At 42.5% G+C, this 72,089-nt stretch overlaps 1 protein-coding gene and 2 non-coding genes across 3 annotated transcripts; 1 reads left to right on the top strand and 2 right to left on the bottom strand.

The window, feature by feature from the left end:
• Positions 1 to 34,722: 34,722 nt before the first annotated feature.
• Positions 34,723 to 52,273, top strand: LOC115151325 (two pore calcium channel protein 2-like). Its single transcript, XM_029695254.1, has 8 exons — positions 34,723 to 35,024; positions 42,619 to 42,695; positions 46,773 to 47,342; positions 47,518 to 47,622; positions 47,826 to 47,883; positions 48,274 to 48,379; positions 48,679 to 48,798; positions 52,034 to 52,273. Exons 5-8 carry the CDS (start codon positions 47,852 to 47,854, stop codon positions 52,118 to 52,120), a joined length of 345 nt encoding a protein of 114 aa, XP_029551114.1. The 5' UTR covers positions 34,723 to 35,024; positions 42,619 to 42,695; positions 46,773 to 47,342; positions 47,518 to 47,622; positions 47,826 to 47,851; the 3' UTR covers positions 52,121 to 52,273.
• A 13,102-nt stretch (positions 52,274 to 65,375) lies between these two features.
• On the bottom strand, positions 65,376 to 65,447 carry trnap-agg (transfer RNA proline (anticodon AGG)). Its single transcript has one exon. It is a non-coding gene; the product is annotated as a tRNA-Pro (tRNA).
• A 594-nt stretch (positions 65,448 to 66,041) lies between these two features.
• Positions 66,042 to 66,113, bottom strand: trnap-ugg (transfer RNA proline (anticodon UGG)). The gene has a single exon. It is a non-coding gene; the product is annotated as a tRNA-Pro (tRNA).
• Between the last annotated feature and the right edge of the window lie 5,976 nt (positions 66,114 to 72,089).

Genomic DNA, 72,089 nt, shown 5'->3' with positions numbered 1-72,089 from the left:
TGCCGCGCTGAAAACTGTGCTTGTTTGGCAATAACAATCTAAGAATAAGAGTCCTGAATCTTGACCTAAACTACATGTCACAGTTCTTGGATGGAAACTGCTGACAAGTTCAGATTCTAGCCATATAGACTGTATGAACACTGGAAATTCAGAAAGCAGTGTAAATACAACCCCGCCCCAAAAGCTAGTATAACATTATCTAAAATCAGTCACATTTTCGTTTCAAGAGAAGAGGAGAGAAGCGAAGGTATAAAACAAATGTACGTTCTGTAACTATTCTATTTCATTCATTTGGTTCAAACTGCCTAACCTGTTGTTGGTGAAACTTTGAAGTATGATGGACAGCTAAGAAGCTTCGCAGACAATCAAAACCCCTCTAAGAAATGGAGGGAGGACAGTTTCGGAGAAATAATACAGCTTATGTTCCACTCCCTTGGATTTGTGACGTTCAATAAAGAAGACTATTTGATGTGACGCTTTAAGGCCTTTCCTTAGTGTCTGACGCTGTCTCCACATGCGGTTACATAGGGAGTGGATGGATGGAAACATACAGTGAGAGAGGGAGGAGGAGGGAGGAGGAGGGACGAGCAGGGAGGAAACGGTTGCTTAGAGGAAGTGGTGGCTGTGCTTTTCATTTAGTTGGCATTACAGGACTACATGCACACACACACATACGCGCATGCATGCACGCACGGGCACACACACACACACACATACACACACACACACACACACACACACACACACACACACACACACACACACACACACACACACACACACACACACACACACACACACACACACAAAGAAGAGCCCATAGTTAAAGTGGAGGCTTAGCTACTTACCTTTATCTCAAGACATTCACAATCATATTTACACAGTACTCCCTCTCTGCATTATCTCCATAATACCTGTCTTGTCTTGTCTGGCTGACTGGCCACTGTTCTATATCTTTGTCATGATACTGTAATATGACTGCATCATGCAGATATGTACTCAGCACACTTATGAAGGAGACATCTAAGTAAATCTCTTCTGATTTACTGTAACGCATCAAGGCATTTTCAGTGAATAACTTCAGTGAAATCACTGTTGCTAGTAATCCTTTAAAGGGATATACTGTACCTCAGAAAGACATGGAATTCTCCGAGACAGACATGATACTGTAGTCCCACTAAGCCTTCTGCTCCTCCCACCTGATTGTGTCAGCATGATACTGTCATGTAATGTGATTCCCCCCTGGTCGACCTATTCATTTATGGTATGGTATTTTATTAAGAGACTAAAAGTCAATGAATTCACTGAGTAGCCAGAGAAAGTTAAGTTGCCAAACGTTTTCATCAAGGGAGAAAGTCTAAAAAAAAAGAAATAAAAAAAAAAAGAAACGTGAGATGTAGCCATCTCCAAATCTCCATTCATGGTAGTATTTGGGTTATATTAGGATCTGGAAATAGCCCTCCACTGATTCTCCCCAAAGGTGTTCTAGTCCAGTTCACAGGCCTACTGCTTATACACAGTTTATACAGTGTTTAAACACTACAATCCATGCATGGGATGTATAAAAATGTCTTAATTATGGTAAAATACACCACTTTCTTTTTATCTATATGCATGCGTTTTGCCCTGAAATATATTAAACCAAACAAGACGTCAAAAACGAAATAATCATATTGAAATTCATATTTGATATATCAATATATGGAAAAAATAAAATAAGCTGCTTATCTTTGTCAAACAGAGCAAACCCTTTGTCCCCCAACATCTTAGATGTCAGCATTCTTGCTCTTATTAAATTGTGCCTTGCTTGCAAGAAGTTATTAAAGGGGTTGAAAAAAAATCAATAGGGGGAATGGATTTGCGAAAGCAAATATCTATTATCTGGCGATGGGTGAACGTTAATCCACACATGAAAGTGTTTGGTGTCTCGCCTAACGCTGTGTGACTGCCGCATAATAGAATCCCCCTGAGCGTCATCGCCTAAAACATACAAGCCAATGTCATCTATTGTGAAGCCGTGCTCTGCTCCTGCTCTCTTTACATGGCTGAAATTTCAGTCTGGGCCGGTGGGGATTTGGAGAGCTAAAGCTGGTATCTGCTTTTGGAACAATGCCATATCCACAGTTTTCTCTTCTTGTAAGACTGAGACTCATCTGGCTACACGCCACATCACTTCCAACAGAACCCGTCTGTCTCCTCACAAACACTTACCGTATACTGTAGTCTATACACATGCGCATGTACTGTACGTGCGCCACGCACATAGCACTCACGCACACACACTCCACGGTGCAGCTTAATGAAACACATCTTGTTGGCTCTGGACGGATTTGCCCAGGAAATAAAAAGAAAATACTTCTGAAATGTGTTTAATCACTGGGTTTAGGAGTCTAGAGGATACAGCCTTTTGATCTGGTAGTGTGTGTGGGTGTGTGCGTGCGTGCGTGCGTGAACGTGCGTCCAGGAAAGAGGTCAATTACGCATGGAAACTATTTATACTCGAGCAGGATAAACTCCCATTCTAGTTATCGTCCCCAGTAACTGTCAAGTCTCAGAAAAGTGTGGCAAATCAGAGAATCAGAAAGCTCGGCCAGCAATAAGCAACGTGGCCTTTTCCATCTGATTGGTTCAACTTCTGAAGTCTCTGAGAAGTGATGATGAACGATTGGCATGCTTTAGCCCACTTATGCACTCTCTGACCCCTTGGTCTGTTATCCAACACTCTATTCATAATCCATAGCCTAGCCATTTTAACCCACTTGAAGACTTTAAGGTTGAAATAATCAGTTGTCAAGTCTGTATTTATATCAGGTCCAGCAAGACATCCAGCAACTAATCAACCTTGATCATAACGTTGTAATAAGTGTGGTCGCTATTACAGCTCATTCACCATCTGCATAGGACCCATCTAGTAACGTCAGCAAAGAACCTGAACTTGATTGTCATAAGTAGGCAATGAAGTGAGCTGTTAGTGGAGCTGTTTACAGAGTGCATACCGTTGTGATTGGAACACCTAACCTTATTAAAGTGCAGTTGATGTATGGTAGACATAAAGAACAGCCAGCCTAATGGAAAGAAAACAGGCATTAGGTTTCAGCAATGTGTATTTATTTTCTCTCCCTACACCTCACGCTTTGTTATACCACACAATACCTGCTTAACCTAATTTGTACACCGGCTCTGCAGTGTCTGCGGTTGGCTGCGACAACGCGCCAAATCAATTTCACCAATTTTCTGAGTAATCATACTGATTTTTTTTAATGGAGGAAAAAATTACTTTCCAGACCTCATCAAGAATTAGCACCCCTGTCTGAAATGAGGGAAAAACTGTTATGGTGTACATTTTAGGACATTCCTATTCCCTATGGAATAAGTCCTTTGCTCCCTATACCACATATGACATGTACCTACTGTCTTAAAATGTACACCATACATGCTCTCAGTGGGAGGCTCGTACTGTGTTGTGAAAGTAAAGACTATAAAGTTACCAAATCATCAGTTTCATACTTATGTAATGTACTGGGTCAAGTATCTCAAAAACAGTCTATCTATCCCGCCATGCCTGTTTTTTTAGATGGAGCATGTGCGGTAAGCTAGTGCAGAAAAGCCTCCAAAACAGACTACTGATAAAAGAAGGTTGGAGGAGAAATCCGTGCAAAAAGCTTCCATAATGCAATTCCCAGGTAATGCTGGACTGTGTGTGTGTATGTGTGTGTCTCTGTCATGGTAACTTGGGGTTGGATTGTTAAATCCCTGTTTATAACAAGATTATCTCTCTCTGTTTCGCCTGTTCTCTACTCCACAGCCACAGTTTCTCCTTCAATTCCTCCCCCAGGAGTAGCATGGAGACCTGCTAAGCCTTTCTGTCTCTCTGTCTGGTTCGACACACACACACACACACACACACACACACACACACACACACACACACACACACACACACACACACACACACACACACACACACACACACACGAAGCCCTCCGTCTCTACCTGGTTTGACACGGTAGAGGAGACCCCTGCTGTGGCTGAGGCTCCATGAGTGTCCATGACAAACATGCTTCTTCTTCCTCTCTGATCAGGAGGCTAGCAGTGTTTGTTTTTGTCATGGATGTCTTGAAGCAGAAAGGTGGCGATGCATAGATCCTTTTGAGACAGAATAAGGAGCATGAAATAAACACTACTACTGTATTTTTACTTTTGAAAAGTGTTCAAGATTTTGAAAGTCTGTAACTTTGTTATGCTCCCCAGTGATTTCCTAAGACGCACATACAGTACCAGTCAAACATTTGGACACACCTACTCATTCAAGGGTTTTTCCTTATTTTATTAACTATTTTATACATTGTAGATTAATAGTGAAGACATCAAACTATGAAATAACACATGGAATCATGTAGTAATCAAAAAAGCGTTTTCTTTCACTCGGTGGTCCAACTTATCCCAAACCATCTCAATTGAGGTGAAACTTTCAAAGTTCTTACATTTTTCCAGATTGACTGACCTTCATGTCTTAAAGTAATGATGGGACTGTTGTTTCTCTTTGCTTACTTGAGCTGTTCTTGCCATAATATGGACTTGGTGTTTTATCAAATAGCGCTTTCTTCTGTATACCACCCCTAACTTGTCACAACACAACTGATTGGCTCAAACACATTAAGAAGGAAAGAAATTCCACATATTAACTTTTAACAAGGCACACCTGTTAATTGAAATGCATTCTAGGTGGCTACCTCATGAAGCTGGTTGAGAGAATGCCAAGAGTGTGCAAAGCTGTCATCAAGGCAAAGGGTGGCTACTTTTACGAAACTCAAATCTCAAATATGTTTTTATTTGTTTAACACTTTTTTGGTTACTACATGACTCCATATGTGTTATTTCATAGTTTTGATGTCTTAACTATTATTTTGCAATGTAGAAAATAGTACAAATAAATAAAAACCCTTGAATGAGTAGGTGTATCCAAACTTTTGACTGGTACTGTATATTAGACAGGGTTTCTATCCTACTTGGATATCTGTCAAGTTTGTGTATTTTTACTCTTTCGACCTTTTGCAAAGTGTTGAAATAAAGTTTGTCCATAGAGTTTTGTCCATAGAGCTCCGAGACAGGATTGTGTCGAGGCACAGATCTGGGGAAAGGTACCAAACACTGTATTCAGTGTTGAATGACCTAGGAACACAGTGGCCTCCATCATTCTTAAATTGAACAGTTTGGAAGCACCAAGACTCTTCCTAGAGCTGGCCGCCAGGCCAAACTGAGCAATCGGGGTAGAAGGGTCTTGGTCAGGGAGGTGACCAAGAACCCAAAGGTAGAACCTCCCAGAAGGACAACCATCTCTGCAGCACTCCACCAATCAGACCTTTATGGTAGAGTGACCAGACAGAAGTCACTCCTCAGTAAAAGGCACATGACAGCCCGCTTGGAGATTGCCAAAAGGCACCTAAAGACTCTCAGACCATGAGAAACCAGATTCTCTGGTCTGAAGAAACCAAGATTGAACTCTTTGGCCTGAATGCCAAGTGTCACATCTGGAGGAAACCAGGCACCATCCCTACGGTGAAGCATGGTGGTGGCAGCATCATGCTGTGGGGGTGTTTTTCAGCAGCAGGGACTGGGAGACTAGTCAGGATCAAGGGAAAGAAGAATGGAGCAAAGTACAGAACTATCCTGGTTCCAGAGCGCTCAGGACCTCAGACTGGGGCGAAGGTTCACCTTCCAACAGGAAAATTACCCTAAGCACACAGTCAAGACAATGCAAGAGTGGCATCGGGACAAGTCTTGGAATATCCTTGAGTGGCCCAGCCAGAGCCCGGACTTGAACCCGATCGAACATCCCTGGAGAAACCTGAAAATAGCTGTGCAGCAACACTCCCCATCTAACCTGACAGAGCTTGAGCTGATCTGCAGAGATGAATGGGAGAAACTCCCCAAATACAGGTGTGCCAAGCTTGTAGTGTCATACCCAAAAAGACTCAAGGCTGTAATCACTGCCAAAGGTGCTTCAACAAAGTAAAGTAAAGGGTCTGAATATTTATGTAAATGTTATATTTCAATTTTCTAAAAAACTGTTTTTGCTTTGTCATTATGGGGTATTGTGTACAATTGATCAATTTTAGAATGAGGCTATAACCTAACAAAATATGAAAAAAGTTGAGGTGTCTGAATACTTTCCGATTCAGATAGTATTTATACCCCTTGACATATTCCACATTTTGTTGTGTTATAGCCTGAACTAAACATGGATAAACTCGATTTTTTTCCCCCATCTACACACAATAGCCCATTATGACAAAGTGAAAACATATTTCTAGAAATGTTTGCAAATGTATTGAAAATAAATACAGAAATATCTTATTTACATAAGTATTCACACCTCCGAGTCAATACTTTGTAGAAGCCCCTCTGGCAGTGATTACAGCTGAAAGTCTTTTGGGGTCTTTAAGTCTCTAAGAGCTTTGCACACTTGGATTCTACAATATTTGCCCATAAAAATTCTTCTTCAAGCTATGTCAAGTTGGCTGTTGATTTTGCCTTGTTTTAGGTTATTAACCTGCTGAAAGGTGAATTTGTTTCCCAGTGTCTGTTGGAAAGCAGACTTAACCAGGTTTTCCTCTAGGATTTTGCCTATGCCTATAGCTATATTCCTTTTCATTAAAAAAAGTATGGCAAGCATACCCATAACATGATGCAGCCACTAACTTGCTTGAAAATATGAAGAGTGGTACTCGGTGATGAGTTGTGTTTGATTTGCCCCAAACATAATGCTTTGTATTCAGGATAAAACGTTAATTTCTTTGCCACGTTTTTTGCAGTATTACTTAAATGCCTTGTTACAAACATGTTTTGGAATATTTTTTATTCTGGTCAGGTTTCCTTCTGTTCACCGTTATTTAGGTTAGTAATGTAGAGTAACTAGAATGTTGTTGATACATCCTCAGTTTTCTCATATCTTAACCACTCAACTCTGTAACTGTTTTATTAAACACATTTTTACTCCTGAACGCATTTAGGCTTGCAATAACAAAGGTGTTGAATACTTATGACTCAAGACATTTCAGATTTAAATTTTACATGAATACAAAAATATTATACTAACAAAATTCTGCTTTGATATTATTGGGTATTGTGTGTAGATCAGTGGCACAAAATCTCAATTCAATAATATTTTTATTCAGGCTGTAACACAACAAAATGTGGAAAAAGTAAAGGGGTGTGAATACTTTCTCAAGGCACTGTATAACCTACACTCCAGGGGTGGGTTCCACATTTGGCAAGTGTAGTGGTCAGGAATTTATGAATCATGCACTTTGATACTGTATCATATGTCCAGGAAATGAGAATCAGAGGTTATACAGGAAAGACGGGATGGACAGAATCAATGTCCAGACCATATCGATACATAACAAATATTCCCATCATTTAATTCTAATACCACAGCAACTGCTTGCTCTGAGCCAGGCTTGGCCTGTGAAAAGAGAAAAGGTCTGAGAAAACAGTTCTTTGTCAAAGACAGGCAGATGTAAGAGCTCTGTGATTTGTATCCAGTGAAAAAATCGGCAGCACCAAGATCTGGACATAGGAAATAGACACTAGCACTCATATTCAGAGGTACAGTCTGGCATCAACAGCTCAATGGCAGCTCAATGTCTTTATCCACCAAAATGTATCCAGGTATGCCAGTTGAAAACAAGTTGTCATTTACAACTGCGACCTGGCCAAGATAAAGCAAAGCAGTGCAAGAAAAACAACAACACAGAGTTACACATAAACAAACATACAGTCAATAACACAATAGAAAAATCTATGTACAGTGTGTGCAAATGTAGACGAGGAGGGAGGTAAGGCAATAAATAGGCCATGGAGGCGAAATAATTACAATTTAGCATTAACACTGGAGTGATAGATGTGCAGATGATGATGTGCACGTAGAGATACCGGGGTGCAAAAGAGCAAGAGGATAAGTAACAATATGGGGACGAGGTAGTTGGGTATGCTATTTACAGATGGGCTGTGTACAGGTACAGTGATCGGTAAGCTGCTCTGACAGCTGATGCTTAAAGTTAGAGAGGGAGATAAAAGATTCCAGCTTCAGTGATTTTTGCAGTTTATTCCAGTCTTTGGTCAGCAGAAAACTGGAAGGAAAGGTGACCAAAGGATGTGTTGGCTTTGGGGGTGACCCGTGAAATATACCTGCTGGAGGTGTTGCTATGGTGACCAGTGAGCTGAGATAAGGCGGGGCTTCACCTAACATAGACTTATAGATGACCTGGAGCCAGTGGGTTTGGCGTCAAATATGTAGTGATGGCCAGCCGACGAGCGCATACAGGTCGCAAGTGGTGGGTAGTATATGGGGCTTTGGTGAAAAAACAGATGGCACTATGATAGACCACATCCAATTTGCTGAGTAGAGTATTGGAGGCTATTTTGTAAATGACATCGCCGAAGTCAAGGATTGGTAGGATAGTCAGTTTTACAAGGGTTTGTTTGGCAGCATGAGTGAAGGAGACTTTGTTGTGAAATAGGAAGCTGATTCTAGATTTAATTTTGGATTGGAGACGCTTAATGTGAGTCTGGAAGGAGAGTTTACAGTCTAACCAGACACCTAGGTATTTGTTGTTGTCCACAGGTTCTAAGTCAGAACCGTCCAGAGTAGTGATGCTAGTCGGGGGGGCGGGTGTGGGTGCAAATTGGTTGAAGAGCAGGCACTTAGGTTTACTTGCATTTAAAAGCAGTTGTAGGCCACGGAAGGAGTGTTGTATGGCATTGAAGCTCGTCTGGAGGTTTGTTAGCACAGTGTCCAAAGAAGAGGTGGATCAGAGAATCACCAGCAGCAAGAGCGATGTCATTGATATATAGAGAGAAAAGAGTCGGCCTGAGAATTGAACCCTGTGGCACCCCCATAGAGACTGCCAGAGGTCCGGAGAACAGGCCCTCCGATTTGACAACACTGAACTCTATCTGAGAAGTAGTTGGTGAACCAGGCGAGGCAGTCATTTGAGAAGCCAAGACTATTGAGTCTGCCGATAAGAATGTGGAGATTGACAGATGAAAGCTTTGGCCAGGTTGATGAAGACGGCTGCAGAGTACTGTCTTTTATCGATGGCGGTTATGATATCGTTTAGGACCTTGAGCATGGCTGAGGTGCACACATGACCAGCTCGGAAACCAGATTGCATAGTTGAGAAGGTACGGTGGGATTCGAAATGGTCTGTTTGTGAACTTGGCTTTTGAAGATTTTAGAAAGGCAAGGCAGGATGGATATAGGTCTATAACAGTTTGGGTCTAGAGTGTCTCCCCCTTTGAAGAGGGGGATGCTTTCCAATCTTTGGGGATCTCAGACGATACGAAAGAAAGGTTGAATAGGCTAGTAATAGGGGTTTCAACAATTTCGGCGGATAATTTTAGAAAGAGAGGGTCCAGTTTGTCTAGCCCGGCTGATTTGTATGGATCCAGATTTTGCAGCTCTTCTCTTTCAGAACATCCGCTGTCTGGATTTGGGTAAAGGAGAAGCGGGGGGGGGGGGGGGGGGGGGGGGGGGGGTGCAGTGTTGCTGCAGGGGGTGCAGAGATGTTGGCCGGGTTAGGGGTAGCCAGGTGGAAAGCATGGCCAGCCATAGAAAAATGCTTATTGAAATTAATGATTTTCGTAGATTTATCGGTGGTGACAATGTTTCCTATCCTCAGTGCAGTGGGCAGCTGGGAGGAGGTGCTCTTATTCTCCATAGAATTTATAGTGTCCCAAAACATTTTGGAATTAGTGCTACAGGTTGCAAATTTCTGTTTGAAAAAGCTAGCCTTAGCTTTCCTAACTGACTGAGTATATCGATTCCTGACTTCCCTGAAAAGTTGCATATTGCGGGGGCTATTCAATGCTAATGCAGAACACCATAGGATGTTTTTGTGCTGGTCAAGGGCAGTCAAGTCTGGGGTCTTAGTTCTACATTTTTTGAATGGGGCATGCTTATTTAAGATGGTGAGGAAAGCACTTTTAAAGACCAACCAGGCATCCTCTACTGACAGAATGAGGTCAATATCCTTCCAGGATACCCGAGCCAGGTCGATTAGAAAGGCCTGCTCGCTGAAGTGTTTTAGGGAGCGTTTGACAGTGATGAGGGGTGATTGTTTGACCGCTGACCCATTACACACGCAGGCAATGAGGCAATGATCGCTGAGATCCTGGTTGAAGACAGCATAGGTGTATTTAGAGGGCAAGTTGGTCAGGATGATATCTAAGAGGTTGCCCATGGTTACGGATATAGGGTTGTACCTGGTAGGTTCCTTGATAATTTGTGTGAGATTGAGGGCATCTAGCTTAGATTGTAGGATGGCCGGGGTGTTAAGCATGTCCCAGTTTAGGTCACCTAACAGTATGAACTCTGAAGATAGATGAGGGGCAATCAATTCACATATGGTGTCCAGGGCGCAGCAGGGGCCTGACGGGGGTCTATAACAAGTGGCAACAGTGAGAGACTTGTTTCTGGAAAGGTGGATTTTTAAAAGTAGAAGCTCAAATTGTTTGGGCACAGACCTGGATAGTATGACAGAACTCTGCAGGCTCTCTCTGCAGTAGATTGCAACTCCTCCCCCTTTGGCATTTTTATCTTGTCGGAAAATGTTATAGTTAGGGATGGAAATTTCAGGATTTTTGGTGGGCATCCTAATCCAGGATTCAGACATGGCTAGAACATCTGGGTTGGCGGAGTGTGCTAAAGCAGTGAATAAAACAAACTTAGGAAGGAGGCTTCTAATGTTAACATGCATGAATCCAAGGCTTTAATTGTTACAGAAGTCAACAAATGAGAGCGCCTGGGGAATGGGAGTGGAGCTAGGGGCTGGGTTAGCCTCTACATCACCAGAGGAACAGAGGAGGAGTAGGATAAGGGTTAGGCTAAAGGCTATAAGATCTGGTCGTCTAGTGCGTTCGGAACAGAGAGTGAAAGGAGCAGATTTCTGGCCGCGGTAGAACAGACTTAAGGCATAACGTACAGACAAGGGTATGGTAGGATGCGAATACAGTGGAGGTAAACCTAGGCATTGAGTGATGATGAGGGAGGTTTTGTCTCTAGAGGCACCATTTAAACCAGGTGCGGTCACCGCATGTGTGGGGGGTGGAACGAAAGGGCTAGCTAAGGCATATTGAGCAGGGCTGGAGGCTCTACAGTGAAATAAGACAATATAAACTAACCAAAACAGCAATAGACAAGGCATATTGACATTAGGGAGAGGCATGTGTAGCCAAGTGATCATAGGGTCCAGTGAGTAGGTAGGTGAGCTGGAAACACGGCGATTCGGACAGCTTGCAGGCTGGCAGATGGACCTTCGGGGGACGTCGCAATGGGAGAGCCTGTTGGAACCCCCTCGGACGGTTACGTCGGCAGGCCAGTCGTGATGGATCGGCGGGGCTCTGTGTTGGCAGTAAAAGGGTCCAGGCCAATTGGCAAAATAGGCAACATAGCCCAAAAATTGGCTCAGCTAGCCGGTAGATGGGCCTAGCTCGAGGCTAGCTCCAGGCTAACTGGTGCTTGCTTCGGGACAGAGACGTTAGCCAGGAGTAGCCACTCGGAATAGCAGCTAGCTAGCTGCGATGATCCGGTGTAAAGGTTCAGCGCTTGCGGTTGGAATCCGGAGATGTGGTAGAGATGTGGTAGAGAAAAAGCAGTCCGATATTCTCTGGGTTGAAATCGCGCTGTGCTGACTGGCAGGAATTGACCAGGCTGAGGCTGGCTGGTGTCCGAGTTAACAGTGATGACCACTAGCAGTGGCTAACTGACTACTGGAAATCGATATAAAAAAAGATAAAAAAATGTATATGTAATATATACGAAGAAAAATATATATACACGGGACGGGACAAGACAAACAAACAAGACGTCCGACTGCTAAGCCATCTTGGAATGTACCTGTCAATCCTTAAACAGTACCACAGGCTACAAAATCATACTATGGAATGTTGAAATATAGCTAAATGACTTTAAATCTTAGATGACTTAAGAAGAAGAAATACCAGAAGAACAAGAAGATGAACCAGCAGAAGAAGACAAACCATCAGAAGATGACGAACCAAAAGAACAACAAGAATAACAAGAAAAAAATGACAAACCAGCAGAAGACAAACCAAAAGAAGAAGAACAATAATAACAAGAAGAAGAAGAAGACAAAGCAGCGGAAGAAGATGAACCAAAAGAAGAAGATGAAGAAGAATCAGATTACTGTACTTTGGATACTGTTAAAGTTTCAGATGCTCCATAGTCTCTGCATGTAGAATGAGAACAGTAGCGTTATGCTTCTAGGAGAACATTCTGCTTGGCTCTGTGACCCTCGGATTACCCCCAACTAGTCCGGGTGCATCTTTGTGTGTGTTTTGATTTGTGTTCCTCCTTCCCGCTCCAAAGTCCAGGTGAAAAATTCCGGGTGAATCTCCCATCCTGTGGATCATGAGCCTAAAACAAACATTCTATGGAATCATCTCTCGAAAAATGGGCAAACTCCAGTAAACAAATAAGCAGGTCTGCCATTTGTGCTAACACCAGAGCTTGCTCTGTAATAATAAAATGCCTCCATCATCAGTAGACAGTACCTGTCTATCCATGATCTTCTTGCACGCTGACGTAAATCAGATAGTGAAAAATTCTACCTTGCGTAGTAATAAGTATCCTCTCCACTCATAACTCAACATTATGCAAAAGATCAAACATTTAGTCCCACATTCTTTGTGCCATACACCACATGCCGTGCCAACTCAAAATTACACACAGACCCAAAATATACACCCTGTATTATCGCCTTGCCTATGATAGAATGGAGACTTTGCATTTGCTTTGACATTGAGGGAAAAGCGCTTTTAAGAGCTATAATAGCTATAATAGCTTTTTGAGGAACACCCAGTTAGCAGCTAGAGATAATTTGGATAGTTGTGAAGCGTCTGGCAGGTTACTATGGGCCTATCTCCTCTGAGAGAAAAAGATCCCAACCGTCATTGTCCGTGTCGATTCATGCAGGAAGAACAGCATGTCAAAGAGTCAATGACTGTGTGTGTAACAATGGTGGAATATGAGACAGGTGTCAAGGTGGGACAGTGGAGGAATAACAGAGCATATTGCTATGGCTATGGCCACACTTATCTGGCAAAGCATCAACAGCTCTATGAGTTCTCAATTTCCTCATTCTTCTTGTTTCAATGGCACTCATTCTAAGTCTTCATAATGTGCTCTTATTGGGAAATAAAACAATCCTGGGGAAAACAATATGTCAGTGACATTATGTCACAAAAACAAAGATAAGGTCATTATTAAGTGTATGTTTTGTACTGTTTTTACTGTCATGGAAACGGTATGGGTTGAAGTTCTTGTCATAGGCTTTGTATAAAATGAACAGTTAAGTGAAGTTAACCCACAAACAAACATTCCTTCTAGTATCTTTATATACTGTATTCTATTGGTACTGTATATAAAGTAAAAATCAATGGCCGTGTCTGAATAACCATGCTAGCGTACTAAATAGTATGTGAAAAAATAATGTTTGAAAGTATGTGACATTTCGAAAATAGTTCCCCCGAATGCGTCTATTGCGCGATTGCCTTGACTCCCGTCATTCGTTCATTTTGGTACAGCTCGTCAATTTATCTGATTATCAGCTGTTGTCAAACACGTGAGTCCGAAAAGACAAGTGAGTTCTACTAGATGAGTACGCAGTTTAGGTATGTAGTATGCAAGTATGGGTATTCGAACTCATCCAGTATCCCAGCTTTTCAAAAGTGCACTGACACCAATGACTCAGAATGTATCCAAAAGCATCTACTGTAATGTTATTGTATCAGGCATATTCCAGTATGCTGACATCTTAGTTTTTCTTTCATCTTTTATATTCACTAATTCCCTTTTGATCAGAGAGAGAAACACAGGATGTAAACAGAAATACTGTACATCCCCATGAAGAAACAAACCTATGATTTTGCAGAATCCTTATGACTGTATGGACCAACAGAGGACAAAGTGTGACTCATGCTCACACAGTAGTCTTCCTGGGATATATTTTTAGACCCTGTGTCTGACAGCATTGTACACCTGAGTCGCAGTCAGGGAGGACAAACACACTGCAGTGGCTAGGCAAAATTGTGAAACGCTATTTCCTATAAGCCATAAATTGTACAGTAATACATAGCCACAGATTGACTATTATAGCCGGTAACACTTTACCTTTACCCTTTTACGTATGTAACTACACAGTAATAACTGTAGTGTCTTGCTAGTCACACACCAATTAAATCCAGTCACATTTTCTCCTTATGGCGAATATATGACAGACAGTCAGGTCAACGCGGTCAGCAATTCTGAGCTCAGTGCCAATTTGGTTGTCACAGGCAACTGGGGTGTATGTGCCATGTTGAATTGTGGTGACATATGGGGTGCGAAAATGAAATGAAATTCAGATGGTTATAAAGATGTGAAAACCCGATAAATCTCTCCAATGTACGGCAAAATATAACTATCATACATCACACGAAATGGAACAATGGGTGTTGTCTGTGTTTCTGTCATGAGGCTTGCTTGAGTTTAAGGCTCCTTTGAAAACAAAGGCCCTTCAGCTGGTACATGGTGGGGACTACACAGGAGGATCAAAACCCAAGGTTGTATATCCACTTAAAACTGTCAGCACAAGGATTGATATGCGGTGTCTAACAATGAGAGTTAGAATGGAAGACAGTTCTGTCACATAATATCAAGGTCCTTAAGCAATAAATGGCAGCACTACTGTACATTATATAGTGAACTACTTCAGACCAGCACTTATAGTGCTCTGGTCAAGTGTAGTACACTATAAAGGGAACAGGGTGCCGTTTCGAATGCAGGCTGTGTCGGTCATCGTTCAGCCCCTCAAACAGCGCTGATATGGGATAAATCAAAATCAAATCAAATCAAATGTATTTATATAGCCCTTCGTACATCAGCTGATATCTCAAAGTGCTGTACAGAAACCCAGCCTAAAACCCCAAACAGCAAGCAATGCATGTGAAAGAAACACGGTGGCTAGGAAAAACTCCCTAGAAAGGCCAAAAACCTAGGAAGAAACCTAGAGAGGAACCAGGCTATGAGGGGTGGCCAGTCCTCTTCTGGCTGTGCCGGGTGGATATTATAACAGAACATGGTCAAGATGTTAAAATGTTCATAAATGACCAGCATGGTCAAATAATAATAATCATAGTAGTTGTCGAGGGTGCAACAAGCACGTCCGGTGAACAGGTCAGGGTTCCATAGCCGCAGGCAGAACAGTTGAAACTGGAGCAGCAGCACGGCCAGGTGGACTGGGGACAGCAAGGAGTCATCATGCCAGGTAGTCCTGAGGCATGGTCCTAGGGCTCAGGTCCTCCGAGAGAAAGAAAGAAAGAGAGAAAGAGAGAATTAGAGAAAGCATATTTAAATTCACACAGGACACCGGATAAGACAAGAGAAGTACTCCAGATGTAACAGACTGACCCTAGCCCCCCGACACATAAACTACTGCAGCATGAATACTGGAGGCTGAGACAGGCGGGATCAGAAGACACTGTGGCCCCATCCGATGATACCCCCGGACAGGGCCAAACAGGCAGGATATAACCCCACCCACTTTGCCAAAGCACAGCCCCCACACCACTAGAGGGATGTCTCCAACCACCAACTTACCGTCCTAAGACAAGGCCGAGTATAGCCCACAAAGATCTCCGCCACGGCACAACCCAAGGGGGGGGGGGGGGCGCCAACCCAGACAGGAAGACCACGTCAGTTACTCAACCCACTCAAGTGACGCACCCCTCCCATGGACGGCATGGAAGAACAGACAGGCCAGACAGGCCAGACAGGACAGACAGGACAGACAGACAAACATGAGGGGGGGAAGGGTAAGTGTTATGATTTGACCGAGTACCTTTTTCGACGAGGTACAGAACAAATAATGTCAAGTTTGTGGTGAAAAAAATGGTTGGGATTTGGTGAGTGTGTGGAGGTTGTTCTAAGAGGGGGAGATTTGTACATTAAGTGATTAAAATGGGTGTATCATTTTGGGGAACGGTATGGCAGGTATTGCCTTTAACCTTTTACTGCAGTGGGTTAAATCACACAGAATGTTTCTTGGTAATCTTAAACAAATCTACTTTGAAACCAAAGTATACATCTCTTGCACATGATTAAGCTGTTACAAAAATAAGACACCTGTACCATGTCAGATGTAGAGTTAAAATGTTGAGTTTGCATCCCAATGTTACACTTAATATACATCACAGAAGACTGAAAAATAACAAAACCGTTTGACATAGAAACAACAGATTTTCTTTGTTTAAAATGTTTATATTAATTCTGAAAAATATTCATAACATTTCAGCTGTGAGGCCACTAGAGGGCGATTTGGTCATTTGACTGCAGGAAAGGGTTGTAACACAGAGCTTTCATTTGTCTGTGTTTCATTTTGATTAAGAGGTATTTCTGGACCCAGACATAGTACATGATGTTGCACTTCCCTCTATAGTGTATCTGCGTTGTGGTATTAATCCATTGCAATTTGCTGTATACTAAACCGTATTCAGCTATCAGAGTACGTGACATCCAGCAAAGATACATCTGGTTACCAAACAAACAAATATGTGTATCCGTAACCTTCCTAGATTGATCCTTGGGGACCACACCTATATGACCAGGATGACATGTTGAACTTTATTGTCCTGGTTTCTCAGTTGGAACAAGAAACACAGACAGTGGAACAAGATGTAAAACTTAAATTCATGTTCGGCCAGCTAAAGAGATTTTCTTCTTTCTTCTTCTACTTGTTTCTTCAAAAAAAAATCTGCAATTTGTCCAGAGTTTTTATCTAGGCTTGACAGACAAGGACGAGCAGTGTCAATCTCTGTGCCTCGTTGTCCTCAACAAACAAAACCTATTGTTTGGTCAAAGCGGGGAGGAGAAAGGAGGCCCCGTTCAGACTAGTGATTGATCTAAGTTAACCTTGTCAGGGTGAGGGTTATGGATCAGCGCTAGAGGGACATAAAATCATTTCCAAATACTCTTTATGTAACCGTCTTAGATGGAACTGATATACCGTAAGTAGTTGTGGTTTTTCCTTTGGTCGTTTCTGTTATTTCTGTGCATAATATATCTTCATTAAGACTCCACTCCAAAGTAGCCTTTGAAAAGCTATGTATGAGAAAGAAATGCATGCAGCAAATCCTGTTATATACTTACTGAGGACAACAGTGCCATCCTTTGCTCGTATGAAGCAAGGGCAACATAACCATTACATGGCCCTGTTCTACTACACTGTCTGGCAAACTGGTTGAAGACTATGACACAACTGGTTTAGCACAGGTTATTTCATTGTTGACAGTAATCCCCCTGTGTGACAGCTAACATTATCTTTAGAACAATTTTTGCAAAGAACAAATGTTTACGGCAAATACGGCAGACATAGTAATGTTGCTTTGTCTTCCATCCCGACATTTGACCAAAGAACCACATTGTGAGGAACAGAGTCATAGAGAGAAAGGTTATTTTGTTCGTCGCCATGACTCGTGTTCAGTTGCTTGTTTGTCCCGGTTTCTGTGTCATCCCCAGGGCTGTGGGTGTGTGATTGACTGGCTTGGAGAGTCCACAGACTCCACACCACAGGCCTCTTGTTAGTTTCACTGCAGCAGAAACAAAGACATCATTCTGTTTAGGGCCTTAATATGCCCCAATGACGTGGGCTACAACAGTGTTGTGTGTTAAAGTGTCCAGATAGCTAAACCATTCCATTGGAGTGTTAATCCATTAAAAATAATGAGCTTCTTTCCTCTCCTCCAACTGGAACCACTTCCATTATGATGAAACGTCTCTCACGTGTGCGCGTGTGTGTGTGTGTGTGTGTGTGTGTGTGTGTGTGTGTGTGTGTTACTCTTGGGTGAAACAATGGTTTGGTCACAGGTCTGTCAATGCTGAATTTGACCAGTTTAACTACATGGACCAGGTCACATTTTTCCAGACGTCTTAATTGCCTCGTATTTTACTATCCACAAATAAAGTACAATTGTAAATGGTCGTCAATCAGTACTTTATCTTTTTGTGTATTTTTTTTGTTATTGATACCAGTCATAAGAAACAGCAGTAGAATATACAATGGAACAGTTTGGTTCATTGTTTAAGGTTACAAACGGTACAATTTCGACATGGTAATGTGTGAAAGGGATGTGCAAGACCATAAGAACCCCTTTCCCTTCCTCCTCCCACAATCCCAGGTCCCCATACAGCTGACCCTCCCAACCCATCCCAACCCCCACAACCAGCTCCCAACGGCCAGGAAGATAGTGAGACCTCTCCTAGCTATCACACCAGTCTCAACCCCCCTATTGGTCTGACGCCGAAAAATAAAGGAAATTCATGATCACAACAATGGCTATTCCACCCATGCTCTACCAAGGTTTTCCAGCGCACAGCTTTGACCTACTACAGTAGCTATGTTGGTATGGTACTTCAGACTATGTGTAGGCAGGTTGCTTAGGATTCAAACCTTCTCAAACAGCCTAATTCATACTCTTAGAGGAGGTGCTTCCACAATTATGGGATTTGTACCGCATACAAGGTCAAGTATTGGATTATTCACACACCACAGTAAGATATTATTCCATTACGCTACCTTTTAATGCTTTTTTAAATTAAATGAAAGCTAGCTTTGCTTTTATACTTACAAGACCATCAGGCTTGATTGAGCTGTTTTTTCTTGTAGTAATGCGGTGCATGCCTGTACTTCCTTAAACCTTAATTTAAAAAAATATGCCATTGAAATGTTTTTTATCATAATAACATCCTTTTTTGGTCAGTAGGTACCCAACGTAACAACAGGTGATGGTGTGACCACTTGTATGGTCACTCTGACAGAGCTCTAGAGTTCCTCTGTGGAGATGGGAGAATCTTCCAGAAGGACAATCATCTCTCCAACACTCCACCAAATCAAATCAAAATCAAATCAAATTGTATTGGTCACATACACATGATTAGCAGATGTTATTGCGACTGGAGCGAAATGCTTATGCTTCTAGATCCAATCAGGCCTATATGGTAGAGTGGCCAGATGGAAGTCAATCCTCAGTAAAAGGCACATGACAGCCCGCTTGGAGTTTGCCAAAAGGCATTTAAAGACTCTCAGACCATTAGAAGCAAGATTCTCTTGTCTGATGAAACCAAGATTGAACTCTTTGGCCTGAATGCCAAGCGTCATGTCTGGAGGAAACCTGGCACCATCCCTACGTTGAATCATGCTGGTGTCAGCATCATGCTGTGGGGATGTTTTTGAGCGATGGGGACTGGGAGATGAGTCAGGATCGAGGCAAAGATGAACAGAACAAATTACAGAGAGATCCTTGATGAAAATCGGCTTCAGAGAGCTCAGGACTTCAGACTGGGGTGAAGGTTCACCTTCCAACAAGATAACGACCCTAAGCACACAGTGTAGGAGTGGCTTCGGGACAAGTCTCTGAATGTCCTTGAGTGGCCCAGCCAGAGCCTGGACTAGAACCCGATCGAACATCTCTGGAGAGACCTGAAAATAGCTGTACAACAACACTCCCCATCCAACTTGACAGAGAGGATCTGCAGAGAAGAATGGCTAAAACTCCCCAAATACAGGTGTGCCAAGCTTGTAGCGTCATACCCAAGAAGACTCGATGCTATAATCGCTGCCAAAGCTGCTTCAATAAAGTACTGAGTAAAGGGTCTGAATACTTATGTAAATGTAACATTTACATGTTTTGTTTTTTTGACATTTGCAAATATATATAAAAACACTTTTTTTTGCTTTTTCATTATGGGGTACCACACCTCCTCGGGCTTTATTGATTAAATATACAATGTACAACCAAATGTACATGCCGCCCTTGCTGTCTCTGCCTGGCCGGTTCCCGTCTCTCCACTGGGATTCTCTGCCTCTAACCCTATTACAGGGGCTGAGTCACTGGCTTACTGGTGTTCTTCCATGCCGTCCTTGGGAGGGGTGCGTCACTTGAGTGGGTTGAGTCACTGACGTGATCTTCCTGTCTGGGTTGGCACCCCCCTTGGGTTGTGCCGTGGCGGAGATCTTTGTGGGCTATACTCCGCCTTGTCTCAGGATGGTAAGTTGATGGTTGAAGTTATCCCTCTGGTGGTGCGGGGGCTGTGCTTTGGCAAAGTGGGTGGGGTTATATCCTGCCTGTTTGGCCCTGTCCGGGGGTATCGTCAGATGGGGCCACAGTGTCTCCCGACCCCTCCTGTCTAAGCCTCCAGTATTCAGGCTGCAGTAGTTTATGTGTCGGGGGGCTAGGGTCAGTCTGTTATATCTGGAGTATTTCTCCTGTCTTATCTGGTGTCCTGTGTGATTTTAAGTATGCTCTCTCTAATTATCTCTTTCTTTCTTTCTCTCTCTTGGAGGACCTGAGCCCTAGGACCATGCCTCAGGACTACATGGCCTGATGACTCCTTGTTGTCCCCAGTCCACCTGGCCGTGCTGCTGCTCCAGTTTCAACTGTTCTGCCTGCGGCTATGGAACACTGACCTGTTCACCAGACGTGCTACCTGTCCCAGACCTGCTGTTTTCAACTCTATAGAGACAGCAGGAGTGGTAGAGATACTCTGAATGATCGGCTATGAAAAGCCAACTGACATTTACCCTCGACAACCACTGTGATTATTATTATTTGACCCTGCTGGTCATCGATGAACATTTGAACATCTTGGCCATGTTCTGTTATAATCTCCACCCGACACAGCCAGAAGAGGACTGGCAACCCCTCATAGCCTGGTTCCTCTCTAGGTTTCTTCCTAGGTTCTGGCCTTTTTAGGGAGTTTTTCCTAGCCACCTTGCTTCTACACCTGCATTGCATGCTGTTTGGGGTTTTAGGCTGGGTTTCTGTACAGCACTTTGAGATATCATCTGATGTAAGAAGGGCTTTATAAATAAATGTATTTGATTTGATACATTCATCACATATAGCCAACTTTGTAAATACAATTCAGGGATGGCCACAATTGCTCTTGACAAGATATAGGTTTTTGCAGGCTTTTTTGTTCAAGCCCAGTTCTACCACACCTGATTCTACTATTCATGGTCTCAATGAACAGTGGAGGTCTTCATGAACAGCTGAGTAGTAGAATCAGGTGTGGTAGCACTGGGCTTGAACAGAAAAGCCTGCATAACGCTGTGGATCGTCAAGAGCAATTTTGATAACTCCTGACACAAACACTGCAGCAAATGACAAACTGCTGAGAAACACCTTTAAAATACAAGTGCAAAACTCTTAAGAAACATTATAGCCATATTTACAAATCTGAAATTGGATAGGTGCTGTAGATCCTTGAATATAAAACTTCAGCAACAAATGTCCTAAGTAATGCTGTATACAGCTGTCCAACTCCAGTAAAAGAGCACACGTCCTCATTTATAAATGGCAGTATAAATATGAAAACAGTTGTGAGTACTCACAGACTTGAAGCAGAACATACATTTGAATTATTGATAGTGTTGGCATAAGTTGTTTGCCAGTTCCACATGGGCCAGTTTGCATTTATCTGTGACAGATGCATGATCACAATCCGCCACTATGCCATAAAGAAAAGTGCTTCTCATGGATTAGGGCAACGCCATCTTTCTTCCTTGGGAGTCTTTGAGCTGGTCTCTCCACTGTTCTAGCAAGACGTACGCAGTAGTACACACCACCACACTCACTGCCACTTGCCTGCCACTCCACGAATCCAAAGGCTCTTTTAAGATCCACCAAATAAATGCAAATAAGCACTGTGTGTCAAAACTATAAGCTAAAGAGAATGGTCAAAATGTTTCTTCTGAGAGGCAAATGTCACGTGTGCTCCCTCTCCGGCCTCTAGGTCACCAGGCTGCTCGTTATGGCGCACACCTGTCACCATCGAGTTGCTGGCCCGGTTTTTTAGAACTCTGAGATTTGGCTGAAAAAATATGAAAATTCTACAATAGGTAGCACATCATTGGTTATTAATGGACAGAAATGAGCATGTGAGAGCGATAAATTACACTTTTAATAAAAACTGTTGCACCTACAAACTTAATAAATTCGGCAAGTCCAATTGTCACGTTATGGTTAAAGTCTTGTTATAATCTGTCTTCTAGAATTTTAGCTAGGTAGCCGCAATAAATATTCTTAAAACGCAATTGCTAATGACCCTGTTTAAAAATCTGGTATGTGGTTCTCGGTAACAGACAGACGGCTCAAGGAGCGGGACACTAATCAGGACCCATATAAGAAATTCCGCTATGCCCTCAGACGAACCATCAAACAGGCAAAGTGTCAATACAGGACTAAGATTGAATCCTACTACACCGGCTCTGAAGCTCGTCGGATGTGGCAGGGCTTGTAAACTATTACGGACTACAAAGGGAAACCCAGCCGTGAGCTGCCCGGTGACGCAAGCCTACCAGACAGGCTCAATGCTTTTTATGCTTTCTTCGAGGCCAGAAAACACTGAAGCATGCATGAGCACACCAGCTGTTCAAGACGACTGTGTGATCACGCTCTCCATAGCTGATGTGAGCAAGACCTTTAAACAGGTCAACATTCATAAGGCAGAGGGCCAGACGGATTACCAGGACGTGTATTCAGACCATGCGTGGACCAACTGGCAAGTATCTTCACTGACATTTTCAACCTCTCCCTGACTGAGTCTGTAATGCCTACATGTTAGAACATCATAGTCCCTGTGCTCAAGAAAGCAAAGATAACCTGCCTAAATGACTACTACCCCATAGCACTCACGTCGGTAGCCATGAAGTGCTTTGAAAGGCTGGTTATGTCTCACATCAACACCATCATCGCGGGAAACCGTAGACGCACTCCAATTCGCATACTGACCCAACAGATCTACAGATGACGCAATCTCAATCGCACTCCACACTGCCCTTTCCCACCTGGACAAAAGGAACACCTACTGTATGTGAAAATGCTGTTCGTTGACTACAGCTCAGCATTCAACACCATAGTGCCTACAAAGCTCATCACTAAGCTAAGGACCCTGGGACTAAACACCTCCTTCTACAACTGGATCCTGGACTTCCTGACGGGCTGCCCCCATGTGGTAAAGGTAGGCAACAACACATCTGCCACGCTGATCCTGAACACAGGGGCCCCTCAAGGGTCTGTGCTTAGTCCCCTCCTTTACTCTCTGTTACCCATGACTGCGTGGCCAAGCACGACTCCAACACCATCAATAAATTTGCTGACAACACAACGGTTGTAGGCCTGATCACTGACAACAATGAGACAGCCTATAGAGAGGAGGTGAGAGACCTGGCAGTGTGGTGCCAGGACAACAACCTCTCCCTCATTGTGAGCAAGATAAAAGGGGATGATTGTGGACTACAGGAAAAGGAGGGCCGAACATGCTCCAATTCACTTCGAAGGGGCTGTAATGGAGCGGGTCGAGAGTTTCAAGTTGTAGTGGGGCGGGTCGAGAGTGTCCTGGTCCAAACACACCAAGAAGGTTGTGAAGAGGGCATGCCTTTTCCCCATCAGGAAACTGAAAAGATTTGGCATGGGTCCTCCAGATCCTCAAAAAGTTCTACAGCTCCACCATCGAGAGCATCCTGATCGGTTGCATCACCGCCTGGTATGGCAACTGCTCGGCATCTGACCGTAAGGCACTACAGAGGGTAGTGCGTATGGCCAAGCTTCCTGATTCCTGTCATCCAGGACCAATATACTAGATTCCAGTCACCCAAGTCATAGACTGTTCTCTCTGCTACTGCATGGCTAGCGGTACCGGAGCCAAGTTTAGGTCCAAAAGGTTCCTTAACAGCTTCAAGACATGACTGCTGAACAATTAATCAAATGGCCACCCAGACTGTTTGCATTGACCCCCCCCCCCCCCCCGTTTGTTTTTACTACTCACTGTTTGCTATCTATTAATAGTCACTTTACCCCTACCTACATGTACAAATTAGCTTGACTAACCTTGGTCTCCCCCTCTGAAACCTCCCATGTTTCTTTTGTTTGGACCTTGCCAGTTCTAACACCATCTTGTAGAGCATGACACACACACACAGGCACACGCGGTGCATACACTCACACATACACAGAGGCATGCATGCAGATACACTCACTAACACACACCACCATGCAGGCTCACACAAGAATGCACACAGACACATACAGTACCAGTCAAATTTTGGACACATCGACTCATTCAAGTTTATTATTTTTTTTGTTGCTATTTTCTACATTGGAATCATGTAGTAACCAAATAAGTGTTAAACAAATCCAAAATACATTTCATATTTGACATTTTTCAAAGTAGACACCCTTGATAACATCTTCGCACACTCTTGGAATTCTCTCAACCAGCTTCATGAGGTAGTCACCTGGAATGCATTTCAATTAACAGGTGTACCTTGTAAAAAGTTTACGTGTGGATTTTCCTCCTTCTTTAATGCGTTTGAGCCAATCAGTTGTGTTCTGACAAGGTAGGGGTGGCATATAGAAGATAGCCCTATTTGGTAAAAGACCAAGTCCATATTATGGCAAGAACAGCTCAAATAAGCAAAGAGAAACGACAGTCGATCATTACTGTAAGACACGAAGGTCAGTCAATCCGGAAATTTCAAGAACTTTGAAAGTGCAGTTACAAAAACAATCAAGCGCTTTGATGAAACTGGCTCTCATGAGGACCGCCACAGGAAAGGAAGACCCAGAGTTACTTCTGCTGCAGAGGATAAGTTCTTTAGAGTTACCAGCCTCAGAAATGGGCAATTAACTGCACCTCAGATTGCACCTCACAGAGTTCAAGTAACAGACACATCTCAACATCAACTGTTCAGAGGAGACTGTGTGAATCAGGCCTTCAAGGTCGAATTGCTGCAAAGAAACCACTACTCGAGGACACCAATAATAAGAAGAGACTTGCTTGGGCCAAGAAACACAAGCAATGGACATTAGACCAGTGGAAATCTGTCCGTTGGTCTGATGAGTCCAAATCTTAGATTTTTGGTTCCAACCGCCGTGTCTTCGTGAAACGCAGAGTAGGTGAACGGATGATGTCCACATGTGTGGTTCCCACCGTGAAGCTTGGAGGAGGTGTAGAAACTAGGAAAAATAACCCTTGACTGGTACCAAACCTTTGGCTGGTACTGTACATGCTCATGAACACAAGCGCACACACACACCAACATGCAGGCATGCATGAACACACACACACAATCACACACACACGCAGTCATGTGAAGCGCTACCACACTCTGTTTGGTCCAGAGCTGGAATTCCCCCCACAGATAGTATGCAACTGTTACTAATTGACACTTTAGACATGTAACGCAATGCCTAAAAATGACATTCAGTCTGTCTCGTTTATAGTCAAAGGTGACAATACTCCCTCTCTGAAAGCCCTGCATGGGCACATATCTGATATACTGTACATACACTATAATACATGTTGACTAGGTTGCCAATGGGTTACTTGGAGCTTAAAGTAATTGGCAATGTCCTTATCGTGCGTGTTTTTTAAAAATTGATTGTGAAGCAGTCATTGCTTGTCATGGTCTGACATTGGTTCTAAAGAGCCACTAGTAATTACATGGAATCCCTTGCCGTTGTGCACTTGGGCAAGGCACTTAACCGCTTAATCTGCTCCAGGTTTGCTGCTCTGCAATTGACCCCTTCTGGTGTGTGTCTGTTTGTGTGTGTGTTTCTTGGGTGTTGGGTTTAAAGCAAATGGACATTACCAGGTACACTTTAAATAGCAGGACTGAAGCAACAATATATAATATACAGATGCAACCTCCTTTTTTATATCTCCCACAGTCCTTTTTCACGTTGGGAGGGTAGTAGGCTAGTAGTCTTCACTGGATTAGCCCACCAAAATAAATCCCCATACATTGTTTTTGTGATGCCCCTTCGCCATCTAGTGGCTTTCAATGGTAATAAGTGTTGTAAAAGTGTATTTGTTGTATTAAAGGTGGTTTTACTCCATTGTTTGTGAACAATGACTTTGTATATCTTCAAAATCTAATATGATGTTGTCTGATGTGTCACAAAGTCATGTAGGCTACTGTATGTCTAGCACACACCAGGGATAAACTGACCCTGAACTGCACTGCACTCACAACAAATTGTTCAACAACCACCGATCAAGCTGTGTTCCCTCGCACACTTGTCATCAGAAGAAATGAAACTCACAGGGCTGATGTTTTTTTTTCTGGCACCATGATACAAGAGCTGCAACATCACCAATCTGTGTCTCTGTTTGTAAGAGTGGAAATATCATGCTTTTCAATGAACTTCACCCACTGTATGAGGTAGAGGTTTCCATGGAAAGCTTTAAAAGGATGTTATCCACTTACTATTTGGTATCACCCACTACATTGTATTATGCATTAGGATTAATTCCAACGGAATTAATTGCACTCGCTACTGTAAATTGCTCAGGATAAGAGTGTCTGCTAAATGACAAACATTTTAATGTACAAATGAATGTTTGTATACAGGCAGTCAGCTCAGCACTCCCCAAGGTCCCATTCTATTGTGTTTATCAACACACAGCCCAGTGATATGTGGCCACTACCAGATATTATGACGTTAAGAAATGATAAGGTCATGGTGATTTCTTATTTTTTTGTGGAGCTGAAAAAGTTTAATGCGACAACAAGCACAACAGCATCATCTGCTGGATATAATGGTAATCTGAAGGACAGCAGAATATACAGTATATGGTTCACAGTGGCTATCACCTGACTTTAAAGGAGACGTTTGCTTTTTTTACCACCAAATCAACAACAAAGAATCAGTAAATGGCACGTTATAGAAGGGTTCACACACGTTTTTTTTGTTGCGGTTTCACTTGTTTTTGAGAAACTTATTCCAACCAGCGATTCATTTTCTCATCCTTGTTGTGCAGTACGGGGCTCTGAAAAAAAAACATGAACAAATGCGCCAAAAACACCCAAATACGTCCCTTTAAGAAGCGGAAACGCTTTCTCAATATAGTGATACATGTCTTTAGATGTTGTACACCTGAAATTGTGTCATTCCGAACTTTATCCACAACGTTATATTCCATTTTGTGCGACTCGAGCTGTTTCCCCTATTCAGCTGTTCAATTCTGTCTAGCCTGCTGTTATAACGGATGGTGTCGCTCGAGTCGCAACAAACTGGAATGTAATATAATGTAACGACACAGTTTCATGTGTACAACGTCTAAAGACCTGCATCACTATACTGAGAGCTTTTCCGGTTCTAAAAGGACGTATTTAGGTGTTTTTGGAGGCTTTGTTAATGGGTTTTTTTAGATCCCCGTACTGCACAACGAGGATGAATCGCTGAATCGCTGGTTGGGATAAATTGATTAAAAACAAGTGAAATCGCAACAAAAAAAGTGTCTGGTCCCTTCTATAACATTCACAAAAACAGAGATTTGGTTGTAAAAAAGCTCAAATCTCCTTTTAGTGCTGTGTAGAATAACTATGTGGCCCTATGGTGATCCGTTTTAATTTCAGGATATCGTACATAGATATTCATTCATTTTATTTGAAATGCATTTATACAGGTGACCTTTATCCCATTGATGTTGAGATAAAATAAATATTGTGCCACAATCAGGCTACAACACGTGGAAAGTGTTGGGGAAATACAGTAGATGTACGGCTAATATAGCTGCAGTTTCATGCACCAGACTTCTGTGCGCAATGGTCTGGGGACAAATTCAGTAGGCTACAGCTGTGACAGCCCTATAATATGCCTCAATAACATTACACCGTATAGTAGTGTCAGTCATACACATGACACACACACACACACACACACACACACATTTTTTCTTTTTTCATTGTAACAATAATAGCAATAGTTCCACATACTTTACCCGAAGTCCCGAACATATCCTGTTTCAAAATTACGCATATTAAATCAGTTTAATTTTGTGAGGGGGGGGACACAGTTGTTTTTGCGTTAATTTGCCTCACCGCAGCATTGCAGTAGAAGTTCTGGCAGGGGTAACATGAGGACTGGAGCAACTCTTGGTCTCAGCCAGCCTGTCTGTGGAGCCGATCCTTAACCGCAGTTGATCTGACCAATTAAATACCCGGAGGCTGTTTCAGCGGGAGGGGTCTTCCACACGTCGACTCTTTTTTATTTGCTATGACCTTATATTACACTTGGCAGGTAGGCAACAAAAATCAACGCCTACTTCTGGGACATTGAATACTTTCTCCTGGGCCACAAGACAGAAAGAGTCACCACGGCTATTGGATTGAAAAAAATAAAAATACACGAAAGTGGAATAATGTCGGGGATCAGAGGTTCTGTCAATTTGCTAAGGGTCGCAGTGAGGTCGCAGATCGTCTCCAAAGCCACCCTGTCGCACAAGCCTGCGAAGCACCACATATCCGTGGGGGTAAGTAGGCTACATGCGGTAGGTTGCTGCGCACTCTCCCTTTCTAGAGTTCGCCCTTTCATTACGAATCCGTGTTATTTAACTCGATTTCAGACTTTAGTTTGCCTTGTGAGTCTATATCAACGTCAGATGGTTTAATGGGGGAAGTGCGCAAAACGACAATATCACTGTAAATTCATTCACGTAAGCTAGTAGCCTGTTGCATGCGTGACTATTTCAAGTTCTTTATTTTAAAGATGTGTTTGGCATCGACAAGTATACTACTCACATCCCCCACCTTGTGGTCTAGCTCATGTGCATGGAGCCCACTTGAAATTGTGCCAATAATGTGACCTTGTAAGACTTTACCAGATTGTGCCCAGTTAGATTTAAAACTAGTACAGCAAGGACTTTGTCAAGGAAACTGAAATAGAAATGGCTCACCACTGTCACATATTTGGTTGGACTTTATCCTGTATTTTACTAGAATAATGCTAAATTCTAAATTAAACGTATCTGCCAATTGTATTAATCTGCCATTTGTTTTAATATGCCAATTGTTTTTTGTATAAGAGTGCAAGGGCAAGCATGTGCAATGAAACCAATAAATGCCCTTCTTGCCCTGATAGTCGTTATTAATGTCTCTTCAGACTGAATGGCCGGGGGACACAATATGTGGTTATGTTTTCCAAGATTCAATTGTTACAGGTCTAAACATATGTCATGTGTTGTTTTCATCCAGGAGCAAGCCATTGCAATGACAGCCTTTTTTATCACCATCCTGGGGCCCTCTGGTTATGTTCTGGCCCACCTGGAGAGCTACAAGCACCACTCCTAAGTGGACCTGTCCTGGCTGGCCTCCAGGCAACCTCACCTGAGCATTACTCCAGATGACCAGACGTCTCCTAAACCCTTTTTATGAGTGATGATTCTATTAATGAATGTACCAATAAATGAATGTACCAATAAATGAATGTCCCAATACTATGAATGCGTCATCCTGAGATCTAAACAATCACATACATTTACTTTTAGAGCACATACATTTTTAAGCAGATAGGTGGGCAGAAGATAGATCACAAAAATAGACAAAGTATATATAATATTCTATTCTGATAGCTAACAGTCTTGTAGTGCATTTATAAATGGGTATTTTTGCCTCACAACAAATTGTATACTGGTAGTACAGCATTATTCAGTAATGCGAGAACTGTGACTCAGGCCTTCTAAGAACCATTCCATTCAGTCTTTAAAAAGGGGTGCCATCTGCAGTAAATGTGATTATTAGACTATTGTGGTATTGCCAATACGCAAGTGGATTAGAAAGTAACAAATATTGAGGCACTGCCAGCAAAGAAGTTAATAAGTAATACGTAATCGGAAGAATTGCAGGGTAGGCCTATTCATTCAGTGTGGCTGAGAATATAGATGTAGCCCTTTACTGCAGTCAGTGAACAAAAGCGCTCCTCTTGACCTCACGGGTGGAATGTTATCACTACTTTTCATAATTTCATCATTAATAAACTTTTTTTTTTAAACTACGAAAATCCAGTGTTTCCATGTCAAACAGTTTTGTTATATTTGAGTCTTCTGTGATGTACAGTTGAAGTCGGAAGTTTACATACACTTAGGTTGGAGTCATTAAAACTCGTTTTTCAACCACTCCACAAATGTCTTGTTAACAAACTATAGTTTTGGCAAGTCGGTTAGGACATCTACTTCGTGCATGACACAATGAATTTTTCCAACAATTGTTTACAGATTATTTCACTTATAATTCACTGTGTCACAATTCCAGTGGGTCAAAAGTTTACATACACCAAGTTGACTGCCTTTAAACAGCTTGGAAAATTCCAGTAAATGATTTCATGGCTTTAGAAGCTTCTGATAGGCTAATTGACATAATTTGTGTCAATTGGAGGTGTACCTGTGGATGTATTTCAAGGCCTACCTTCAAACTCAGTGCTTCTTTGCTTGACATCATGGAAAAATCAAAAGAAATCAGCCAAGACCTCAGAAAATAAATTGTAGACCTCCACAAGTCTGGTTTATCCTTGGGAGCAAATTCCAAATGCATGAAGGTACCACGTTCACCTGTACAAACAATAGTACGCAAGTATAAACAAAATGGGACCATGCAGCCATCATACTGCTCAGGAAGGAGACGCGTTCTGTCTCATAGAGATGAACGTACTTTGGTGCGAAAAGTGCAAATCAATCCCAGAACAACAGCAAAGGACCCTGTGAAGACGCTGGAGGAAACCGGTACAAAAGTATCTATATCCACAGTAAAACGAGTCCTATATTGATATAACCTGAAAGGCTGCTCAGCAAGGAAGAAGCCACTGCTCCAAAACCACCATATAAAAGCCAGACTACGGTTTGCAACTGCACATGGTGACAAAGATCATACTTTTTGGAGAAATGTCCTCTGGTCTGATGAAACATAAATAGAACTGTTCGGCCATAATGACCATCGTCATGTTTGGAGGAAAAAGGGGGATGCTTGCAAGCCGAAGAACACCATCCCAACCGTGAAGCACGGGGGTAGCAGCATCATGTTGTGGGGGTGCTTGCTGCAGGAGGGACTGGTGCACTTCACAAAATAGATGGCATCATGAAGTAGGAAAATGATGTGGATTTATTGAAGCAACATCTCAAGACATCAGTCAGGAAGTTAAAGCTTGGTCGCAAATGGGTCTTCCAAATGGACAATGACCCCAAGCATACTTCCAAAGTTGTGGCTAATTGAGTATATGTAAACTTCTGACCCACTGGGAATGTGATGATATAAATAAAAGCTGAAATAAATCATTCTTTCTAGTATATTTGTGACATTTCACATTCTTAAAATAAAGTGGTGATCCTAAAAGACCTAAGGCAGGGAATTTTTACTAGGATTAAATGTATTTGGCTAAGGTGTATGCAAACTTCCGACTTCAACTGTATATAAGGTGTAATTTTGGGATGCAAACTCAAATTGAACACATTTCAACTCTATATCTGACATGGTACAGGTGTCTTTTTTATTAAGCCCATAACCATGTGTATGAGGTGTATCCTTTTGTTTCAAAGTAGATTTGTTTAAGACTACCAAGAATCACTCTGTGGGACCCTGATTAAGCCCACTGCAGTAAAAGGTTAAGACATTATATAAACTATCCATTTGTGACATGAACATGTTGTATACTTGAAACGATGTAAACAAAACTATATCACTTTAGAAAAAGGTTTGGCATTCTCCCCAATAAACACTTACCATTATGTTGCATCGACCACCAGAGAGCAGCTTTTACTATCAATAATAATGTTTCTACCATACAGGTTATGCACAGTGTTTCCCAATCCTGGCACTAACACACTTGATTCAACTAATCAACTACAAATCTAAACTTTTGTTGAATCTGCTGTGTTAGTGCTAGCTAGGGAAAACCAAAGATGTGCACACCTTTGGGTCCCCAGGACCAGGATTGGGAAACACTGGGTGATGGTATAAATCTATTTACATAATGACAGAAGATGTTCATTTCTTCTGTACAGTATCTTTCTTAACCTGATATGAAACCTCTTATTTCCCACCAAGTTAAATCGGGAAGCCGGACAAACCATCCAAGATCCCCCGCAACAGTTCCTGAGAGCTTCCCCTCAACTCTCCGAGTCATTCTGTCCCCCGCCAAGTAACTCCACTTCCACTAGTCTCCAGTTCCACATCCCAACCGTTAGTTTCCCTCAGCCCATCCCATCTATCTCTGCTGGCTACCCTCTTCGGATTTCTACCCACCATATATCTTTCAACTATGCTGTGATGTTTGTGAACGTACAATTTGAATCTATTTTATCGAATAGAATCCACAGATTGCGAGTTGAAGATAGTGCTCTCTGTGCACTAGTTTAGAACAACGCAACTGTCAAAAGATTGCTCCGTTTACAGAAACATAAATCACTTCAATAAAATTTGCAACGCAAGGAAAAACACTGGGTCAAATAAAGGGAAACTCATCACACTGTTTAATTCTGTCTTTTGAGATTGTAAACAAGATTCAAGTCAATTTGAAACAACATTTACCAGAAAGGATTATGACAGTAGGAAGATTACTGTTTTCGACCCTCCCTCTCCCTCTCTACCACACTTGCTGTCTCGAACTCTGAATGCTCTGCTCTGCTAAACTGACATTTACTCCTGAGGTGCTGACCTGTTGCACCCTCTACAACAACTGTGATTATTGTTTGACCCTGCTGGTCATCTATGAACGTTTGAACATCTTGAAGAACAATCTGGTGGCCATGTACTCTTATAATCTCCACCGGCACAGCCAGAAGAGGACTGGGTTTTAGGCTGGGTTTCTGTATAAGCACGTTGTGACATCTGCTGATGTAAAAAAGGGCTCTATAAATACATTTGATTTGATGAGCCCAATATTGCAAGTATTTCAACTGTAAAAGGCAGATCACATACCCATAGTGCCAATCCAAACACACTGATCAAAGCAGCTAAAATGCCACCTAAAGTTAAACACAACCCAGAACACGGTTTTGGATTTAAGAATCTAGTTTACGTTTCACATGCTACTCAAAAGCTGTACACAGTCATTGAGAACGTTTACATGCATACTAATAATTTGATATTAAACTGATAATGACAGTAGGTAGATTATGCGATAGTCATATAAACACCTTACTCTGTTTATCTTAATCGTCGTACAACGGGTTTTCTGCGCGATCTTTATAATTATTAGGACATGTAAACACCTTGATAGGCGTTCCAGCGGTGTATTCGAGCTGCGCATGTGCCAGCACCGACCGAGGAAACCTCCCTCTTCAGCGAGTGAAGCGTGTTCGGAACGACTGAATGTTTGCGTCTCAGAAGTAGTTTTCACATACAAATATGCTTTCCAAAAATAACATGTTCGCTGTGTTCATTTAGATTGGCGATTTTCAGCATTTATCAGAGTGCCATCAGGTAGCCTGATTTCAGATGTGTTCATGTAAACAGGATTATTAGGGAAATCGTTCTTCTTGCAAAGCATGTCAACGTTTTAATCAAACTTATGTTCATCTGACCATCCATAACAATTGCATTATTGTGTGCATTTAACCGCACTCATTGTTTTGACGACTCTGCCTGCACTGATAAACTTCAGACACCCAGGCTTGATCCTGTGACAGAGGCTACAGGTGATATTTAGTTGATTAATTCTACCTCAACCTTCTTCTCGATACCTGAGCCATGTTGTTGTTGCTTTTTTTGGTTGTTCTTGTTGTTGTGGTGGTTCTAATTGTAGTTGTGGTTCTAAGCGTAGTTATCGTTCTAGGTTTAATTGTTGTCCCTGTTGTGTCTGGTCTCTCATTTAGTCGCAGGTCACCAGAATTCACCTGTGTCATTGAAACATCACTCCCCAGCATCATCGGCTGGATAATATTGGACCTGAAAAAGAGAGGTCTCAACTCAACAAATATTTATGATGATGCTGGGGAATGCTTCGTCTCTCCAGCGTCATTAAGGGTGACAGATAAGGCTTTTTCTTTGCAACTCTGCCTAGAAGGGCGGCATCCCGGAGTCGCCTCTTCACTGTTGATGTTGAGACTGGTGTTTTGCGTGTACTATTTAATGAAGCTGCCAGTTGAGGACTTGTGATGCGTCTGTTTCTCAAACTAGACACTCTAATGTACTTGTCCTCTTGCTCAATTGTGCACTGGGGCCTCCCACTCCTCTTTCTTTTCTGGTTAGAGCCAGTTCGCTCTGTTCTGTGAAGGGAGTAGTACACAGTGTTGTACAAGATCTTCAGTTTCTTGGTAATTTCTCGCATGGAATAGCCTTCATTTCTCATAACAAGAATATACTGACGAGTTTCATAAGAAAGGTCTTTGTTTCTGGTCATTTTGAGCCTGTAATCAAACCCACAAGTGCTGATGCTCCAGATACTCAACTAGTCTAAAGAACGCCAGTTTTATTGCTTCTTTAAATCAGCAGAACGGTTTTCAGCTATGCTAACATAATTGCGAAAGGGTTTTCTGATGATCAATTAGCCTTTTAAAAAGATAAACTTGGATTAGCTAACACAACGTGCCATTGGAACACAGGAGTGATGGTTGCTGATAATGGGTCCCTGTACGCCTATGTAGATATTCCATAAAACATCTGCCATTTCCAGCTACAATAGTCATTTACAACATTAACAATGTCTACACTGTATTTCTGATCAATCTTATGTTATTTTAATTGACCAAAAAATGTGTTTTTCTTTCAAAAACAAGGGCATTTCTAAGTGACCCCAAACTTTTGAACGGTAGTGTACATTCTTGTCATATGTCCCTCTTCATTCTCCACCTTGATGTGCAAACAGATGTTACAGAGGCTCTTCAGCTCCTCTACAATGACTTCCAGGTCCGGGTTATCAGTGACAGGCATGAGGATCACGGCACCCTCGCTGTCCACATTGCTGTAGGTGATGGCAATGCCGGCGTGTCGGCTAAGGGTATGCATAGAGGTGTGTGTGATGAAGAGCGCCGTGTTGTTTTTTCACGCGACAGGATGCGGATGGTCTCCAGACAGTACAGCTGGCAGGACGGTTGGAAGTCTCGCTCCAGGAAGCCCAGCACTAGCTCCCCCAACCTCTGAGGACGGGACGCAAGCAACAGCATGAATAGACAACTCAGTATGCAGGTATGTCGGCGCTACCAAAGGTTTCTATGGGAATGGGGTGCTTGGTAAATACTTCAGTATAGTCCCTTGCCAGCATTCAACAAAGGCCTTTCACCCTCTTGAAGGGAAAATGTGTTATTTTCATGAGGTTCAACATCAGTGGGGAATAGGTGTTTAGGATGGTCTTTTGCTAGTTCTGCATTAGGTTTTAAATTCCAGAAAGTCCTCGGTTTGGGTTTACTACAACTATGTAAAACAGACCAAGATAGAATCAAAGCTACCAAGCTACCCTGTGATCTGTGAATATCACAAGTAGTATTAGTCGTACTGTATGTGCCGGATACACATGGTATACACTGTCCAACAAAATGCTTACCTGCAGGTTCCTTCTCGACAATGCAACAACAATAATAAATAATAAAAGATAAGAATATGAACATAAAGTAAATGGCTCAGTAGAATAGAATAAACATTTTAGCACACGTTTAATACGGGAAGGCACAATTTATAGTCCAATATTTTGGGGACAAGTGTTTAAATTGTTCAGTATTTAGCAATAAGAATAAGTGTCTGGTAGCAGCAGTTCTGATGTGTGTTTACCCCAAACGTGTGTGTGTGTGTGTGTGTGTGTGTGTATGTGTGTGTGTGTGAGGGTACAGTACCAGTAAAAGTTTTGACACACCTACTCATTCAAGGGTTTTTCTTTATTTTTACTGTTTTCTATATTGTAGAATAATAGTGACTACATCAACACTATGAAATAACACACATGGAATCATGTAGTAAACAAAAAAGTGCTAAACAAATCAAAATATATTTTATATTTGAGGTTCTTCAAAGTAGCCAGCATTTGCCTTGATGACAGCTTTGCACACTCTTGGCATTGTCTCAACCAGCTTCACCTGGAATGCTTTTCCAACAGTCTTGAAGGAGTTGCCACATATGCTGAGCACTTGTTGGCTGCTTTTCCTTCACTCTGCGGTCCAACTCATCCCAAATCATCTCAATTGGGTTGAGGTCGGGTGATTGTGGAGGCCAGGTCATGTGGAGGCCAGGTCATCTGATGCAGCACTCCATCACTCTCCTTCTTGGTCAAATAGTCCTTACACAGCCTGGAGGTGTGTTGGGTCATTATCCTGTTGAAAAACAAATGACAGTCCCACTAAGCGCAAACCAAGTGGGATGGCGTATCGCTCCAGAATGCTGTGGTATCCATGTTGGTTAAGTGTGCCTTGAATTCTAAATAAATCTCTGACAGTGTCACCTACAAATCACCCCCACACCATCACACCTCCTCCTCCATGTTTCATGGTGGGAACCACACATGCCGAGATCATCCGTTCACCTACGCCCCGTCTCACAAAGACACAGCGGTTAGAACCAAAAATCTTACATTTGGACTCATCAGACCAAAGGACAGACTTCCACCGGTCTAATGTCCATTGCTCGTGTTCCTTGGCCCAAGCATGTCTCTTATTCTTATTGGTGTCCTTTATTAGTGGTTTATTTGCAGCAATTCGACGATGAAGGCCTGATTCACACAGTCTCCTCTGAACAGTTGATGTTGAGATGTGTCTGTTACTTGAACTCTGTGAAGCATTTATTTGGGCTGCAATTTCTGAGGCTGGTGTTTTTTTATGGTTTTTGCGAATGCACTTGAAGAAACTTTCAAAATTCTTGAAATTTTCCGGATTGACTGACCTTCATTCCTGAAAGTAATGATGGACTGTTGTTTCGCTTTGCTTATTTGAGCTGTTCTTGGTATTTTACCAAATAGGGATATCTTCTGTATACCACCCCGACATTGTCACAACACAACTGATTGGGTCAAACACATTAAGAAGGAAAGAAATTCCATAAATTAACTTTTAACAAGGCACACCTCTTAATTGAAATGCATTCCAGGTGACTACCTCATGAAGCTGGTTGAGAGAATGCCAAGAATGGTACAAATGGTGCAAACAGAGGGCTGCTGTGCTTCTAGCTCTTAGGAAACTTTTTTACGTGTTATTTCTTACATTATTAGCTCAGAAGTTTTTTGTGTTATTACATACAGCATGGAAGAACTATTGGATATCAGAGTGGCGGTAACTCACCAGCATTACCAGCATTATGACCAGGAATACGACTTTCCCAAATCCGGATCCTTTGTTCGTACCTCCCAGGGCAATTGAACTGATTCCAGAGGCCGATCTAAAACACTGCCGGCGGAGGAGAGGTACTTGGAGTGGTCTTCTAGTCTGACTTAGGAGGTGCGCACACCACCCACCACTTCCAAGTATATTACTCGCTAATGTTCAGTCTCTGGATAATAAAGTTGACGATTTCCTTCCAGAGAGACATCAGGGATTGTAACGTACACTGTTTCACAGAAACATGGCTTTCTCGGGATATACTGTCTGAGTCCGTACAGCCAGGTTCTCAGTTCTTACCTCTCCGGGAAGAAGAAGGGCAGGGGTATATGCTTCATGATTAACTACTCATGCTGTGATTGTGATAGCATACAGGAACTCAAGTCCTCTTTTCACCTGACCTAGAATACCTCACAATCAAATGACAACCGTATTACCTCCCATGAGAATTCTCTTTGGCCCCTCAAGCCGATACCATGACGGCCCTCAAAGAACTTCACTGGACTTTATGCAAACTGGAAACCACATATCCTGACGCCGTATTTATTGTAGCTGGGGATTTTAACAAAGCACATTTTAGGGAAAAAACGCTGCCGAAGTTCAATCAACATATTGACTGTAGTACTCGCGCTGCTAAAACACTCGACTACTGCTACTCCAAATTCCGGGATGCCTACAAGGCCCTCCCCACCCCTCCCTTTCGCAAATCTGATCACGATTCCATTTTACTCCTGCCTTCATATAGGCAGAAACTAAAACTGGAGATACCCGTGCTAAGGACTATTCAACGCTGGTCTGACCAATCGGAAACTATGCTTCAAGATTGTTTTGATCACACCGACTGGGATATGTTCCGGATAGCCTCCTAGAACAATATTGATGAATACACTGATACAAGTTTATCAGGAAGTGTATAGGAGATGTTGTACCCACTGTGACTATTAAAACCCATCCTAACAAGAAACCGTGGATAGATGGCAGCATTCGCGCAAAACTGAAAGCGCGAACCATCGCATTTAACCATGGCAAGGTGACTGGGAATATGGCCAAATACAAACAGTGTAGTTATTCCCTCCGTAAGACAATCAAACAGGCAAAACATCAGTATAGAGACAAAGTGGAGTTGCAATTCAACGGCTCAGACACGAGACATATGTAATAGGGTCTACAGACAATCACGGACTACAAAGGGAAAACCAGCCTTGTCGTGAACACCGACGTCTTGCTTCTGGACAAGCTAAAAACCTTCTTTGCCCGCTTTGAGGATAACACAGTGCCACCGACGCTGCCCGCTACCAAGGAATGTGGGCTTTCCTTCTCTGTTGGTGACGTAAGACATTTAAGCGTGTTAACCCTCGCAAGGCTGCTGGCTCAGACGGCATCTCTAGCCGAGTCCTCAGAGCATGCGCACACCAGCTGGCTGGAGAAGTGGAGAAGGTGGAAAGCTTCAAGTTCCTCGGCGTTCACATCACTGACAAACTGAAATGGTCCACCCACACAGACAGTGTGGTGAAGTAGGCGCAACATAGTTTTGATGTCTTCACTATTATTCTACAATGTAGAAAATAGTACAAATAAAGAAAAACCCTGGAATGAGTAGGTGTGTCCAAACGTTTGACTGGTACTGTATATCTGTGTGGGTGTGTGCGTGCGTGCGTGAGTGAGTGCATGTGTGCTAAGGTGTGTAGAGTCAGTGCAGGTGGTCAGTCCAGCTCAAGTGTCCATCAGTCTGATGGCTTGCAGATAGAATCTGTCTCTGAGCCTGTTGGTATCAGACCTCATGCTCTGATACCGTTTGCCTGACAGTAAGGGAGTGAACAGCTTGTGGCTGGGGTCAGAGGGGACAACAGAAGGTACATATGAAGGGACAGAGGAGAGACATCAGGCAGCAGAAAATGTATACAAAATTTAAAACAGAAATACCTTATTTACATAAGTATTCAGACCCTTTGCTATGACACTCGAAATTGAGCTCAGGTGCATCCTGTTTCCATTAATCATCCATGAGATGTTTCTACAACTTGATTAGAGTCCACCTGTGGTAAATTAAATTGATTGGACATGATTTGGAAAGGCACACACCAGTCTAGAAAGGTTCCACACTTGACAGTGCATGTCAGAGCAAAAACCAAACCATGAGGTCGAAGGAATTGTCCGTTGAGCGCCGAGACAGGATTGTGTCGAAGCACAAATCTGGGGAAAGGTACCAAAACATTTCTTCAACACTGAAGGTTCCCAAGAACACAGTGGCCTCCATCATTCTTAAATGGAAGAAGTTTGGAACCACTAAGACTTCCTAGAGCTGGCCGCCCGGCTAAACTGAGCCATCGGGGGAGAAGGGCCTTGGTGACCAAGAGCCCAATGGTCACTCTGACAGAGCTCCAGAGTTCCTCAGTGGAGATGGGAGAGCCTTCTAGAAGGACAACCATCTCTGCAGCACTACACCAATCAGGCCTTTATGGTAGAGTGGCCAGACGGAAGCCACTCCTCAGTGAAAGGAACATGTCAGCCCACTTGGAGTTTGCTAAAAGGCATCTAAAGACTCTCAGACCATGAGAAACCAGATTCTCTGGTCTGAACCAACATTGAACTATTTTGCCTGACTGCCAAGCGTCATGTTTGGAGGAAACCTGGCACCATCCCTACGGTGAAGCATGGGGGTGGCAGAATCATGCTCTGGGGATGTTTTTCAGTGGCAGGGACTGGGAGACTAGTCAGGATAGAGGCAAAGATGATTGGAGCAAAGTACAGAGAGATCCTTGATGAAAACCTGCTCCAGAGTTCTCAGGACCTCAGACTGGGGCGAAGGTTCTGCTTCTAACAGGACAACGACCCTAAGCACACAGCCAAGAAAATGCAGGAGTGGCTTCGGGACAAGTCTCTGAATGTCCTTGAGGGGCCCAGCCAGAGCCTGGACTAGAACCCCGATCGAACATCTCTGGAGAGAGCTGAAAATAGCTGTGCAGCAACGCTCCCCATGCAATCTGACAGAACTTGAGAGGATCTGCAGAGAATGGCAGAAACTCCCCAAATACAGGTGTGCCAAGCTTGTAGCGTCATACCCAAGAAGACTCGATGCTGTATTTTCTGCAAAAGGTGCTTCAACAAAGTACTAAGTACAGGGTCTGAATACTTATGTAATAAATTAGCAAACATTTCTCTAAACCTGTTTTAGCTATGTCATTATGGGGTATTCGGTGTAGATTGATGAGGGGAAAAAATATTGAATCAATTTTACAATAAGGCTGTAATCTAACAAAATGTGGAAAAAGTCAAGGGGTACGAATACTTTCCGAAGGCACTGTATATCTCAGTACAGGAAAGATTGTTTTAGTTTTAGTATCCAGACCACTTGACTTTTTCCACATTATGTTAGGTTACAGCCTTTTTCAAAAATGTATAATATAAAAAAATCCCTGACCAAGGCCCTTCTCCCCCAATTGCTCAGTTTGAATGCACTGTATATTTATATTTTGTATATACAGTTGAAGTCGGAAGTTTACCTTAGCCAAATACATTTAAACTCAGTTTTTCACAATTCCTGACATTTAATCCTAGTAAAAATTCCCTGTCTTAGGTCAGATAGGATCACCACTTTATTTTAAGAATGTGAAATGTCAGAATAATAGTAGAGAGAATGATTTATTTCAGCTTTTATTTCTTTCATCACATTCCCAGCGGGTCAGAAGTTTACAATACACTCAATTAGTATTTGGTAGCATTGCATTTAATTTGTTTAACTTGGGTCAAACGTTTCGGGTAGCCTTCTACAAGCTTTCCACAATAAGTTGTGTGAATTTTGGCCTATTCTTCCTGACAGAACTGGTGTAACTGAGTCAGGTTTGTTGACCTCCTTGCTCTCACACGCTTTTTCAGTTCTGCCCACAAATGTTCTATAGGATTGAGGTAAGGGCTTTGTGATGACCACTCCAATACCTTGACTTTGTTGCCCTTAAGCCATTTTGCCACCACTTTGGAAGTATGCTTGGGGTCATTGTACATTTGGAAGACCCATTTGCGACCAAGCTTTAACTTCCTGACTTATGTCTTGAGATGTGGCTTCAATATATCCACATAATTTTCCTACCTCATTATGCCATCTATTTTGTGAAGTACACCAGTTTAGCAAAGCACCCCCACAAAGCACCCCCGCAAGCCTCCCCCTTTTCCTCCAAACATAACGATGGTCATAATGGCCAAACAGTTCTATTTTTGTTTCATCAGACCAGAGGACATTTCTCCAAAAAGTACGATTTTTGTCCCCATTTGCAGTTGCAAACCGTAGTCTGTTTTTTTTATGGCGGTTTTGGAGCTGTGGCTTCTTCCTTGCTAAGCGGCCTTTCAGGTTATGTCGATATAGGACTCGTTTTACTGTGGATATAGATGCTTTTGTACCTGTTTCCTCCAGCATCATCACAAGGTCCTTTGCTGTTGTTCTGGGATTGATTTGCACTTTTCGCACCAAAGTACGTTAATCTCTAGGAGACAGAACGCGTCTGCTTGAGCGGTATGATGGCTGCGTGGTCCCATGGTGTTTATACTTGAGTACTATTGTTTGTACAGATGAACGTGGTACCTTCAGGCATTTGGAAATTGCCCCCAAGGATGAACCAGACTTGTGGAGGTCTACAGTGTTTTTTCTGAGGTCGTGGCTGATATCTTTTCATTTTCCCATGATGTCAAGCAAAGAGGCACTGAGTTTGAAGGTAGGCCTTGAAATACATCCACAGGTACACCTCCAATTGACTCAAATTATGTCAATTAGCCTATCAGAAGCTTCTAAAGCCATGACATCATTTTCTGGAATTTTCCAAGCTGTTTAAAGGCACAGTCAACATAGTGTATGTAAACTTCTGACCCACTGGAATTGTGATGCAGTGAATTATAAGTGAAATAATATGTCTGTAAACAATTGTTAGAAAAATTACTTGTGTCATGCGCAAAGTAGATGTCCTAACCGACTTGCCAAAACTATAGTTTGTTAACAAGAAATTTGTGGAGTGGTTGAAAAACGAGTTTTAATGACTCCAACCTAAGTGTATGTAAACTTCCGACTTCAACTGTATAGGTATAATAATCTCAAAGGATAATCAACATGGTGCTGATAACACTAATGAGCGTAATTCTGATGAATTTTGGACAAAATTGAGTCAATATTGGAAGAAGTAGCAGAAAAAACATGGGTGACCCCTCATCAACTAGTTGGGTACGCACAGGAAGAGGGGCCTGCTTCCCCAGGAGATTTAAAGCCATACGTGTCTTGATCACTTGTTATAGGTTGACTCTCATGAAAACAGTGTTCTATGTTCTACGTCTACTAAGAGGCTAATCTTTTGTCACATGGAAACCCAAAGTGTATTTCTTGATATATACAATAATAATAAGTCACATAAGCAAAATACTTACATTAAGGATGGAATTTGTTTTAGAGATAAACTTGAAATATACTAAAACAGTACCATTCCCCTCCTCCTAATACACAGGCATGCAAGAAGAAAGCGATGAAAGATGGAGAAGAGGGTTAGGATGGAGGTGATTTGGTGATACTGACCTGCCTACTGTAAGTTCTAGTATACTCTGTGGAGTATGGTGGATTTTAATGAAACATTAACAATGTTACAAACTAAAATCTCCGTCTCTCCTTTCTAAATAATCTAGATTGCGAGCAAACAGTATCGCTAAAAAGCCAATTATTCCAATGCCTCGCTGACTAATGACAAAACAGGTGAAATAGTTCAGCACAAATGAAAACTGTACCTCTCTCTCATCCTCTTCATCTGTACTGTACCTCTCTCTCATCCTCTTCATCTGTACTGTACCTCTCTCTCATCCTCTTCATCTGTACTGTACCTCTCTCTCATCCTCTTCATCTGTACTGTACCTCTCTCTCATCCTCTTCATCTGTACTGTACCTCTCTCTCATCCTCTTCATCTGTACTGTACCTCTCTCTCATCCTCTTCCTCTGTACTGTACCTCTCTCTCATCCTCTTCCTCTGTACTGTACCTCTCTCTCATCCTCTTCCTCTGTACTGTACCTCTCTCTCATCCTCTTCCTCTGTACTGTACCTCTCTCTCATCCTCTTCCTCTGTACTGTACCTCTCTCTCATCCTCTTCATCTGTACTGTACCTCTCTCTCATCCTCTTCCTCTGTACTGTACCTCTCTCTCATCCTCTTCCTCTGTACTGTACCTCTCTCTCATCCTCTTCCTCTGTACTGTACCTCTCTCTCATCCTCTTCCTCTGTACTGTACCTCTCTCTCATCCTCTTCATCTGTACTGTACCTCTCTCTCATCCTCTTCATCTGTACTGTACCTCTCTCTCATCCTCTTCATCTGTACTGTACCTCTCTCTCATCCTCTTCATCTGTACTGTACCTCTCTCTCATCCTCTTCATCTGTGTTAAATAAGAAGCACTGAGTCATCTAGGGGGAGACAAAGAAAAAGGAAAAGATTCTAAAAGCTTCAACAAAACATTTGAAAACAAAACAGCTACCCGGCCTAATACATAGTCCATTGTGAATTAGCATACAGTACAATATAGTTGAGGCCTTATCTTCCAGTGATGCCTGAGAGCGTTTTCCTTGTTTTGTCATTGCAATGAACTTTGATGTAAAGGTATGAGGAAGGTGACTTATTTTTTTGAAATGCTGCCAAAAGGATGATCAATTGCTTTTCATTTTCCACCAAAAAACTAGAGCATATGGATCACTTCCGGAGACGATTTATAGTACAGGTATACCTACAGTAGGCATAAGTACCAGACTAGCCCTTTGTTATGCTTCAGTAAGCTCAAATAGCCTGGCGCCATACCAGTTTATGCTATCTAGCCAACTCATTGTCGCTCATTGTAACGCCAAACAGTGTTTGCCATGACAATACAATAAGGAGTTGGAAAGAGGGCAAAAACAGACTGGTGTCAAGGCTGAAGCTATTGGATCAGATGAGAGCAATTTAGACAGGACAGGATTTGATGAGCCTTGAAGGCTCTGGAATCTATTTGTGTTTTTCAGAAGACTTAATCCTATTATGTCAATAGATACATCCCACAGAGGCCTAGAAAGGGCTAACTACTGTTGCTTGGTGGATAGTCTCTGCGAGGTAACTTTCTAAGGAAAGACAAATAAAACAGGCCTCTCTAAACTCTGTGACTCAATTAATAAGTATGGAATCTTCCATGGGGTGAATAGACAGTTGTATTGTGTCTGCTTTGCCTTCAATCCAATTGAACTGATTTAGGCCTATTTCAAAGTCACATGCCAGTAACGGCCATACGATTTAAAACATATTTGCGGAGTAGTGTCTGTTGTCAAGTAGTTTAGGAAATCTCAGACCATGGCAACATGATGGAACATTGGTAACATTGTGGGAGGCAACCGGTCTGTCTAAGGCAGGGATGGGCAACAATCTAAACTCATCATGAGGGGCCATAGTGACTCTGTGCACCCACACCCACATGCAGTCAGAGCCATCCCTAGCCTTTTGGGGGGCCCTACATTTTTAGCGGCCCCCCCCTCTTGATAGCGGAGAGAGAAAAAAGGGGCTGCCAGTTGGGGCTGCCAGTTGCCCATCCCTGGTCTAGAGAGACTAGTTGTGAAGGGCACAGTTTGTGAGCAGAACAGGATACTTGTCTAAGCCGCTAAGGTGCCCTTATGAGATGGAGCTGAGATGTTACTTTTAATTCTGATCAGACATACTTACATAAAAATGTTAGGCTTTGGGCTTTCACTGTTAACCTTCCTACAAATACCAACCTTTCACCTACAAGCTAATAATACTCTGAATGAACAGCTGGGAATAATAGGCTACAGAAAAAAGAAAACAACTTTGCAGATAAATAGAGAATTTCAAGTGAGGGAAGCTAGGCTTTTTGACTAAAGAGGGGATGGGATCAGCATGGGATCGGTTGCCCAGGCGATGGCCTCTATAGAGAAGAGCAAAGCAGGGTGGTAGTATGGTAGTATGGGGGAAAGGCTCAACCTCAGGCATCTAGAAGATACTAGATACTCAAAGTTTATCTTCTTATTCCTTGGATTTTCTTGGCTTTCTCCTGCTAGTCATTATGCCTATAATAAAACATATATTTTGGCCAACGTCAAGTGAGGAAACTGCTATAGTCTTCCTGTAATGTGTCCCGAAAATATGACATCATAACCCCTGACAACAGCATTATGATGTACACAAATGCCTAATACATGCACTGAATATATAGAATAGAAGGCTCAAGCAAACAGTTGCTGAGTTGTTGATGGTGAACTGACAGTTACTTGACACTATCACTCTCGACATAAACACTATGCCACCCACCTCTCAGAAAATCACACGGGATTTCTATGATATTGTTGAACAGCGTGATCGCATGTTCCTGCTACATTCACCATAATAGGCCACCAGTGTCATGAGAACCATGACATCGTCTCAAGTTCTATATTAGCACTTAACACTGTCAAATTGCACGGAAACGTAACTTAGACTACAAGAACACAAGTCACAGCTTTCATATTTCGTAACGACGGCGACCATTAACCGTTTTATTGTAGGTCTGCAGTGCCATCAATGCCGCATCTTGATCCCCCTTTTCCATGTTTTCTATAATGGCATTCAAATCTATGTATATTATTATTATATTCCCGGTCCACCCGTACTGTATGTTTAGTACCGGGCTTTACCGATAGCTGTATGCACAATGCACATATGACTCAGTGTTATCTTTACTCCTCCGCTCTGGTCCGTGGAACAAAAAAAATGGGTATAAGATTAGCGAAGGATTGCAAGTTTACCGGATAGCACATGGGATTTGTAGTTCAGTTCCGGTAAATGGCTATGGACATGTTATTATTTGGTCGGATCCAGTTCAGCACCGTCCGTTATTATTTACACAGAAGAAGATGATGATGTTGCTTGGGAGAAATTCACAGAGAAATGCTTAGACACGTTACAGAACAACAGCAAGCAGCATGGACGTGGCCCTGAGGTGAACGCCTGTGGCAGAGGCCCTGAGCAATTGAACATTTTTACGCGGGAGGTGTGCAATGCTTGCATTTATTGCACTTCGATGAGTTTCTCTGGTTAGTCACTGAACAATGTATCTACATTATGTCAAATGAAGTGTATCGCACTGTCAGAGTTTTTTTACCAACAGAAAAACAAATGTATATGGGCGGTAGGTAGCCTAGCAATTAGAGCGTTGGGCCAGTAACTGAAAGGTTGCTGGTTTGTATCCCTGAGCTGATAAGACTCTGTTTATGTGCCTTTGAGCAAGCCACTTAACCCTAATTGCTCCTGTAAGTCGCTTGGATTGATGGGAAACTGGCAAGATGAACAAACTCTGAGCTAGGAACTTCATACAGTTTCTCGTGTCACGATCACTTTATTTGTCCGAATTTGTTTGGAGGCATAGCCTACCATTATCAGGGACTACAGTCAGTAGTCCTATTAATAAAGCCTAAATTGTAAGCGAGTCCTGTGTATTATTATTGATGGCTATGTGATTATGACAGGCAAATTAACTTGCAGAGAAGGCTTCAGGATGGTGCAAAGTCTAGGCCCTTAGCTTTCTTTTCCTTTTTTTTCTTCACATTTTTTTTATATGAGTTACTTATGACTCATAACTATTTTCTCCTGTGTGTGTCATCAGGGGCCTGCATGTGGTGATATTTGGCCCTTCATCGAAAGGCCCTCGTCTCTGCCCTGTGACCTCTGACCTGCGTTCTAAACACACTCTGGGAATCTACCGGTGGCCTCACTGAGGGCATCGAGATCATCTGCCTACTCATCTTCAATCTCGACTCCATTGTCAAGCTAAGAAACCCAAAACCTACTTCTGATGTGTAGATAGCTGTTGATGTGTAACCCCAAGATTATGCTATCTTGGTCCCACATCTGCTTGTGCTGTCTTGCCAATGCCTATTTGTGTGACAATGACAGTAGGAGTTGGCAGACAGTACAAACAGATCTGGGACCAGGCTAGGATCACGCACCACTTGCATACATTTCTCAATCAATTTCATAGTGTCGTCATCATACACAACATTTTCACATGTTACTGTAAGGATGAGTAGCCTATTAGTTGGAAGTGATTCATCTTTCATGGAGTTACCTGATTGGTCATGAGGAGTTTTTGAAATGCCAAAATGGCTGGTGGGTTACATTGTGGTCATCTCAGTGTCTGTCATTGACAGGACATTATCCCAGAGCCTGTGAGGAGGTAAGCAAAGTCATATATCTACTCTATCCTCTGGAACCAAAACACATGGTTGATAATGTAATCATATTTTCTATGATGCTCTATTCTATATTGAGTCTACAAGACTGGGTAAGCTTGTTTTCTAATGTCCTTTGAACGTTCTGTCCTGATATCTCATTGTCATTTGTATTTGTAGACTGTAAAAATGAGAACTTCTTCATCCATTCTACCTCCTTCAAAATTCATCATTGATGAAGAACACCTTGAAATGCATCAAGAGAACACTACTGGAAATCACAAGGTACTGAAGCAACAGTTTACTCATGCCAAATCATTTCTGTACATGTTCATGAAAGGCCATGGTTGCACAACTAACGCTATCTTGTACTAACACAGACGTGCGCTCTTAGAATAAGGTTCTAAGGTTCTACATGGAACCCAAAAGGGTTCTAACTGGAAGGAGTGCATTGTAGGTGCTATGTAATGTTTTGCTCCTCTCTACAGTGTGATCTTGATAGTGGTTCTTCACCATGTTTGGCATGCTGCTCTTTCAAGGGGAGAGGTACAGTGAAATCCCCTTTGTCAGTTCGCACTCAGCAATATATTGTGGAGACTGGGACAAGGGTTATGTTTTTTAGCTTAGGCCCTTAAACCTATTTTGAAAAGTTTTAGCTAGTGTATTTTAGTTGAATGGCAGTAGCTGTCAGGATTTTCAGAAGATTTACTTGATGACAAAATGTGTTTTTTTGTTATATATATTTTATTTAAGCTTTGTTTAACCAGGAAGGTAGAGGTCACAAAAACTCTTTCTCAAGGGAGAACTGGCCAAGAAGGGCAGCTCAGTGAAAACACATAGATCATTCAAAACAAGTACAGTGCATAGTGTGGGGGGGGGGGGGGGGGCGCAATGGCTCGCGGATCTGTGTATCCACATCTATACCCACGCATCTAGTCAGAGCTGGCCCCAGATCATGGCTACATCCCCAGATCGTGGCTACATCCCCAGCGAGGCCTTCCGGAGACTGTTTGATGAGCTACACAAGGACAGGATCAACCAGGTATGTGCTTATATCTACACATAGCGATAGATACTGTATTTATATGTACTGTAGTATATAGTATATGTCTAAAAGAATCCCAAATATATTTTTACATCTCTACCACAATATGTATTTCTTACAATCTGTGCAGTGAGCTGACGGTCAGTCTAACAGCAATCATAATTTCATCGTTTGCCTTTGTGCTTGCACTTCCTGGAAGAAATAATATGGCTTATATAATAAACAAACAAACCTGAAAAGATACTTTAAAGTAAATGTCACAGCTTATTCAATTCCTTGTTGTTTTTTTGTTGTAGCATCCTCCATTGCCTGAATACCAATCTAAGTTCCTGCAGAATGTTCAGTTTATCATCAGTCAGCATTATGTCATTGTGGTGGGGAATGCAGTGGCCCTGGCCAACGATGTCAGCACCTGTGTGAGTTCACTATGTCACAATTTCACAAGTTCACAATGTTACAATACTGTATTAAGTAGCCTTTACAATCGTACCCGTATACGGGTTGAAAAGGGCAAATTTGGCCACTGATAAACGGCTAAATTGGAACGTAGAGGCTGTACAGTAACATGCTGTACATGGTGTCAGCCTTTCTGAACTTGAGCTCCTCGCATGACAAGAAGTTGCCCCCATCCCTTCTGCTAATTGGGTAACTTTAGCCAATTCTTTGTTGTCTGAGTTCGGGAAATGTTATAAATTAAGTCGAGACGTTGAGGATTATAATAAAATACAGCTATGATGTCGTGCAAGCAAGCCAAACACCCGTCCAAATGTGCACTTGACATTTCCATCATAAAACTCAGGTCATATGCAGTGTCAACGTTTATGGTCAATATGTTTGCTGTACATTTACATGATGGGTTGTTCGGAACAGAATGAGCCCATGTGTGTCTATTGTGAATTATACAATGGGTGGGTCTAATCCTGAATGTTGAAAGGGGTTAAAACTGCATTCCAGCCGGTGTCTATTCCACAAGTTAACACCGGCTAAATCTTTGATGATAAAATGCCTATTAACTCTGTTCCATTTGACTACACAATCCACTGTCTCATCAGCCAAGCACTTTATTTAACCAGGCAAGTCAGTTAAGAACAAAATCTGATTTACAATGACAGCCTAGGAACAGTGGGTTAATTGCCTTGTTCAGGGGCAGAACAACAGATTCTTACCTTGTCAGCTCAGGGATTTGATCTAGCAACCTTTCGGTTACTGGCCCAACATTCTAACCACTAGGCTACCTGCCTAGTGGAAACTTGATCGCCACTATAAAAAGCATCTAGACATTATCTCACATTTCTTTTAGACTAACATTACATTTTCAACAGTGTAGATTTGTATAAACCATGCTGTCTGTCTCTCCAACATTTGGAACATTGATTCAATATTCATAATCGATCTCCGGCTGTCCCATAGTAATGCATGTGTTGGGAATCGGGACGAGACAGACAGGCGGGCAACGTTTCTCAGCCAGTTGAAATCATGGATCAGCTGGCATCATATTTATGGATATTTACAAAGAATGTCCATTGAAAAAAGGTTAAACGAAATGAAGTGCAGCTAGTTTGCAGTCTTTACACCTTCAGTTTGAAGTGATTGTGTTAGCTGTGTTGTTGGCTAGCTCCTCTGAACTACAATGTCTTGACGAGAGAGCAAATTTTCTATGCCAGGCGAAATCGCGACCTCATTAGCTCATTGTTATGGATGTATCCACATAAATGTCACTACAAAAACAGCTTAAACAAATGCAAATGCAGCTACTTTGCTGTTATTCTGGCTGCACTGTTTGACTTGACTGTAAGTTAGCCGTAGTTGGCTAGCTAGCAAGCAAGGGATAAGAATGTTGCCAGACAGTATGGCATGGAACATGTAGAACTAACGACTGGGTGGCGTCCATAGATACAGAACAAAAAGACTAAATGACTGGGTCGCGACTCTGGCAACCGAACCAATAGAACAAACGACCAGCCGGATTTGGTAGGAACCCTAGATTTGTGTCGGGAATACATTTTTGAAATAGTATGAATAAATTCATCACAGTAAAGTTTTTAATGAAAGTATGTAAATGATTATTTGAATATTTTGGTAACCCGTTGTATAAAAGTTAAAATGCCCTCAACGCCGGTGTTTGGAGGATATATTGGCACAGTTTGCTGGCCGGAGACGAACAACATCCGTGTCAATATATCCTCCAAACACCGGCTTCTCTGGCGTTATCACTTAAAGAATATTTCCCACGGCGCACGCGCCTGAATGCGCTCATTACTTTTTTTTTTACGTGGACCAATATTATGGTCTGTTTCCCTGAATTGCATTGTGAAAGCCTAACACTGTTATATCGTCATGTTGGCAAAAGAACAGGCTTTCAAATGATGCCCACTTGACCCAGATTGCGATTTATAATGGACCTTTTTTTGGATTGCGTAAACAGCAACTGTAATTGTGTGATGGCGGGGATGCAAGGTTGTGTTCCAAACAAAACAACTACAAGTGTGCTTGCTCTAGTTCCTCAATGGCAGAGCTAGAAGAGCAGAAAAATAAAACACCTTATAGTTGAAGACTTCTTTGAGTCATAAAAGTGCATTAAAATGAGTATGAACTGTGCACACTTTGGACAGGTGTGTGGCCTCTCACTCAAACCCTTGTAATTTTGTTGTCTTATGTTGCACATACCATATAGGCCAATTCCCACGAGTGTAAAAGGTTCATTTATTTGTTTGTGTTTCTGCTTGATCTTCACGGAATATTCACTAGTCTGTAATCCAAGTTGATATGCTCCATTTCACCATTGTTTGGAAACAAAGTTCATCAGTTTGGATTCCAGTCTACTTATTTACAGTAATATAGGTACTGGGTGAATGCACAAATACTTCGTTCACTATGTATTTATACTGAGGGGCGCAGGTAGCCTAGTGGTTAGAGCGTTGGACCAGTAACCGAAAGGTTGCTACATCAAATCCCCAAGGTAAAAAGCTCTTGTTCTGCCCCTGAACAAGACAGTTAACCCACTGTGTCTGGGCTGTCATTGTAAATAAGAATTTGTTCATAGCTGACTTGCCTAGTCAAATAAAGGTAAAAAAATTAACTGAAAGTAATTTAAGTTCTTAAAAGTAGGGACCTCTTGCATTTTAACCAAGAATCATACCCTTAAACCAACAAGCCTATAATAAGGTTAAACAACCAAGAGTTTAAATTCTACTGCCTGCCACGTGTATGTGGAATTCCTCTTAGGTCATGCTGTTGCATGCTCAGTAAAACCGCTCAGAGACGGCCATCTAGTGGTTCCTATAAGCACTGCACAAACATCGTCAGATATTGAAAAGGCCAGGTCACATTTCATGCATTTCGTTCAGCAAAGTGTCCCATGAGGGAGGTTTAGATGTAGTTCAGATACAAAAAAAAAACATGTACTGTACAGTATATTAATTTAACTTTCATCAGTATTCCTCAAGATTATCCTGGTGATTGACTGTGAGAAGACACTGAACGGAAGGACTACTAGGCAATTCAAGACCATTTTATGTGGTACAAGGACAGTATTTACTTCAGCTACTCTGTTTCTCACATAAGTGATTAATGTAGGTGTAGCTAGTATGGGTCATGCATGTCTATGCCTCCATGAGATTGACAGATGTTATATTTCCCTCTGTTATCAAGACGGTCAACTGTTTCTTCATCCTCTACTACCTGCTGGAGATGTTGCTGAAGATGGTTCCATTTGGCTGGAAAGGACGTGTGTCCTAATAGTGGAAGTAACATATTTGATGGCACTCTCACAGTTCTTCTTCTGGCAAGTTGCAGTTCAATTACAACGTCAGGGAGGATAATACAGTTGAAGATTCTATCTAAATGTATGTATATTACTGTCACACAAATCAAAGTCACTTGTTGACATTGTAAGTTATATTCCATACTCATTGGATATTGTTTTATCTCTTTTTTATGAAAGGGTCTACATATATCCATATTTGCTACTTACAGGCCACCATTTTATTATCATTTTTTTTGGTGTTCTTCTTTTGGTGGTAGATCAGCTTTAATGTTGCAGATAGATTGTAGCTTCCATAAATATAATTGTCTGCATAAGTTCCAATCCCCCATTATATATTTTTGTAACTATAAACTCAGCAAAAATAGAAACGTCCTCTCACTGTCAACTGCGTTTATTTTCAGCAAACTTAACATGTGTAAATATTTGTATGAACATAATATTCAACAACGGAGATATAAACTGAACAAGTTCCACAGACAGGTGACTAACAGATATGGAATAATGTGTCCCTGAACAAATGGGGGGTCAAAATCAAAAGTAACAGTCAGTATCTGGTGTGGCCACCAGCTGCTTTAAGTACTGCAGTGCATCTCCTCCTTGTGTACTGCACCAGATGTGCCAGTTCTTGCTGTGAGTTGTTACCCCATTCTTCCACCAAGGCATCTGCAAGTTCCCTGACATTCTGGGGCTGAATAGCCATAGCCCCCACCCTCCAATCCAACAGGTCCCAGACGTGCTCAATGGGATTAAGATCCGGGCTTTTCGCTGGCCATGACAGAACACTGACATTCCTTTCTTGCAGGAAATCACGCACAGAACGAGCAGTATGGCTGGTGGCATTGTCTTGCTAGAGGGTCATGTCAGGATGAGCCTGCAGGAAGGGTACCACATGAGGGAGGAGGATGTCTTCCCTGTAACGGTCAGAGTTGAGATTGCCTGAAATGACAAGCTCAGTCCGATGATGCTGTGACACACTGCCCCAGACCATGACGGACCCTCCACCTCCAAATTGATTCCGCACCAGAGTACAGGCCTCCGTGTAATGCTCACACTTTTTGCCAGTCCTGTCTGGTCCAGCAACGATGGGTTTGTGCCCATAGGCAACATTGTTGCCGGTGATGTCTGGTGAGGTCCTGCCTTACAACAGGCCTACAAGCCCTCAGTCCAGCCTCTCTCAGCTTATTGCGGACAGTCTGAGCACTGATGAAGGGATTGTGCGTTCCTGGTGTAACTCGGGCATTTGTTGTTGCCATCCTGTATCTGTCCCGCAAGTGTGATGTTCGGATGTACCGATCCTGTGCAGGTGTTGTTACACGTGGTCTGCCACAGCGAGGACGAGCAGCTGTCCGTCTTGTCTCCCTGTAGCGCTGTCTTAGGCGTCTCACAGTACGGACATTGCAATTTATTGCCCTGGCCACATCTGCAGTCCTCATGCCTCCTTGCAGCATGCCTAAGGCACGTTCATGCAGATGAGCAGGGACCCTGGGCATCTTTCTTTTGGTGTTTTTCAGAGTCAGTAGAAAGGCCTCTTTAGTGTCCTAAGTTTTCATAGCTGTGACCTCAATTGCCTACCGTCTGTAAACTGTTAGTGTCTTAACGACCGTTCCACAGCTGCATGTTCATTAATTGTTTATGATTAATTGAACAAGCATGGGAAACAGTGTTTAAACCCTTTACAATGAAGATCTGTGAAGTTATTTGGATTTTATATATGAGTTTATATATATACATACATACATACATACATACATACATACATACATACATACATACATACATACATACATACATAGTTACGAACCGGCTCAGAGTTCGCAACAAAAGGGAGACAACGTGGAGACAAGGAGTAACAAAAATATATATTTATTAAATAAAGTAACTAAGTAATTAACAATGGCATGTGTAATCAGTAATCAGTAGTGTAAGTGAGTGTTTTGCATACCTGAATGTAATAATGCAGGGTGTTGAAAGGTGCCAAAGCAAATAACCAAAAAGCCACAAAACTACACAACCAAAATCAACAAGGTGTCTGTGTGGAGAGAGTCTCCCAATGACTGTGGAAGAGGTGTCTTTATCCTGGCACACACCCGAGCCCAGGTGTTTCCCATCTAGCTGACGACCCTTCCCACTCCGCCCACTGGCATCCTAATAAGGAACAAGAGCAAAGAGAGAAAATACAGCAGACAGAGTGGGAGGGTCGTCACACATACATACATACATACATACATACATGCATGCATGCATACATATAAAATACATATACCCCTCCCATTTATTTCTGAAGACCATCCAGTTTGATTACTATTTGCCATATATTTTAAACTTTGCTGTTTCACAAAAGTTATTAACCTGTGCATTCGGAAAGTATTCAGACTCCTTGACTTTTTCCACAATTTGATACGCTACAGCCTTATTCTAAAATGTATTAAATACCAAAAAATTTATCAATCAACACACAATACCCCATAATGGCAAAGCAAAAAACAGGTCTTTAGTAATGTTTGCAAAAAAAAATACAGAAATACCTTATTTACATAAGTATTCAGACCCTTTGTTATGAAACTCAAAATCGAGCTCCGGTGCATCCTGTTTCCATTGATCATTATTTGGAAAGGCACACACCTGTCTGTATAAGGTCCCACAGTTGACAGTGCATGTCGGTGCATAAACCAAGCCATGAGGTCGAAGGAATTGTCCCTAGAGCTCCAGGCCAGGATTGTGTCGACGCACAGATCTGGGGAGGGTACTAAAACATTTCTGCTGCACTGAAGGTCCCCAAGAACACAGTGCTTCCACATTTCTTAAATGGAAGAAGTTTGGAACCACAAAGACTCTTCCTAGAGCTAGCTACCCGGCCACTCTGAACATTTAAGGGAGAAGGGCCTTGGTCAGGGAGGTGACCAAGAACCCGGTGATCACTCTGACAGAGCTCCAGAGTTCCTCTGTGGAGATGGGAGAACCTTCCAGAAGGACAACCATCTCTGCAGCACTCCACCAATCAGGCCTTTATGGTAGAGTCGCCAGATGGAAGCCACTCCTCAGTAAAAGGCACATGACAACCCGCTTGGAGTTTGCACCTAAAGGACTCAGACCAAGAGAAACAACATTTTCTGGTCTGATGAAACCAAACTCTTTTGCCTGAATGCCAAGTGTCACGTCTGGAGGAAACCTAGCATCATCCCTACGGTGAAGCATGGTGGTGGCAGCATCATGTTGTGGGTGATGTTTTTCAGTGGCAGATTCTGGGATAGTAGTCAGTATCGAGGGAAAGATGAACAGAGCAAAGTAGAGAGAGATCCTTGATGAAAACCTGCTCCAGAGTAAAGGTTCATCTTCCAACAGGACACCGTCCCTAATTACACAGCCAAGACAATGCATGAGTGGCTTTGGGATTTTTTATTTAATCCATTTTAGAATAAGGCTGTAACGTAACAAAATGTGGAAAAAGTCAAGGGGTCTGAATACTTTCCGAATGCACTATATATAACATTCTATTGGTCCTTAAATGAAACTGGTATACTTTTTATTTATCACAATTTTCTTTAACCAATTTTGGTCTTTAATGCAGGGCCGACAGACAAGTTCCTTACTTTCTCCCACGGTCCACTTGCTTCTTTCATTTTTGCGGTAATGCTGCAATTAGTTGGTTGTAATTTTGGGTAGAGCAGACATTTCCATGTATTTTTTGTTTAGCTGCATGTGTGACATAACTCCGCCAGTCCTATTTATGATATCATTCACAAAGATTATACTTTTTTTTATTATTCCAAAAATAATGATTTTTTTGGTCAATTAGTACATTTGAGTTTAACCACAACATTTGTTTTATTATTTGTTCTGTCTTCTCTGGTGGATTAAACTGAAGTTGCAACCAGCTTTCTATGGCTTGTTTTAAAAATTGCTACATTTTGTAGATTATTTCATTTTCATTCATTTCATGTTTTTCCACAAATAGACAGTTATTTTCCTTTCCATCATAGCAAGATTTTATCTATTTTTGCTAACTTTCTATTAAAATGTATTGTAGTGAGATCATTTATTTATTTTGCGATATGTATACTGAGTATGTCCACATCACCGTCAAACCTTTTTATTGGTAAACTACATGGTAATGTTAAAGTTGTATTTTTTTGTGATCCAATACGTAATATACTGCTCAAAAAAATAAAGGGAACACTTAAACAACACAATGTAACTCCAAGTCATTCATACTTCTGTGAAATCAAACTGTCCACTTAGGAAGCAACACTGATTGACAATAAATTTCACATGCTGTTGTGCAAATGGAATAGACAACAGGTGGAAATTATAGGCAATTAGCAAGACACCCCCAATAAAGGAGTGGTTCTGCAAGTGGTGACCACAGACCACTTCTCAGTTCCTATGCTTCCTGGCTGATGTTTTGGTCACTTTTGAATGCTGGCGGTGCTTTCACTCTAGTGGTAGCATGAGACGGAGTCTACAACCCACACAAGTGGCTCAGGTAGTGCAGCTAATCCAGGATGGCACATCAATGCGAGCTGTGGCAAGAAGGTTTGCTGTGTCTGTCAGCGTAGTGTCCAGAGCATGGAGGTGCTACCAGGAGACAGGCCAGTACATCAGGAGACGTGGAGGAGGCCGTAGGAGGGCAACAACCCAGCAGCAGGACCGCTACTCCACCTTTGTGCAAGGAGGAGCAGGAGGAGCACTGCCAGAGCCCTGCAAAATGACCTCCAGCAGGCCACAAATGTGCATGTGTCTGCTAAAACGGTCAGAAACAGACTCCATGAGGGTGGTGTGAGGGCCCGATGTCCACAGGTGGGGGTTGTGCTTACAGCCCAACACCGTGCAGGACGTTTGGCATTTGCCAGAGAACACCAAGATTGGCAAATTCGCCACTGGCGCCCTGTGCTCTTCACAGATGAAAGCAGGTTCACACTGAGCACGTGACAGACGTGACAGAGTCTGGAGACGCCGTGGAGAATGTTCTGCTGCCTGCAACATCCTCCAGCATGACCGGTTTGGCGGTGGGTCAGTCATGGTGTGGGGTGGCATTTCTTTGGGGGGCCGCACAGCCCTCCATGTGCTCGCCAGAGGTAGCCTGACTGCCATTAGGTACCGAGATGAGATCCTCAGACCCCTTGTGAGACCATATGCTGGTGCGGTTGGCCCTGGGTTCCTCCTAATGCAAGACAATGCTAGACCTCATGTGGCTGGAGTGTGTCAGCAGTTCCTGCAAGAGGAAGGCATTGATGCTCTGGACTGGCCCGCCCGTTCCCCAGACCTGAATCCAATTGAGCACATCTGGGACATCATGTCTCACTCCATCCACCAACGCCACGTTGCACCACAGAACAGACTGTCCAGGAGTTGGCGGATGCTTTAGTCCAGGTCTGGGAGGAGATCCCTCAGGAGACCATCCGCCACCTCATCAGGAGCATGCCCAGGCGTTGTAGGGAGGTCATACAGGCACGTGGAGGCCACACACACTACTGAGCCTCATTTTGACTTGTTTTAAGGACATTACATCAAAGTTGGATCAGCCTGTAGTGTGGTTTTCCACTTTAATTTTGAGTGTGACTCCAAATCCAGACCTCCATGGGTTGATAAATTGGATTTCCATTGATTATTTTTGTGTGATTTTGTTGTCAGCACATTCAACTATGTAAAGAAAAAAGTATTTAACAAGATTATTTCATTCATTCAGATCTAGGATGTGTTATTTTAGTGTTCCCTTTATTTTTATGAGCAGTGTATTTTAGAGGTTAGAAAAAGTATCTAGATCCGTGGAGGGATCCAAATTGTGGATTTAAAGGAAAGCATGAATCAGCGTACAATGACACTTTTGTTTTTAAGCCCTGGATTTCTAGCCCCTTGATGTTATTGTTGGATCTGATTTTAATACTTACATTTCAAAGGCCATAATAAATAGATATGCTGATATGCCAAACCTTGTTTTACTCCTCTTGACAGTTTAATACTTTCTGAGAAGTAGCCATTATTTACTATTTTACACCTAGGGTAACTATTCATGACTTCAACTAATATTCTAAGAGATTCTCCAAAATGGAAATATTCCAGGGATTTATATATACATTTCAGTTGTACTTTATCAAAAGCTTTTTCAAAGTCAGCTATGAATACCAGCCCTGGTTTCCCAGATTTGTCAGTGTTCTATTGTTTCCAGTACTTGTCTTATATTATCTCCAATGTATTGTCCATGTAAAAAAAATATGTCTGATTAGGAAGAATAATATCCGACAATACCTCTTTGCATCACAACACTGAAGTGTAAGGGGCCTCCAATTTCTTTAATGGACTGGATCTTTATATTTACCACTTGGATCCTGTTTCATTAATAAGGAAATCAGACCTTCTTGTTGAGTATCTGATAATCTGCAATTTTTATGGGAGTGGTTAAAACATGCTAATAACGGTCCTCTGAGTATATCATAAAAGGTTTGGTATACCTCCACTTGTACTCCATCCAGCCCTGGAGTTTTCGCGGACTTAATGGCTTTAATTGCATGAAGAAGTTCCTCCTCGGTAATTTGGCCTTCACATGAGTCTCTGTATAGCTGTTCATTTTATATCATTAATAGAAGATTAACTTCGATTAGTGGAGATGGAGGAGACTGAAATGAAAACATATGCTTAAAATACTTTGCTTCCTATTTCAAAATATTGTTTGGTGAATCATGGGTGACTCTAAAGATGACTTCTATCACAAACTGAATTATGAATTCAATCCTAGAATTCAAGCATAGTATCACATCCACAGTGGAAAGCGGTTGGGAATCTGGACAAATCACACAAAAAAAAGTGAATTTCCTAAGATACAGTCGCTAAATTACACAAACAAGTGTCTCCTCCCCCAGGTAGACCCATTGTAGCAGCAATCAACTCTGTGACATCGAACATTTCCAAGTTTGTGGACCACCACATCAAACCGATGGTTAAAGAATCTCCCATCTTATGTCAAAGACACTAGTCACATGATCTGATTGAGAAGAGGGCTAAAGAAGGATACCTGCTGGCCACCTTTGATGTGGAGAGCTTGTACACTAACATCCCACACACTGGAGGCTTGCAGGAACTGTAACACTTCCTTCAGCAGAAAGACCCTACCCTTGCTCCATCCAATGAATGCATCTTACAACTCACTTAACTGGTATTATCCAATAACTACTTAATCTTTGAGTCAGACTTTTTCCTTCAAATTCGGAGTGTAGCTATGGGCTCCCCCTTTTCCCCCAACTATGCAAACCTGTATGTGGGACAACTTGAGAAAGCACTCATACACAAACAGAGACATGCCCCCTACTTTCTAAAATCCTCATATGGAATAGATACATAGATGATGTCTTTGTGCTCTGCGAAGGAAATCAGCAGGAATTAATGAATTCCAAACTCCAAACTCAAATTCACCATGCAGACTGATGAGAGAAAAATAATCTATCTGGACTTTTGAATCATCAAAGAGAATGATGCATTACATACAGACTTAGACACTAAATGAGAGGCTACATGGACAAAACTCTTGATGCTGCAGTGATGAAAATATCTCAAAAACCAAGAGAGGAATTGCTAAAAACTAAAGCAAAGAAGAAAAACAGTCTTTTGCACTAAGTACACCAAGTGTTCGGAGAAAATGAAAGAAATCCTGAAAAAGCACTGGCATATTCTTCAATCAGACAAAAACATTGCACACCTTTTCAAGGAACCACCACTGGTGGTCTATAAGCGTAGTCGCAATATTGGAGATAGCTTAGTGAGATCTGATCTGCTCCCTGAGCCCACTCAACACTCTTGACGCCCATTCCAAATGGAAACTACAAATGTTGCTCATGCGCACAGTGCAATAGCATGACAAGAACATCCTTCTTTAGACACCCACATACAGGTCGAAAAATCCCTGTTAGGGGTATCATCCCATGCAAGACAAAGGGAGTAATCTATCTCATCTGTTCATGTGGGAAAGCCTACATAGGACAAACGAAATGACAACGCATAGCTGAACACCGCAGCTCAATCGGGTGTAAGAACACTGACTATCCAGTAGCAGCTCACTTTGTTGAAGCTAACCATCCCATCTCCTCCCTCAAACGGACAGGTATTGAGCATGTTGCTCTACCAAGGAGAGGAGGTAACATAGATATCCTACTACTACAGAGGGAGGCCTACTGGATATCCTGTTTAAAAACATTGACCCCAAGTGGTTGGAATATTTACTTTGATCTCAGGCCCTTTTATGAACAATTATATTTTCTATGAACAAGTCTTACAAATCAATATATTCTTTCTACGGCGTATCAGCGTACACCCAATATGTTCCCCCTGTTGATGATGCTTATTATGCATTATGGTTGAACCCAAATATTACTCCCCTAGAAGGCCAGCATCCTGGAGTTCCCTCTTCACTGTTGACGTTGAGACGGGTGTTTTGCGGGTACTACTTAATGAAGCTGCCAGTTGAGGACTTGTGAGGCGTCTGTTTCTCTAACTAGACACTCTAATGTACTTGTCCTCTTGCTCAGTTGTGCACCGGGGCCTCCCACTCCTCTTTCTATTCTGGTTAGGGCCAGTTTGCTCTGTTCTGTGAAGGGAGTAGTACACAGCGTTGTACGAGATTTTCAGTTTCTTGGCAATTTCTCGCATGGAATAGCCTTCATTTCTCAGAACAAGAATAGACTGATGAGTTTCAGAAGAAAGGTCTTTGTTTCTGGCCATTTTGAGCCTGTAATCAAACCCACAAATGCTGATGCTCCAGATATTCAACTAGTCTAAAGAAGGCCAGTTTTTCTTTCAAAAACAAGGACATTTCTAAGTGACCGCAAACCTTTCAATGGTAGTGTATGTGTAATTAAATTAAACAATAATGTATGTTGATGCTAATCTTATGCTAACAATAGCCTAATATATTCAATATGCTGTAAACTTTTGTCTTTTAACAGTTTCACTCAATTCATTCTAATCAACCTAATAATTATGACACACCCCTCACTATTGTCATTGGTTGCACTAATTGCACTATTTTGTCTACCTAACCCGTTTCAAGCATTCATGACATTACCCTGAAGAAGACACAGTGATGCCGAAACGTTGGTGTTTTACCCAATAAATCACTGGAAGTTTATACATATGGAGTGTGCGACTCATTTTGTTTTTATGACTCTGTCATTTGTAGCAAGTTTTAGTAAATTATTTTTGGTAGCATTTCTATGTTGAAGATTAAAAAATAAATTGACGCATTTTCCCCCATATTCCATCCAGTTTGCTTTATTTGTAAAGTATTTGTGCCCCATACAATAAGGTGATCTGCTGGACCTATGTTTGTCATGTGTGCTCCCTCTCCAGCCTCTAGGTCACCAGGCTGCTCGTTAGAGCGCACACCTGTCACCAGCATTACGTGCATAATGACACTCACCTGGACTCCATCACCCTTTATATGTCACTCCCTTTGGTTTCTTACCCCAGTCGTGATTGTTCCTGTTTCCAGTGGCGGTTCTAGACCATTTCAACTGGGGGAGCCAAGCTGGGGCCAGTTGTACTGTTAGAGGGGCCAGTTACATTAGACATTGTTGTTGTCATATCGTATTCTTCACTGCGTTGCAGGTATTAGCAGGCAAAAGACCATGTTCATAATCATTAGTGTTCCGCGTTGCCACTGTCTAATAACGGATGTAAAAAAAGAACGATAGCAAAAATTTGTTATGTCAAAATGATTTCATACTCCACATTTATGGGTGCCACAAGGGGGTCCAAAATTGTTCTCACAGGGGCACTGGTCCCCCCAGCCCGTCCCCCCCCCCAGAACCGCCACTTCCTGTTTCATGTCGGTGCGCTGTTTGTGTTTCTTGTTTTGTTCATTTATTTATTAAATGTATTCACTCCCTGAACTTGCTTCCCGACTCTCAGCGTACATCGTAACAATGTTATCTCGGAAAAAGTTAGTTAAACATTTTTCTGTCCTAGTTATAAACAAGTTATCATCCAGTAGGTTTAGATTAAATGTCCAATATCCTCGCCCATGTGGAAATTCTGTAAGAGTAATGTCTATGCCAATTATTTGATGGTCCGACCGCATTCTGTTCCCTATCAACACATTTTAATCTTTTGGTGCCAACGAGAATGACATAAGAAAGTAGTCAAGACGTCTAGCTCGATTGAGCCTCCGCCATGTATACCTCACTAGGTCAGGATATTTAAGCCTTCATATATCCATGACATTTGTGATTTCCTTAAGTGCATGAGGGTGATTTCCTTTACGGTCCATCGAGGTATTTAAAACCGTATTATAATCTCCAACCGTAATAATATTCTTGTTTTGCTTGTAGGTTTGGTTTATTATATTTTCAAAAAAGCATGGATCATCCTTATTTGGACCATATAGGTTAATGAGCCATATCTGTTTATGGTCCATTAACATATTAGAAATCATCTGTCTACCTTGCGGATCTGTTTGGACATTTTGCACATATCATCACCCTTTTTGAGTTACTTTGGCCATGGGAGAAGTATATTCCCCCCCCCCCCCCCCACCCAGTCCTTTTTCCACACAACTTCATCTAAAATTGCTGACGGTGTTTCCTGTAAACAATAGATATTATTTTCCTTCTCTTTTAGCCAGGTAAATACGGATAGTCTTTCCTCATTATCTGCTAAGCCATTACAATTATAACTGGCTATACTTATTTCACCATTTACCATAATGACATAAAACTTAAAATTATATTTATCATAATATACAGTCTATTCTATTGCTGCTCTTTAATTATTTGTTAATTTTAGATATTTTTCTTAAAACTGCATTGTTGATTAAAGGCTTGTTAAGAAGGCATTTCACTGTAAGGTCTACACCTGTTGGATTCCGCACATGACAAATTAAATTTGATTTGTATTCGGAAAGTGTTCAAACCCCTTGACTTTTTCCACGTTTTGTTACGTTACAGCCTTATTCTAAGATAGATAAAATATATTTTTCCCCTCATCAATCTACACACAATACCCCATAATGGCAAAGCAAAAATAGTTTTTTAGAAATTTTAGCAAATGTATTAAAAATAAAAAAATGCAAAAGTCTGGGTAGCCATTTGATTAGCTGTTCAGGAGTCTTATGGCTTGGGGGCAGAAGCTATTAAGAAGCCTCTTGGACCTAGACTTGGCGCTCCGGGTACCGCTTGCCGTGCGGTAGCAGAGAGAACAGTCTATGACTAGGGTGGCTGGAGTCTTTGGCAATTTTTAGGGCCTTCCTCTGACACCGCCTGGTATAGAGGTCCTGGATGGCAGGAAGCTTGGATGGTGCCAGGTTTCCATCAGATGTTGGCTTTCAGGCCAAAGAGTTCAATCTTGGTTTCATCAGACCAGAGAATCAGACCAGAGAACCAGTCTGAAGTCCTGAGCTCTCTGAAGCCGGTTTTTGTCAAGGATCTCTCTGTAATTTGTTCTGTTCATCTTTGCCTCGATCCTGATTCGTCTCCCAGGTCCCGTCGCTGAAAAACATCCCCACAGCATGATGCTGACACCAGCATGATTCAACGAAGGGATGGTGCCAGGTTTCCTCCAGACATGACGCTTGGTATTCAGGCCAAAGAGTTCAATCTTGGTTTCATCAGACAAGAGAATCTTGCTTCTAATGGTCTGAGAGTCTTTAAATGCCTTTTGGCAAACTCCAAGTGGGCTGTCATGTGCCTTTTACTGAGGAGTGGCTTCTGTCTGGCCACTCTACCATAAAGGCCTGATTGGTGGAGTGTTGCAGAGATGGTTGTCCTTCTGGAAGATTCTCCCATCTCCACAGAGGACCTCTGGAGCTTTCAGAGTGACCATTGGGTTCTTGGTCACCTCCCTGACCAAAATTTCAAAAACCAGTTTTTGCTTTGTCATTATGGGATATTGTGTGTAGATTAACGAGGAAAAATATAATTTAATCAATTTTAGAATAAGGCTGTAACGTAACAAAATGTGGAAAAAGTCAAGGGGTCTGAATACTTTCCGAATACACTGTTTATATACACAGTACCAATGAAAAGTTTGGACACACCTACTCATTCCAGGGTTTTTCTTATTTTTTAAAATGTTTAATACATTTGGGAAAATTGCTAAAAACCTGTTTTCACTTTGTAATTATGGGGTATAGTGTGTAGATTGTTGAGGATTTTTTATTTATTTAATACATTTTGGAATAAGGCTGTAACGTAACAAGATGTAGAAAAAGTCAATGGGTCTGAATATTTTCCGAATGCATCTTTGTAAACGTACCATTAAATAGTACCATAGTGATTAAGTGTCCATATCGCTGTTCCATGATATTTGCTTTGCTATGTGACCATTTTCCCAAGCATCTATGTGCAGTCAGATGTTTGATTATTTTGTTCCACCAGGGCCACAATAATTTGACCCCTCTCTGATTGTCCGAGTGTTACCCCCTCCCGATGGCTTACTGTAGCAAGTGTTGCCAGCACTGCCACTACCTGGGAGGGGGTACCACACCAGAATCCCCACTGGCTAGGTACAAGGTCATCAAGGTTCTCATTAGCAGCTTTGAGAAACTCCTTGTATATTATGCTCACCCATCAGGGGGCTTTGGCTTTGAAGGACCAACCCTGCCAGGCAGGCTCAGAATCTTTACGGGGCGATGCTGCTTTAGTGGGTCTCTGGCCGCATTTATCTTTCTGTTTTGGCTGTGTATAGGCTACTTACAGTAGGCCCAGAAAACAGATAAAGTCTTCTCCTTAGTGTCGCTCAGGTGGGGTGTAAAATGTGTATCCCATATCACAAAATTGAAAGCTCTCTCTCAAAACCCCTGCTCGCAGACACACATGGGCTCTGGGATTTGCAACCATTTTCCTTTTTCACTCACTTAATGCCACACTTTTCCAAACACAAAACACACACCCCACCTTACACCACTATACACCCGCACATACCTACATACTGTGCCTTCTATGTCCTCTGTTTGCTGTGTTTTAATCCCTACCATGTTGTGTTCCACTTCTATATATTTAGTATTTAGCTAATTATCCTTTCTTCTAATGCTGTCTTATCTATTCATAAAATACTATTAATAGAAAGTCGAATACTAATTATTTTACAAACTTGAATATAGTATAGTGTAGTTGTAGTTTATTTTTTTTACAGGCTACCATTTTCCTATTGTTACAATTTGTCTTACCACTTTATCCGTGACTTTTCAATTACTAATAGAACCACATTAACCCTAAATATAAGCAACCTTTTCCACCAAAAGGTGGGCTCGTCCGGGATTTGAACCCGGGACCTCTCGCACCCTAAGCGAGAATCATACCCCTAGACCAACGAGCCATCACTACAATTCTTATCCCATAGTTAAAGTTTCGTTTCTTCCTCCTCCTCATAGGTCTGTGTTCATTTCCAGAGTATGTGATGTGGCAGGTTTTTTCTGAATACAGTTCTACTGTTAGACTGCCCTCTGGTGGTAGTCACAAACACTGTTTTGGAAGTTTATACATACGTTGTCAGATTTGCAAACAAAAACCTTTGTCTGTGACTGACATGTTTATGAAGAACTGTAGGTTTGCCTGTTATCTTTGGATTGTGGAAATTGAGGACTATGCAGGACTATAGTGTTATAGGTAAAAAAAACATGGAATTTTCAGTGGCTGACAGATAAGAGAATTTATAAAGTAGACTTGCCAGTTGTTGACAGTCCTTATAATACTATAGTTAAGCAATAATGCCCGAGGAGGTGTGGTATTTGGCCAATGCACCACGGCTAAGGGCTGTTCTTATTACGACGCAACGTGGAGTGCCTGGACACAGCCCTTAGCCACCAACAAAACGGACTGGGAAATCCCACCTCATACTTAAACGTCTCCTCGTTCTCATAGGCTCTACGTATTCACAAACTGAATAAAGGCAATTTATTTCCTCAAAAAAGGGCTCGTCCGGGATTTGAACCCGGGACCTCTCGCACCCAAAGCGAGAATCATACCCCTAGACCAACGAGCCCTGAGGAAAAAAACAGTACACAGAGATTTTAAATTTTGCTCCTTTTCACCCCTGTCACTGACGTCAAGTATGTGTGAAATCTGAGATATGTCCTCAGTGAAACTGTGACTTCACTGACCTCAAATGGTAATCATATTTTTATTTATTTAATTTATATAACCTTTAATTAACTAGGCAAGTACATTAAGAACAAATTCTTATTTACAATGATGGCCCACCAAAAGGCAAAAGGCCTTCTGCAGGGACGTGGGCTGGGATGAAAAAATATATTGAAATATTTTTTTTTTAATTAAGAAAAAAAATATAGGACAAAAGACACATCACAACAAGAGAGACAACACACCACTACATAAAGAGAGACCTAAGACAACAACATAGCTAGGCAGCAACACATGACAACACAACATGGTAGGATCACAACATGACAACAACATGGTAGCAGCACAACATGGTAGCAGCACAAAACATGGTACAATCATTATTGGGAACAGACACCAGCACAAAAGGCAAGAAGGTAGAGACAACAATACATCATGCAAAGCAGCCACAACTGTCAGCAAGAGTAGCCATGATTGAGTCTTTGAATGAAGATATTGAGATAAAACTGTTCCGTTTGAGTGTTTGTGCAGCTCGTTCCAGTCGTTAGCTGCAGCGAACTGAAAAGACAAGCGACCCAGAGATGTGTGTGCTTTGGGGACCTTTAACAGAATGTGACTGGCAGAACGGTTGTGGTATGTGGAGGATGAGGGCTGCAGTAGATATCTCAGATATTGAGGCGTAAGAGGGTTTTATAAATAAGCATCAACCATTGGGTCTTGCGACGGGTAGACAGAAATGGCCAGTTTACAGAGGAGTATGGAGTGCAGGGATGTGTCCTATAAGGAGCATTGGTGGCAAATCTGATGGCCGAATGGTAAAGAACATCTGGCCGCTCGAGAGGACTCTTACCTGCCGATCTATAAATTACATCTCCGTAATCTAGCATGGGTAGGATGGTCATCTGAATCAGGGTTAGTTTGGTAGTTGGGGTGAAAGAGGAGTGATTACAATAGAGGAAACCAAGTTTAGATTTAACTTCAGCCTGCAGATTTAATATGTGCTGAGAGAAGGACAGTGTACCATCTAGCCATACTCCCAAGTACTTGTATGAGGTGACTACCTCAAGCTCTAAACCCTCAAGGGTAGTAATCACACCTGTGGGGAGAGGGGCATTCTTCTTACCAATTCACATGACCTTTAATTTGGAGATGTTGAGAGCAAGGTTAAGGGCTTGTTGGACACTAAGAAAGCTTGGTTGTAGAGTGTTTAACACAAAATCCAGGGAGGGTTTGTATACTGTGTATACCGAGTCATCAGTACAGACAGGTAAAGAACTAAAGAAAACACTACGTCAGATAAATGAGACAATACAGTGCATTCGGAAAGAATTCAGACACTTTGACTTCTTACACATTTTTTGTTACAGCCGGATTCTAAAATTGATTAAATACGTTTTTTCCTGATACACACACAAAACCCCATAATGACAAAGCGAAAAAAAAATTGCAAATGTATAATAAATTGAAACAGAAATACCTTATTTATATAATTTCTTAGGGCTAGGCCCCCTTTTTTCTCAATTTCCGCCTGAATGACTTGCCCATAGCACCCTCTGCTATGAGACTCAAAATTGAGCTCAGGTGCATCCTGTTTCCATTGATCATGCTTGAGTTGTTTCTACAACTTGATTGGAGTCCACCTGTGGTAAATTCAATTGATTGGACAACTTCTCCCCCTCAGGAGACTGACAAGATTTGGCATGGGTCCCCAGATCCTCAAAAAAGTTATACTGCTGCACCATCGAAAATATCCTGACTGGTTGCATTACCGCCTGGTATGGCAACTGCTTGGCATCTGACCGTAAAGCGCTACAGTGGGTAGTGCGTACGGCTCAGTACATCACTGGGGCCAAGCTTCCTGCCATCCAGGACCTATCTACTAGACGGTGTCAGAGGAAGACCCAATAAATTGTCAAAGACTTCAGTCACCGAAGTCATAGACTGTTCTCTCTGCTACTGCACGGCAAGCGGTAATGTAGCGCCAAGTCCAGAACCAAAAGGCTCCTTAACAGTTTCTACCCCCTAGCCATAAGGATGTTGAACAATTAAACAATTTGTCATGATCGTCGTAATGAGCGGACCAAGGCTCAGCGTGAGTATAGTTCCACATATTTTTAATCTCCGTAAAACAAACAAAACAAAAAAGAAACAACGAAACGTGAAGTCATGACGTGCACACAGGCAACCAAACACAAACAATATCCCACAAAACACAGGTGGGGAAATGGCTACCTAAATATGATCCCCAATCAGAGGCAACGATAAACAGCTGCCTCTAATTGGGAACCATATTAGCACCAACATAGAAATAGACATACTAGAACACCCCCTAGTCATGCCCTGACCTACTACACCATAGAGAAACAAGGGCTCTCTATGGTCAGGGCGTGACAGTACCCCCCCAAAGGTGCGGACTCCGGCCGCAAAACCTGAAACCAAATGGGGGAGTTAGGGGGGTGACTAGTGTTGGTGGCGGCTCCGGAGCGGGTCGTAGCCCCCCCCAGACCCCGGATCCGACCATGGCGCCGGGCTGAACGCCATGCCTGGACTGGGCACCGGCGCAGAGGAGGGCTCCGGCCATGGAACTGGGCTGGCCGCCGTGCCTGGACTGGGCACCGGCGCAGAGGAAGGCTCCTGCCCTGGAGCTGGACTGGACGCCGTGCCTGGACTGAACATCGGCGCAGAGGAAGAATCCGGCCTTGGAGCTGGACTGGACGCCATGCCTGGACTGGCCACTGGCGCAGAGGAAGGCTCCTGCCCTGGAGCAGGACTGGACGCCTTGCCTGGAAGCTCCGGACCATTGACCGTCGCTGGAGGTTCTGGACCGTTGACCGTCGCGGGAGGTTCCGGACCGTTGACCGTCGCGGGAGGTTCCGGACCGTGGACCGTCGCGGGAGGTTCCGGACCGTGGACCGTCGCTGGAGGTTCCGGACCGTGGACCGTCGCGGGAGGTTCTGGACTGTGGAACGTCGCGGGAGGCTCCGGACTGTGAACCGTCGCCGGAAGCTCTGGACTGTGAACCGTCGCCGGAAGCTCTGGACTGGGAACCGTCACCAGAAGCTCTGGACTGTGAATGCGCACTGGAGGCCTAGTGCGTGGAGCCGGTACAGGTGGCACCGGACTGGTCACACGCACTTCAGGGCGAGTGCGAGGAGCAGGCACAGGACGTACCGGACTGGGGAGGCGTACTGGAGGCCTGATGCGTGGAGCCGGTACAGGTGGCATCGGACTGGTCACACGCACTTCAGGGCGAGTGCGAGGAGCAGGCACAGGACGTGCCGACTGGGGACACGCACTTCAGGGGAGGCTTGATGCGTTGGGCCGGCACAGGTTGCACCGATCTGCTAACCGGATCTTCTGGTTGAATGTTGAGCATAACACACTTGCACAACATCTCTCTCATCTCTCTCTCTCCCAACTTATCCATTGCCTCCCTGACAGTCTCTGGCTCTTCCCGTGGCTCAGCTGCCAGCTCCATGTGCCCCCCTCCAAAAAAATCTTGGGGTTTCTGTGGCCATGGTCTGACGACACGCTCCTCCAGAGTTTGCCATTCGGGCTCTGGCACTCTCCTCGGCTCGACCGGCCACCCCTTGTGCCCCCCCCCCAAAAAAAAAATATCTTGGGGTTGTCCTTGGGCTTTCCGTGGCAGCAAACCCTGGCGTCATCGCTGTCTTTCATTATTACCTTCCGTCTGCAACCAAGGAAGGGTTTCGCATCCACCCATCACTTCTTCCCATGTCCAAAACTCCTTTACCTGGTGAACACGCTGCTTGGTCCTGGTTTGGTGGGATATTCTGTCACGATCGTTGTATTGAGCGGACCAAGGCGCAGTATGAGTATAGTTCCACATATTTTTAATCTCCGTGAAACAAACAAAACAATAAAGAAACAACGAAACGTGAAGTCATGACGTGCACACAGGCAACCAAACACAAACAATATCCCACAATACACAGGTGGGGAAATGGCTACCTAAATATGATCCCCAATCAGAGGCAACGATAAACAGCTGCATCTAATTGGGAACCATATTAGCACCAACATAAAAATAGACATACTACAACTCCCCCTAGTCACGCCCTGACCTACTACACCATAGAGAAACAAGGGCTCTCTATGGTCAGGGAGTGACACAATTGGCCACCCGGATTATTTCCAATGACCACCCCACCCTTTTTTTTAACACTACTGCTACTCGCTGTTTATTATCTATACATACTCACTTTACCCCTCTACATACATGTACAAATGACCTCAACTCAACTGTATCCCCGCACATTGACTCGGTACCAGTAACCCCTGTATATAGCCTCGTTAATGTTATTTTATCGTGTTACTTTAAAAGAAGTGCTTTAGTTTATTTAGTAAATATTTTCTTAACTCTATTTCTTGAACTGCATTGTTGTTTGAGGGCTTGTAAGTAAGCATTTCATGGTAAGGTCTGCAACTGTTGTATTCGGAGCATGTGACAAATACAATTTTATTTTATTTTATTTGGAAAGGCACACATCTGTCTGTTTTTGGCTCATTGAGCTTTAGCGACTCCTTGTGGCGGGCCAAACCCTTGCAGGCTGACTTCGGTCGTCAGTTGGATAGTGTTTCCTCCGGGTTAAGTGGGCGGGGGTTAAGAAGTGCGATTTGGCAGGTCATGTTTCGGAGGATGCATGACTCGACCTCCCGAACCCGTTGGGGAGTTGCAGCGATGAGACAAGATTGTAATTGGATTGCAATTGGGTATCATGAAATTGCGGGTAGAATATGTAAATAAATGGAACAAGTTTGGAACCACTAAGACTCTTCTTAGAGCTGGCCACCCGGCCAAACTGAGCAATCAGGGGAGAAGGGCCTTGGTCAGGGAGATGATCAAGAACCCGATGGTCACTCTGACAGAGCTCCATAGTTCCTCTGTGGAGATGGCTTTTATGGTAGAGTGGCCAGATGGAAGCCGCACCTCAGTAAAAGACACATGGCAGCCTGCTTGGAGTTGGCCAAAAGGCACCTAAAGGACTCAGACTATGAGAAACATTCTCTGGTCTGATGAAACCAAGACTGAACTCTTTGGCCGGAATGCCTAGTGTCATGTCTGGAGGAAACATGGCACCATCCCTACGGTGAAGCATGGTGGTGGCAGCACCATGTTGTGGGGATGTTTTTCAGCGGCAAGGACTGGGAGACTAGTCAGGATCAAGGGAAAGATGGAGCAAAGTACAGAAGGATCCTTGATGAAAACCTGCTCTAGAGCGCCCAGGAGCTCAGACTGCGGCGAAGGTTCACCTTCCAACAGGACAACGACCCTAAGCACATAGCCAAGACAACGCAGGAGTGGCATCAGGACAAGTCTCTGAATGTCCTGGAGTGCCCCAGCCAGAGCCCGGACTAGAACCCAATCTAACATCTCTGTAGAAACCTGAAAAAATCTGTTCAGTGACGCTCCCCATCCAAGCTGACAGAGATTGAGAAGATCTGCAGAGAAGAATGGGAGAAACTCCCCGAAAACATGTGTGCCAAACTTGTAGCGTCATACCCAAGAAGACTCAAGGCTTTACTCTCTGCCAAAGGTACTTTGCCAAAGGTACTTTAACAAAGTACTGAGTAAAGGATCTGAATACTTATGTAAATGTGATATTTCCATTTTTTATTTATAATACATTTGCAACAATTTAAACAATAAGCGTTTTTTCCTTAGTCATTATTATGGAGTGTGTGTAGATTGATGAGGGGGAAAAAACAATTTAATACATTTTAGAATAAGACTGTAACATAACAAAATCTGGAAAAAGTCAAGAGGTTTGAATACTTTCCGAATGCACTGTAGCTAGCTAGTAAAATTCTTTACAGTTGCTGATGTTTGCTAACAATGTTTGCTAGCAAGTTACAA

This window comes from Salmo trutta, chromosome 17 (assembly GCF_901001165.1).
Source record: "Salmo trutta chromosome 17, fSalTru1.1, whole genome shotgun sequence".
Classification (NCBI taxonomy): domain Eukaryota; kingdom Metazoa; phylum Chordata; class Actinopteri; order Salmoniformes; family Salmonidae; genus Salmo; species Salmo trutta.
This window is presented reverse-complemented; position numbering and strand designations above follow the sequence as displayed.

Coding starts and splice junctions, on each gene's coding strand:
- LOC115151325 (XM_029695254.1), top strand. CDS start 47,852: ATGTTTGGCATGCTGCTCTTTCAAGGGGAGAG. Junction 47,884..48,273: donor CTGCTCTTTCAAGGGGAGAG/GTACAGTGAAAT, acceptor CCACGCATCTAG/TCAGAGCTGGCCCCAGATCA. Junction 48,380..48,678: donor ACAAGGACAGGATCAACCAG/GTATGTGCTTAT, acceptor TTTTTGTTGTAG/CATCCTCCATTGCCTGAATA.